Source organism: Nerophis ophidion, linkage group LG06, assembly GCF_033978795.1.
Source record: "Nerophis ophidion isolate RoL-2023_Sa linkage group LG06, RoL_Noph_v1.0, whole genome shotgun sequence".
NCBI classification, from domain to species: Eukaryota; Metazoa; Chordata; class Actinopteri; order Syngnathiformes; family Syngnathidae; genus Nerophis; species Nerophis ophidion.
This window is the reverse complement of record NC_084616.1, coordinates 79,803,295-79,864,482: the sequence shown is the minus strand read 5'-3', so window position 1 is coordinate 79,864,482 and position 61,188 is coordinate 79,803,295. Positions and strand designations below refer to the sequence as shown.

At 40.6% G+C, this 61,188-nt stretch overlaps 1 protein-coding gene across 1 annotated transcript; it reads right to left on the bottom strand.

Annotated features, from left to right (window-relative positions):
* Nucleotides 1-462: 462 nt before the first annotated feature.
* On the bottom strand, nucleotides 463-48,606 carry LOC133554631 (uncharacterized; the record flags this gene model as incomplete). The annotated part of the gene is made up of 4 exons (XM_061903600.1): nucleotides 47,822-48,606; nucleotides 45,869-45,960; nucleotides 16,967-17,142; nucleotides 463-572 (listed from the first exon to the last, which is right to left on the bottom strand). Coding segments are annotated over exons 1-4 (832 nt in total), but the record flags the coding sequence as incomplete, so codon positions are not given.
* Between the last annotated feature and the right edge of the window lie 12,582 nt (nucleotides 48,607-61,188).

Below are 61,188 nucleotides of genomic sequence, written 5' to 3'. Positions count from 1 at the left end.
CCAAGTGACATAAAACGTCCAATACCGCGCGATAATAGCTGATTAGCGGGACCGTTACCTAGCCATATGTCTTTAATGGCTACACAATATCCTCGCACAGACTACTTGACAAATAGCTGTGATTAAATGCTGTCTGTTCTGTCTGTAAGCTGCAAGAAAAGCTCTTAGCTTATAGCACACCATGGCTCCTCCGTGCACTGGATTAATGGCAAACAACGCTATTTATTTAGAGGTAATTTAAAACATGGGGTTTAACCCCCCCGGAGTGATGCACGGGATGGAGGAAGAACATTAAGTGACAGACCTTCAGGAAAGGAATAATATGCTTACAGTAAGTTCAAATCCCCCAAATGCACAAATTGGTGAAATAAAAGGATGGAGCTTACATGTGTTGTAGGGAATGACACACAAACATGCGCTGTACAGTTTATACACTATGTGCAGCATCAGTGGAGGTCCTACCTGTGTGTCCTGCACTGGCGTTGTGGTCGGAAGCAGACTGACCCTCAGACACGCCATGCTGTCTGCTGTGGTGCAGGTTGGAGATGATTGTAGAGAGGTCACTGTCACGACTAACACACACCAAAAAGAGAAGAGCAATAAACTGTTAAACATCTCCAAACAAAAATAAATCCCACAAAAAAAAAATAAAGATCCAAACCACTTTGGAATAAACTCTCGCCACACTTGAAAGGCTCCAAGCAGACAGTAGGACTAAATCCCCGAAACACAAACTCAGCAGCAACAAGTGTTGTGGTTGTTGTTGTTGTCGTCGGCGCAGGTGTGTAATGCACTCTGACAAACTACTGCATCCAGCACTTTTGGGTCTCATCCCCACCCATCTTCCATACTCTGATGCAGATTCACCACCCCTAAGTCGTTTAACAGCTTAAAACCTGATTATGGAGCTTCTTGGACCTTCATAGCGCTTGTTTGAAGGGAAGATTGAATATCGCAGCGATATTAAAATAAATTGGGTGAAGGGGAAATAGTAGGGTCCGTAAATTATGTTTTTCATGCACTGCATGGGAAATAATCCGTTTGCACAGTTGTGAATTATAAGTTGTCTTGTCTGAGGTACACCGTTAATTAAAAAGTCATCTCATAACCAGGTCGGAACAATAATATATTCACCACTTTACAATGCACAAATAATTATACCTGAATTACTTTCTTCTTTAACCGCAACGGCTTACAATGATTCCCATTTAGATGAAGAATGTCTCATAACCCTGAAAAAAGAAAAGGGTTGGGGGCATCAAGCATCTTTTCGGGTTCTAATTGGATGCCAAAGTGTACCAACTTGTGGGAATACCTACTCAGACTTCTTCTGTCCGGGTGAGATGCATAATTTATGCAGGAAAGCGAGGATGGAAGCAGCAGATGACTCGATAATGTTAACAAATCCACACACTGTAGCGATCACGGCACCGCTATAAATAGTTTGTTTGTGTTAGCGCTTACAGTAACAATATCCCTAATACTTGGTTAGTATTCAAGTCACGAAATGTAAATGGTGTATTAATGAATGGTTATGTTTAGGGATGTCCGATAATAGCGTACTGCCGATATTATCGGCCGATAAATGCTTTAAAATGTAATATCAGAAATTAGCGGTATCGGTTTCAAAATTATCGGTATCGGTTTCAAAAAGTTAAAAATATAACTTTTTAAAACGCAACTGTGTACACGGACATAGGGAGAAGTACAGAGCACCAATAAACCTTAAAGGCACTTTCTTTGCATGCCAGCCCAGACACATAACATCTACGGCTTTTCCCACACACAAGGGAATGCAAAGCATACTTGGTCAACAGCCATACAGGTCACATTGAGGGCGGCCGAACAAACAACTTTAACACTGTTACAAATATGTGCCACACTGTGAACCAACACCAAACAAGAATGACAAACACATTTTGGGAGAACATCCGCACCGTAACACAACATAAACACAACAGAACAAATACCCAGGGCCCCTTGCAGCACTAACTCTTCTGGGAAGCTACAATATATACCCCCCGCTACTTTAATAACCCTGCCCACCTCAACCTCCTCATGTTCTCTCAGGGAGAGCATGTCCCAAATTCCAAGCTGCTGTTTTGAGGCATGTTAAAAAAAATAATGCACTTTGTGACTTCAATAATAAATATGGCAGTGCCATGTTGGCATTTTTTTCCATAACTTGAGTTGATTTATTTTGGAAAATCTTGTTACATTGTTTAATGCATCCAGCGGGGCATCACAACAAAATGAGGCATAATAATGTGTTAATTCCACGACTGTATATATCAGTAACGGTTGATCTCAGGATCGGTAATTAAGAGTTGGACAATATCGGAATATCGGGAAAAAATCCATTATCGGACATTTCTAGTTATGTTTTGAATTTTGAGGGTGAAATAGAGGAGCTCCCATTGGCTCTGTTGTAAGAAGACTTAATTATGTTTATTTATTATTTCGAATGAACTGTCTTTCATAATGATTTTAAAAGACAGGCAAAGTTTTGAAAAAGGTGCAGTTCCCCTTTAAGGTGAGTAAACTAAGTAACTTATAACACAAGACTAAAAACTGATAATATTAATTTTAATTTAGCTCCTTTAGCTGTTAACTGCACGTTGGTACAGGGGTTAGTTTATGTGCCTCACAATAAAAAGGTCCTGAGTTCGATCCCGGGCTTGGGATCTTTCTGTGTGAAGTTTGCACATTCTTCCCGTGACTGCGTGGGTTCCCTCCAGGTACTCAGGCTTCCTCCCACTTCCAAAGACATGCACCTGGGGATAGGTTGATTGGCAACCCTAAATTGGCCCCAGTGTGTGAATGTTGTCTGTCAATACGTGGCGAATTGTCCAGAGTGTACTCAGCCTTCCGCCCGAATGCAGCTGAGATAGGCTCCAGCACACCCCGTAACCCCGAAAGGGACAAGCGGTAGAAAATGGATGGATGGGCTTACAATGAGGATCGTTATGGCATTGTAACTTGTATCACCTACATCAAAGCTATGATGGTTTTCGTCTTTTCTGACTAATAAATGTTGTTACAATGTTGGATAATCGTGTTAAACCATGCCAAAGCGTCAAATCATAGCGTTCATGCATTTTGCTTTGTGCTTGGATGTGGTTCTGGATTCCTTTCTTTGGCTAAGTGTGATGTCACAACGAGGTGGAAGCAGTTATTTGGACATTAAGTCAAGCTGTCAGTCAGAGGGGGAGGAGCTCATCTCCGCTCTGTCTGCTTTAGCTTATGAGAAAACACAAAAAGGGAGGATAAAGTATTATTTTCATATAATCTTTGCGTGCACATAACACCGACGTGGGACATGCAGTGACATAAATGCTGCTAAAAGCACCTCTGAATCGATCTGAGAGTGTGCATGTGTACTTACTGTTGTGGCCGAGTGAATCTATATGTTTATTCAGTTTATTTTTGATCATGTCTGGGTAAAAAAAAATAGCTGTGACTGCGTTGAGTTGAAATATTGTGCTGATATTGTTCAACTGTCAATAGCACTCATTTTAAATTTACAGTTGGTACGGCTGGTCCGTACTGGTAATGTTACCGGCCGATCTCACTCATGGATGATCTGTATCGGAATTGGCAGCATAAATCCCCGTTTGGAACATTCTTAGTTCACAGTTAGATCCACTATGGACTGGACTCTCACCACCCATATTTGCAGTCCTCTCCAAGGTTTCTCATAGTCATTTCCATCGACGTCCCACTTGGTTGTGAGTTTTTCCTTGCCCTTATGAGGGCGCTGAACCGCGGACGTCGTTGTGGCTTCTGCAGCCCTTTGAGACACTCGTGTGCGTGCTAAGTGACTTGTAAAAAAATATAAAGTAGCAAGAAGCACATCAATAATAAATAAAGCTAAACATTAAAATGGATGGATGGATGGATGTTCTAGACCAAAAATCACTTCATATTCTTTACTGCTCACTGGTGTTACCATATCTGAGTTACTGTGTAAAAATATAGGGGAAACAAATACAAATGTGCACTTCATTCACTAACTGTGTTACAAAAAATATCAATTAGAATAGAATACATAATGTTGGATATAGAGAACATACAAACCCTTTATTTATTAATGACCGAAATTCAACGATTTGGTGCATTTGCAAACAGCTAAAATGATGTATAAAGCAAACTATAACCTGCTACCAAAAATGTACAACAATTCTTCTCAACAAAAGAGATGAAATATAACCTTAGAGGAAAATCTCATTTAAAACATATGTATGCTCGTACAACACTTAAAACCTTTAGCATATATGTATGTGGAATTAAATTAAGGAATGGATTAACCAAAGAAATCAAACAAAGCACCAATATGATTCAGTTTAAGAGACTACAAGTGTTCACAAAGTACACAGAACAAGAATTATGATGAAAATCTTGAACCCTTTTTTTTTCATTGAGACAAAGATTAATTATGTATTTAATATTTGTTTACTTGCTATGGTATATTATTTATTTACTTATTTGTTCACTGTTCTGTTACTGAGAACAAGGAAATTGGATAAAATTGCTATGGTATGAAAAAGGGGTAGAATTAAATAAGCTCTGCTTCTTCCTAGTCCTTTTCAGACGTGCTGTAATGAAACAACTGCAAATGTGTGATGCATCACATTGTATCGTATGCATGTTCCAAATAAACTGAACTGAATTTGTGCTTGCTAAAACTTTGCAGAGACAGGGACTTCCCGACTGTAGGGGGAGCTCTGGTGCAGAAAACGTATCCTTATGCTTTCTTTAAATTCAAAACCCACACAGCAGAGAGCCCCTACACCCTGAAAAAACCCCCCAATAAAACAGGGTTACCTTTTAAAGTTGGCTGAAGCGGCCCAATTCTCCAGCAATTACCTCTTTTCCTCGCCAGTAGACCCACACAACTGTGTCATGGGGGTATTTCATTTGCAATCTGATTACCATCCTGATCGCATTAAATGCCATAATGATGGGAAATAGCCGCTTAGCATTCAGGGGGAGTGTAGTGGAAATGTAGTCACGCCTAATGGCAAACAGCTTGTGGAGGCTCAGGCTCGACTTTTTTCCAGCTAAGTTTTCCTTATTTTGTCACGTTATCACCCAAGTAGAGCTTTTTTTGTGTGATGTCATAAGCATCCTCACAATAATCCTGATTGGAACCAGAGGACTCTCTGAAGGGGGTCTCGCTTGTGACTCGGCGAGGCAGCCGTTTATGGGACAGAAGCGGTGAATGGTGCTCCGCTGCCACCGCTATGACGATGCCACACTGTTTGCGGCCGCCGGATTTGGGGTTTTTACAGCCTTATGATTACAGGCTGCCGCCGTAACGTCAGGCTGCGGGCCGCCAGGCTGCTCTCTACACGCTAACACAGGGGTCGGCAACCCAAAATGTTAAAAGAGCCATATTGGACCAAAAATACAAAAACAAATCTGTCTGTAGCCGCAAAAATCAAAACCCATATTACATAAAGATAGTGTGTGATGAGATATAAATTGAATTAAGAGGACTTAGAGGAAAATAAATGAGCTCAAATATAGCTACAAATGAGGCATAATGATGCAATATGTACATATAGCTAGTCTAAATAGCATGTTAGCATCGATTAGCTTGCAGTCATGCAGGGACCAAACATGTCTGATAAGCATTCCACACAAGTCAATAACATCAAAAACACACACCTTAGTGCATTCACGCACAATGTTAAAAGTTTGGTGGACAAAATGAGACAGAAAAAGAAGTGGAATAATACACGTCCGAAAAAGTCGAAGAAAGTTCTACATGTAAACAAACTACGGTGAGTTCAAGGACCACCAAAATTAGTAGGACAAAGCGGCGCTCGCCAAATACTCAAATCAGTGAAGCATGTTTAATACAAACAGTGTGCTTTATACAATTTAGGGAGGTTTGTGTCATGTTTGTCCTACAGAAACCATATTAAAACAAAAAATGTATCCCCCCCCCTTATTTTTTTCCATTTTTCATACATTTTTGAAAAAGCTCCAGAAAAGATGAAGGTGAGTATGGAGGGGCCTAATGCTGGCCCCGACGCTCGTTTCTCAGTGTCACAGAGGCGATGACTCAGAAACCAGTCAGACGGTCACCTAAGCAAGGAGACACTCCATTGGCCGGCGAACAGCAAACATTTTACGTTAATTATAGACTTCTTTTCGAGACGCTAACTCTAAAACCTGAAGCCGTCCTTGTCTGGGAGGGTGAGGGGTTTTTCTTCACAATGAAAATGAAATGCAGAAAAGAGTGCTTTAAAAGTCATATGTCAAGACGAAATGCTAACAAACCACGCCCGACACCCTGCTGGAAGCCAAGCCCATCAATCAAATAGCTGCGTTAAAACGCCACCCTCGGCCCGTCACTCAAAGTGATCATGATAATACTGTCCTGAACTTCTCCGGGAGGTTATGGGGTTATTATCCCATGGCCGCTTGCTCGCTCTAAGCCATGAACGGAAAGGACATTGTTAGTGAGGTAATTAGCGCACTTTTCCTGAGCTGTCCCGCCTAATGAGGGGCCGAGGACTATCACCACTCCCCCACCTCCTTTTTTTTCTTCTCAATGGGTGGCGGCAAGGTCACACTCAAGCCCCGCGAGATGGAGAGGCGGCTGGAGTTTAAAACCCAGTCACCTGAGTCAGCGCTCCCACGGGAGCCACTAAAGCCCGAGTTAGGAAGGACGAGAGCCTAAGGATGGCATGTGGGGCTATTATTATTAGTGGTCGCTAAGAAGGACACAAGCCGGCCTTTTATCCTGAGCTCATCCCCTCACTGGCCAACTCTGTCCTTTTATCCTGAACTACAGGAGAGACACACTGACCCAGACGCCGGGGTGATTGCAGGCTGTTAAAACTCCAACTCTCCATCATGTTGGTGACAAAACTCTGTAACTACGTCCAAAACTGAACTTAGACTTCGAAAAACTTTATTGATCAACAAGGGAAATTGTTTCACACAGTAGCTTGGTTACATAGGATGGAAAGGGTAAGGCTGGAAAGAATATTGCAGGTATAATGTAGACTAAAAGTGTACCATAGTAGCAATATAAAATGTAACATTTATGTAATATTTACATATTGTATACACATACTTGCCAACCCTCACGGATTTTCCGGGAGACTCCCGAAATTCAGCGCCTCTCCCGAAAACCTCCCGGAAGAAATTTTCTCCCGGAAATCTCCCGAAATTCACACCCCCTCCAGCTCCACGCGAACATGAGTGCGGACAGCCTGTTTTCACGTCCGCTTTCCTGTTATATAAACAGCTTGCCTGCCCAATCACGTTACAACATCTACGGATTTTTAATAAAAAAACTGCACACACAAGGAGACGAAGCAGAAGAACGAGGAAGTTACAGCCATGGCGATGCCGTCTGTAATAGTGATTCTATGTTGTCTGTTGACATCTCCTGGTGAATGTTGGCTATAGCGTTATGGGGTTGCTTTTTGATTGGCCAACGATTTACGTGGTGTTGTGCACCTGACGGCAAGTGACTCTCGCCAGTACGCAAATGGCAGAGTAAAAGTTACTCAAATAGTAAAAGGTAAGTGTTGTTTTTTGTTTTTTTTAATAACAAGCAAGCACAGTAGAGTTAGTAGAACAACTGTGTTTTTATTACTGTGTATTTGATAGGTGCCGTCTGAAATTCAACTATTTATTTTATTTATATATATAATAAAATAAATATATATAGCTAGAATTAATTGAAAGTCAAGTATTTCATACATATATATATATTTATATATATTTATATGAAATATATATGAAATAGTCGAGTTGGTAAATTATACTCATCCCCTCTTAACCACGCCCCCGCCCAAACCACGCCCCCAACCCCGCCTCCTCCCCACGCCCCCTCACCCCACACCTCCTGAAATCGGAGGTCTCAAGGTTGGCAAGTATGTATATACAGTATATTAAATAAACTGTATTAGGGCTGGGCGATATGGCCTTTTTTTTAATATCTCAGTATTTTTAGGTCATATCACGATACGTGATGTATATATCCATATTTTGCCTTTTCGCCTTGAATGAACACTTCACACATATAATCACAGCAGTATGATGATTGTATGTTTCTACATTAAAACATTCTTCTTAATAATGCATTAATATATACTCAAGTAAGTTAATTGACCAAAACTGTATTTATTAAACATTACTAAGCAGTGGCACAAACATTCATGTCCTTTCAAAACAGAAAGTGCAAGATTGTCAGAGACATTTTAAAACAACCTATGAGTGCACTTTTGTGCTTATTGTCACTAAAATGACATCAAAACAACACTAAATGAAAGTGCACTTTTTGTACAGAATGCCACTGCAATAGTTAAAAAAAAATAAAGTGCACTTTTGTGCATGATGTCACACAAGGTATTTCAATAACTGTCAAATAAAAATGAGCTGCATAATAGGAAATCAAATAGTGTATGTCCTTCGCTATGTTATGGGTTCCTGCGGACGTTATCTCCTTCTGTTGTTGATTTTTTTTTTTTTCATACGGTGTTGATGTGTAAATGGTTGCCTCGGCATTTTGTGGGTGTGGCACTGAACGGAGATGCTGACATGCAGAGTTTCAAGCACTCTTCATTCTCTAGCGGGTGACTTTTCAAATGATGCTACATATTAGCAGTAATGCTACTTCTTGTAGCAACGCTTTTGACCCACACTTGAAAAATTACGGTTGTCTGTTCGACATATTCCCGCTTGAAGCCAAACCCCCGCCAGACGATGGACCCCCTGCTGTTTTTCTTGGGAATTAATTCTTCCTTCATTTGTTACCAGATTGGCACCTTCTTTCTCTCGTATTACCACTCGCACCACACAGCTAATGTTACCCATGCCACTTCTCTGCTCCGCGAGGGCGTATACGTATGTGGTGTCTGTAAGAAGGTCCGCTTGTTTTACATATCTGTGAGAAGGAGACACAGGAAAGAGCGAGGAGAGCCTGTAGTGTAATGCCCGCAGCCTAAATCAACTGCGTGAGAACGTATATGCGAATATCACGATAGAGTCAGTTTCTATATCGCAAACCCGCAATATATTGGTTATGCATCATCATTCCGCGAAGTTTTCAACAGGAAACTCTGCGGGAAATTTAAAATTGTAATTTAGTAAACTAAACCGGCCGTTTTGGCATGTGTTGCAATGTTAATATTTCATCATAGATATACAAACTATCAGACTGCGTGGTCGGTAGTAGTGGTTTTCAGTAGGCCTTAACGGGTTATGTTTAAAATCTCATACCGGCATTCTTTACACATACAAACTGTAGCACACAAAAAAGCACATCTAATTAAAAAAACGTTATTATGGTCTTACCTATACTTATAAGTTAAGTCCATGCGCCGCTCCTTCTGAACAAAAGCATCGATAACTTGTTTATAGAAGTCTTCCTTATCTTTCTTCAGTTTTAAAAGTCTCTCTGTCTCGATGGAGATCACTGTCTGAAGCAAACCTTTTAGCTCCAGCGTTGGTATTCCTTTAATTATTACCTCCTGCTTCGATTGAAAGTCCAGTTTAGAAAATGGTTTTATTTTAGGTACCGGTATGTAATCCTCAATGTTAAAAGTCCAGAAGAGAGGAAAAAATAAACTATCGCTGTAGTTTGTTTTTACTTATTCTGCAGCCGAGTAATCGCAAGAATGTTGATTGGGATCACTAGCGCCCTCTACCACCATGAGGCGAGAGAACAGGTGCCTCACACAGTGCGTCTTTGCAGCCATTTTATGATTGCCCAGCACAAGAAATACGTTACACACATACAGCTGTTGACAAAATACACTGTACATTATACACCTCAGCTAACTAAACTATGGAAATGTATAATATAATTCCAATAGTAATACGGTCTCACTGCACAGCAGCCAGCAGTTAGCTGAGTCATTGCGCAATCCATGGTGAGGCTCAACTGGCTGCTGACTCACCGCAAGTCTCTTCTCAGTATTTGAACTGCAAATGTGAAAATTCAGCGATTTTGAATAAAAATAATCTAAAACTGGTGAAGTTAAATGGAAAATAACTTTATAAAGTATAATCACTGGATACATATAACAATATAAGATTTTTTTTTTCTTTTTATATTTTTTTTCTTTCCATGATGGCAGGTCACTTTAATATACACCCCCCGCTACCCTCAACCTCCGCATGCTGTCTCAGGGAGAGCATGTCCCAAATTCCAAGCTGCTGTTTTGAGGCATGTTAAAAAAAATAATGCACTTTGTGACTTCAATAATAAATGTTTTTCCATAACTTGAGTTGATTTAATTTGGAAAACCTTGTTACATTGTTTAATGCATCCAGCGCGACCTCACAACAAAATGAGGCATAATAATGTGTTAATTCCACGACTGTATATATCGGTATCGGTTGATATCGGAATCGGTAATTAAGAGTTGGACAATATTGAAATATCGGAAATCGGCAAAAAATCAATTATCGGACATCTCTAGTACTGATGCAGGCCATATTTAATGACATGTTAAAAAAATATATGTGTACAACTTGTGGGCCAATAAAAACCTATTTGCGGACCACAAATGGCTGGTGAACCAGACTTTGGACACCATTGCTCTGATGACTAAAAATAACACCTGCAGTGTTATTGTTGAGCCTGGTCTTTTTTTATGGAACAGGTGTCGCAAAGAAGCCGTTAAAAACAAAGCAAAGGCAAAATACACATATGTTACTTATTGTCTGTCATACATGAGGACAGTTAAGTTTGTCGGACCTTAGAGATGTATTTGATGGAAAATTGTGGTTGAAAACCAAATCAATCTTAATCTGAAGGTTTCTACTGCTTCAAAGTTGCTCCAAACATATGACTTCAAGAACACATCTGATGCCAAATTTCAGGAAAAGCAAAGTCTATTGCATAATGTCATGATTCTGAGAAACTATGTTTATGTGTTGTTTTTTTCCTGCTCTTTTCACTTTACAACAGGGATCTACAATTCAGAACAGTCCAGACTACAGGAAAGGACAAACACCCAACGGTGCCCCGCTGAGGCCTTGGCGTGCAGATTCTTAGGTGGCAACGCTGGAGGTCACAGTGTGAGCTGGCAGGAGCTGGCGGCTCAGGCACCCAGACGCCACGTCTCATACCGCCACTGGCAAAGTGCTGACAGAAGGACAGCGGGGATGTGAAGGTAGACGAGAGAGAGAGAGAGAGAGAGAGAGAGAGAGAGAGAGAGAGAGAGAGAGAGAGAGAGAAGCAAGTCGAGAGCGGGGTAACATGGTGTTTGGAGATTTACTAGAGGTGTATCCAGAATATATTAAAATAGTATAAAGCATTATCCAATGCTTAGCCTGTATGGTGACATCTGCTTTGTTTTGGGCTCATACTATGGCACACATAGCCAGAAGCCAAGCAAGCAGAAGTAGGAACAAAAATATAGAAATAAACGTCACTGGGATTCACATCTCCCTTTTGTTGTTCCTCCAACAGCACAAAAAGAAATAGTGTCATCATCAGAATCATATAGGTTATTCATCACTACATTTGTCTAGACTTTTTACCCCTTGCACTAATTTTCATATAGCACATTTCACAAGAATTAGTTGCAGATAAAGACCATGACGCCATGAAATGTACAAGACAACAAGTTATTTGTACTGTCACTAACACAGTTTGGCCATGGAAAATGAGTGTAATGGCTTCAAACAAAAATGTCTTCCGGAAAACCATGAACCCACCCCCGAAGCTCTCTAATTAACACTGAGAAGAGAGACGTTTCCAGTAAATTCACAGGGTCCGGGACCTCATGCCTGGAAGAAGGGACTGACACAGTTGTTCAATACTGCCAGAAGACAAAATGCATTAGAAATAAAGTCGGTTCCCCGGTTTACCAGAACCACAGCTCACAAGTTTTTTTTTGCCAGTTATGCTTGAAGTAATCAGCCTCCCCACCACTAGTTGGTATAAAGTGAATGCCAGAGTGACACCTGTATGATCCCACCAGAACATTGAGGTGTCTTGCTAGCATTAACTGATAGCTAGCCAGCAATTATATTGTTTTTCCAACCGTGGGAACAAAGAAAGTGAGTGTGAAGGACAGTAGCAAGAAGAAGACGTGAATGATCTTTGTTGAATTAAAGAAAGAAATAATCGAAATCCACGACCAAAGAAGCAGTACGAGCATTGCACTTTACAATCCCACCATATGGAAGCAGTCAATAAAGGCTATAATAACGCCAAACCTTAATATTAAAACCATTTTTAAAGGGCGGACATATATCCATGAAAATGTAAAGAAGCTGCTGATGGTGTGTTTGATGTTGAAGTAGCTAATGACTTGATTTTATAAAACTAATGTCATTATCTGCAGTACATTCTACTGTATTGTTTTTGATACAATGTGCGTGATTTGGGACACGGGTGTCAAAAATGTGGCAATTTTCAGCCCGCAGCTCGTTATTCATTGGCCATTGACATGTTCTGGACATTACATTAATTAATTATTAATGAGGTATATTTGATAGAACACTATTTGCTATGTCACCTATTCCCCCCAAAAAAATATATATATTTTTTTCAAATAGTTAAGCATATTTTGAATTGGTTTTAGCATCTTTATTGTACAACTTGTATCAAAGTGACACCCCCGCATTCTACCATTTTTCAGTATACGGCCCTCGTGGAAAAAATGTGGACAGCCCTGAAGTTTATTTATTTTCATTAAAAGGCATATTACGTGTTAATAATGTGGTGTTTTCTGGGATCCCAGAACGGAATAATTGTACATCAATTTATTACATTTCAACATTTATATTTATATTTAGAAACACAATTCACACTTAACTGTTCATTTAAATATGTTCCATACCCTCTTCATTAAATTTAGCTCATCACCAATTATGACTTTATTCAGTAATACTATGTCTTAAATAAATTAAGGTGATTAAGTGCTAAATGGTTTGTTCAGCTGCAAATGTATTTCCCAGTAGGCTACACAGAAGACATCAGTTGGCTATGCAGATGGTCGTTGGGTAATTACCCAAATTCTTAGTCAGCACTTTTTAATCAAAGTCTAAATGAACTGAAACAAACAATTTTGCCGCTAAGTATACAATCCAACTGGAAGTCATGGCTATACAAGTCCCAGGCGCGTTGTGTCTTATCCAGGGATTGCTATGATATGCTGAACCAACCAAATTCTGGGACGGACCCCGCACACAGGACCCCTATAGAGCCACCTGTCCCACCCTAAATCCAATGTCATAAAAACATTCTCTGTATGTATACATGCACTTAAAACTAATCATAGCATGAATTTGATTGAAAACAGCTTTGTTTTTTTTACAATGGTGAATTTTACTTGACAAAATTGGTGCAGTTCAGCTAAATTTGTTGGTTTTCTGACTTGGACTTGTTTTTTCAGCATTGGCCACACATTTAAATCAGGACTTTGGGAAGGCCATTCTGAAACCTTAATTCTAGCCTGATTTAGCCATTCCTTTACCACTTTTGACATGTGTTTGGGGTCACTGTCTTGTTGAAACTCCCAACTATGCCCAAGACCCAAGGCTGATGATTTTAGGTTGTCCTGAAGAATTTGGAGGTAATCCTCCTTTTGCATTGTCCCATTTACTCTCTGTAAAGCACCAGTTCCATTGGCAGCAAAACAGGCACAGAGCATAATACTACCACCACTATGCTTTGACGGTGGGCCTGGTGTTCTTTGGATTGAAGGCCTCACCTTTTCTCCTCCAAACATATTGCTGGGTATTTGGGCCAAACAGCTTAATTTCTGTTTGATATATATATATATTATATATATATATATATCTATATATATATATATATATATATATATCTATATATAGATATATATATATATATATATATATATATATATATCTATATATAGATATATATAGATATATATATATATATATATATATATATTTTTTTTTTTATATATATATAGATATATATATACATATATATATAGATATCTATATATATATATATAGATAGATATATATATATATATATATAAAAGGGAATAAGCAGTAGAAAATGGATGGATGGATGGATATATATATATATGGGTATATTTATATATATTCCACTGTCTTTAAAAGCTAGTGTTGCCTGTTTTTTATTTTGATCAAGGGTCTTTGAATGCACCACCGTTACAGGCAATAAGATTAAAAAGTGAAAACATACCTTCCTGACTATACCTTCCTCCTTTGCTACGGTGAGTTTTGATGATGTTATGACGCCTGTGTTAATTGTTCCAAGTTAGGTTTGCCACTGTCCAGGTGGAACAAACCATTTTGTATTTTTGATCAGGGCTGTAGTCTTAGAACTTACACGGCTATATTAATTTTGTATAACACTTATGAAGTCTTGTTGATAAATTATATATGGGCCAAAATAGACGCCTACATGCAGCACTGACACCAAATTCCAAAGGTAGTGCCAGTTTCTATCAATGTATTATACCGTGGCTCAAGGCGACAAAACCTCCAGAAAGAAAAGCTAACATCTGTCCTTTAAACAACCAATCACCAAGGTTGTCCAAGGTTACGTTAGGATGGCATATTTTGGATAAATACTTGGCATCATTGGCCTCAATCTAAATGAAGGTTGTCGCATACAAGTGTGTACAACACATAGCAGCCGGGAGCCTTGATGATACACACTTCCTCTCTCTCACACACACACACATATATATAGGGACGCCCTGTATTTTTCACATCCATTGGGCAAATCCAATTTGTTAGGACCCTTCTGCGACTCACTTACGAAGCAGCGGTCAATGGAAATCACATTTCTGTGATTGGACATCCCATTATCCCTTTCGTCCAGACCTGCATCGGCGGATAAAGCGGGGCTGAGACGGATGCCCGGGACAGACTGGAGCTGCGGCTCCAGCGAGTCCGTCGCCTTTCAAAGGGTAAAAGCCTGACATATTAGTCATAAGTGTTCTTTAAATTCATTATCATCTTAACACGCCAGCGGCGCAAGTGTCAGGGGGATGAGAAGCCCTCTTAAATGAGGTTAGTGGATCCATTTAAAGCGTCACAGTTGGTGTGCTGTCCGCTATGTCACACGCGAGTCTCAAGACATGAAAAACATCCCCTCCCCTAATGAGGTTGCACAAGCTGCTAATAATACAGCTGGGGACTTTCTGAGGTTAATCAATGAAGAGCCGCTGCATTACATTCGGCCACAGTCAAATTTCGAGATCACACAAATGTGTTTATTTACGCATCGACTGACCGCAAATTTATGCCACTCCTATTCTAAAAGTCTTCAAAAGACTTATTGTAAAGGGTGCAATTTATTTTCCATGTTATGGTTAAAGTCTCAACGATTGTCACACTGCTTTGACCCATCCCTATGGTCACCCCCTGGGAGGTGAGGGGAGCAGTGAGCAGTGGCGTGCACAGCCCTCGAGAATCATTTTGTGAGTTAACCCCCAATTCCAACCCTTGATGCTGAGCGTCAAGCAGGGAGGCAATGGGTCCCATTTTGACTCGGCCTGGGTTTGAACTCACGACCGACGAGTCTCAGGGTGGACACTCCAGCCACAAGGCCACTGAGCTGGTTTTCAGTTATGATGTAGTGTGGCGACAGTGTGGCGTACACGCCATCAGAGAGCAACAGCCTGATTGACTCAACCCAATGAGATGACCTCACTGTGACCTTTATGAAGGTGATTATTATCTGACAATTGTATCTACACCCATTTGCTGATTCATTATGTTGCGTTACCATGAATAAAACATGTCGTTCTAGTCAAGATAACGGATACCACTTGTAAGTAAGTGAGTACATTTTATTTATAAAGCGCTTTTCACAGATAAAATCACAAAGCGCTGTACAAAACATAGGTGAAGGTAAACAACAATTCAATTTAAACAACAGGGGCAACATAATAAAAAGGATACAAATTGAATTAAAAGTCATAGCTAAAAGGTGCATTAACAAAAAGCTTTACTAAAGAGAGAAGTTTTCAAATGTTTCCTAAAAGTTTCAACACAGTCAAGATCACGGAAGGACTGGTGCAAATGTTTCCAGAGTCTGGGAGTTATAGCCTGGAACGCCAGGTCTCCACAGGTTTTAAAACAAGTTTTCGGGATCTTTAGAAGACCCTGGACTGAAGACCGGAGGCTGCGCCCTGAGGAGTAGGGGTGTAACAAGTCCGTGATGTAGTGAGGGGCCCCACCATGCAACGCATGGAATGTCAGGACTAAAATGTTAAACTCAATGCGGAATTTAACTGGAAGCCAATGAAGACTGGATAAAACAAGGGGGATATGGGCTATTCTGGGTGCACCGGTCAAAAGTCTGGCAGCCGCATTTTGTTCAGTCTGAAGTCCTTTTAGCATTGATTGGTTGAAAAGGGTGAAGAGAGAATTGCAATAGTCAATGCGAGACAAAATTAACGTGTTAATGATCATTTCTAGATCCAATTTTGACAACAAATTTCTCAATTTTGAATTCACTTGTAGGCTAATGTGTGTCTGTCCAAGCCAAACAGCTCCGTTTTTTAAACGTTTTTTTATTTCTATTCCTGCAGGCATGCTTTAACGCAGCACACACACACACACACACACACTCCTCCATCAGTTAATCCTAGTCTAATTTACTCTGTAGGAATTAATCACTTGATGTGCGAAGATCCTCAATCTTGTTAACTGGGCTACAAGAATAGAAGTCTATCAGGATGAACGCAGGCTCCAATGCGAGTCCTTTCACACTGGAGCTGTGCAAAAGTGCAACAACGTAAAATGAAGCCATACTTGCTAATGTATAATCGCATAAGCACACACCAAGCGCAGCACTTTGACGGCGTGAAAAATGCCTCAATGAGACGACATAACGTCAAGATGCATAAGCTGGGACAATAACGACGACACCAAGCCATGACGATATTATTGAAGTGGTCCTCTTGTCCTCCAAGGAGCCTTTCAAAGCTAATTAGCCAGATATGTAAACATGACACGGCCTTACCTCTTTCTGACTATACTGTAATGCAGCTCGTCCTCCTGCTTGATGTGGCTATGCTCCCCGCTGGCACGCTCGCTACCTTCACTGTCGTCACTGCTGAAGATGGAGGCCAGCTCCTTCTTGGGCACTCGGTTGGGGGGCAGCGGGATGGTGCGCTTCTCAGCCAGGCGACCACGGTTCTGCACGAGCGAAAAGAAATGGCTTTATGAAATCAGCTTTCCAACCATTTCGATGCATTCCGTGATTACAAGTGGTTGAGTTTTAATTTGGGTACGTACAAGACATAGAGAACATCCCTTGTGACTGCATCTCTTTCTGTTATTGTAGGAATTTGATATACAGTAGCACAACATTAGGTTCACCAAAACCATCTTTTAAAGTCGGATACAAAAATTGCATCCAAAATTCAGCCTTTACAAAATATAATGTTGAATCGCAATTGAAATATTGGTGGTTGATAAGCCCTTTGTGTGCTTGTGGGTTGCTATATTTCTCTAAGGCAATTCAGGAATGTATCTGTCTGTGGTTTTATGTTGACATCTGTCTGTGGTTTTGTACTTTTGTTTATTTTTTTATTTATTATTAATATTTTATAATATATTACCTGCTCAGTGGCCTTGTGGTTAGAGTATCCGCCCTGAGATCGGTAGGTTATGAGTTCAAACCCTGGCCGAAACATACCAAAGATTACAAAAATGGCACCCATTACCTCCCTGCTTGGCACTCAGCATTAAAGGTTGGAATTGGGGGTTAAATCACCAAAAATTGTTCCCGGGCATGGCCATCGCTACCGCCCACTGCTCCCCTCACCTCCCAAAGGGTGATCAGGGGTGATGGGTCAAATGCAGAGAATAATTTTGCCACAAATGTGTGTGAGACAATCATTGGTAATTTAACTATATTTAAATAACTGAGTCATTATCAATATCAGATACACCAACATTAGTTATTATTAATTTTATTAGTTTCTGCTTTATACAGAACCAGTCAAAAGTTCAAAGACACATGCTGCATATATGCTGTAGGGCATGGAGAACAACCTATTCCCACATGGGCCGGGCGGGTAAAATCATGGCATAATAACTTCAAAATACCTTTTACCTTGGCCCAAAACAGAACAAGCACATTCTAAAAATACTGACAAAACATCTCAAGTTAATTGAAAATTCTGAGGAAATAATGGTGCAACATCATGAAGAACACAATGAACTAAGACTTAATCTCAGTGTATCTACAGAGCAATTCAACTATAAGTCACATCCCATCTAGGATTATACAAAAAGGAAATAAAGCAAAAAAATAAAAAAATATTTTATTTATCAAACAACCAAATTAGTCATTTCCACTGTTCACTTTCTTTAAATTTGCGCAGAAGACTCTATTCTTCTCACAACTTTATCAATGTGTCATGCAGCATCTTAAGTGGGGTTACCTATTGTTTAATTTACTCCTGTTTGTTTTACATTGGGTGGAGTGGGAGGCTTTACCGTGTACCTCTTGCTTGGTATACTTGCTCGCAACAATATAAACTATTTGCTTGCCTGACAGAATTTCTAATGCGACATCCAGTGGACACATTTACGAAAACAGTTTAAGTTAAAAATGCAGCGCAATTTTACATTGACTCATCTCGCGGGAAGCATTTTTCACATCCCTGCTGTAGGGTCTGAGGCCCCGTTTACACTAAGGTAATCCAGGGTAAATCCCACCAAACCATATCTCTGTCCACACACACACAATGGTCATTTAAGACCCCCTCCCACCCGCCGTCCACCAGCGCAACGCAACGTAATACGCGTGGGCGGAAAATGCGCACGTCATAGTCACCTCCAGTGTTGCTTTGTGTGCAAGTTCTTAAATTTTACTTATCGGAACACTATCCAGTGTTGTGGTATTTCAATTAACTGGAATCCAGTGTGCTGTGGGGCCCTATTGTAGTGAATCACCCCTGAGCCATCATAAAAAAATCTAATCTTTACTGGACACGAAGATAGACAATGTGACAAAAAACATTTTAGATTACACAATCTAGGGATCTAGATATCTGGTCAGGACTCTCCTCACTCTTTTTCCTTCACCTTTATCGTCCATCATTTTGGGTGACTATACACTGGACCTAAAGTTGTTTATAAGCTGCCCTCTTGAAGAGAGAAGCGTGGCAAGAATAAGGAACAGTCTGCAGCTTGGGGCCTCAGGAAGTGATGCTGGGTGACCAATGCAGACCATCATGGTACTATCAGACAACAAACAGGAGGAAATTGGAGTGGAGAAAGAAGACATTTGGAGAAGGGATAAAGTGTGTATTTTTTTGGGGGTGTTTTTTTTGGTTTATACAAGTCAAGGTCAGAGAGAAAAAACATCTAAAAGAGAGCTAAAGTTGCACAAGAGGAAGGTGTGGTGTGGGAGAGTGGACATTTCCTCCCTCGTCCCCCGCTCTCTCTCTCCGCCGACATCTCCGCTCCATACTCGGAGACGCCTTGCAGCCCTCCAGCTATCCCTTCCACCACACGCAAGCCCACTCTTCAGCCGCCCCCTCCCCACCCCCGCTACCCCTTCTCCCGCCTCGCCTCGCTCCTCGCATCCCAGGAGGCGGTGCAGCGTGAGTGGCAGCCAAGCTGGCGGAGGGAGGAGGGCGATGGTGGGGGGTGGGGGTGGGGGGTGGGGGGGGGGGGGGGCTCTAGCCAAGAGGCAAACAGGTGCAGCCCCTCCGGAGTCTCTCAAATGGCAGACATTAAAGAGAGTTGGAAGGAGGAGGGGGGGGACGTTGAAAACATCCCCCAGGATGAGCAAGCCACAAACTTCTGCCATATTTCTCGCTTTCCTATGCCTTTATTGGCCTGAGATAAAGAAGCACTTTGACCTCTTTCTTCTTTGCTTTCCACGAGTAGTGGTCTCGTATTTGAAGACTTTGTGATTGGACTTACGACGGCAGGGGTGTGAGTCCACATCACATCAAGGACAGCAAACCAAAACACTCTCACATTGGTTACACACACATCTGGTCAATGCAAATTGTCCAAGTCCAAGTCCCTTTATTGCTCTTGTTAAAAAGGAAACACACATGCACTCTTCTCCTGCACACACACACACACACACACACACACACACACGCTGTGAGACCTCATGAAAAATGCCTACCTCTAGTATTATACTAAAAGTCGTAATTATACTCAACGCAAGTCGGAATTTTACAAGAAAAACTGAACATTTGTGCAATAATATGATAAAATTTTGAATTTTACTCAATAGCAGTCGCAAATTTACAACAAAAGCTTAAAATGTGCAATTTTATGAAAAATGTCGTAATTTTACTTGGCAAAACAATGACAAAAGTCATAATTTGACTCAAAAATATGTCACTATTTTAAAAGAAAAACAAAAAATTGGCAATATTGCAATAGGAGTCCGAATTTTGTATGACAAATGTCACCATTTTGCATTAAAAAGTAGTAATTTCACATAAAAGAGTAATAATTTTATGAGAAAATATTGCAATATTACAGAAACAGAAAGAATATGAGAAATTGTTCCAAATGTTATAAGAAAAAAGTCGACACACTGAAAAAAAGACTGCTTTTAGTTCATTTATTTTGGAATTTTTTGTTTGTGATTGGTTTTTAAGCTTCATTATTTACTTCAAGTTATTACAGTATGTCTCTATATACATATTTATTGTACTTGTTTTAATACATTTTGGCCAAAGGGGGCACATTTAAATTTATTACACACACTTGTTATTTCATACATTGACCAGAGTGGGAGCACTTTTAAAACCGACACACAGTCAATTTGAAAAATTCCTCCTATTTGGAACCACCCTAATTTTGATAGATTTCACCACAAGGGGTGCTAATGAGATCTCTATTTTTTTTTTTTTGTAATGTGTTTAAGGCCGATGACAAACGAGCCACGGACCTGTTAACCAAACTCTTAATGGCCACTATAGTCTTAGTAGCGTAGTGTATTGTCACATAAGGGATGCGGGTTGTCTTACATCAGCACTGGAAGTTGTAAAATCAGCAGTTCACCTAGCGGGTTTTTTGGGTATGAATAGGGAAGTCCTTCTTTAGCTGCCGTCTTATTTTATCATATATTGCTGCCTTTGCACCTTTCAATGTTTACTTTTCAATGCACATAAAATCAACAAAAAATCCTGACGTTGGAGCATTGTTCACAGACTGTAGTGTTTGGCTCTTTAATAGATGCAATAGTTTGCCATATTGGAACCATGATTTCGGTCCTAAGTTGTTCACCGGTCCTCATATGGAAGGTACTGTTCCTTGTTGACGTCTCAAGAAGGGTAGAAATACAAGAACACACACACACCTGTTCCTGGCCCTCATATGCTGTTTCCCCTCCAAAGCCGGGGATTTTACACGGAGCATGCCAGCAATATAGCATATACTGTACAAGAATAGCTTGTCTGAGCCCACTGTGTATGCGAGTGGGGAGACACGCACCCACATTGGCCGTGACATACCCGGGGTCCGACCTCCCCCCTCGTCCCCCCCCCCACACACACACACACACCCTCGCCTCCCTTCCCGGAAAGCCCCCATCCTTTCTTTCGTTGCACTGACGCAGAACTGGGGGTAAGCTCCCACTGCTTCCGGCAACACTTCCGCAGAACGGGGGAGGTGCTCTTCCACACACACATACACACACATGAACAAAAAAAAAACCCAGCAAAACAGACGCCTGGCGGCCCACGTAGGAGCGCTAAAAGGAAGGACGCCTGAACGCTCGTGCGGTGCGTGTGTGCGTGTGAGCTGAGGCAACCTTACTGTGTGTGGTCATCCTCCTTTCAGACCTGGAAAAAAGTCTCTCATAAAAGTCCCACTAAAAGCACCGCTATGAATATCGCCTCCCACGCTTTCTCTCTGACAAGTCAGGGATCCAACACAAATATCTGGGCTTTGCGTTTGGACATTAAAAGAAAGAAAACTTTCACCTCCGTTTGCTCGGACGGCTAACTAGCCAGCAGAGGAGCAGAAGAACGACTTGACTTCAGAGGTTCACACCAAGGTGGATCCAAGAACCAAGGCAGCAGGTGTGCATATGTGACAATAAACACAAGTACAATTTCTCGGTATCACCAGTGCACAGAACCTCTGAACACACGACGCGTTTACAGCCGCCCTATTTCTACTTTTTTATTCAACTTGTGCTAAAAACAAGGGCTGACAATGTTACTGTGTGAATAATTAAAAAAAAAAAATCTTGGATTAATCAGGGTTTGTTGTGACCGCCAGAAGGCGGTGATCGCGTCTCACGTCAGTGTGATGAGTTAGACCCTGTCTACATTGAGCCGGATAACCCATTAAACGAATAAGTATTTAACTAAACCAGCATTTAAGGTGCCCCCTTGGATAATTTTTTACATGGGTAAGTGCGCCGTGTATTTGGTGAATCTCCTGGCTCTTAATTTTGTATGGACTCATTGATCGTTTACAAACTGAGTTCAGAGAGGAAGTGACGCCAGAAAGACCTTGCCCCACACAGGAAGTGACGTCAGAAAGAACGCGCCACAGCCATCTTCATAACAACCTGTTTCCACTCGGAGGTAAACACTAGAAATATGAAGATGAGTCATCCAGACATGGCTGTGTTTCTTCTTCCGTCTGTACAGATGCTTGTGGAAATCACACATGAATACCATAAGAGAAAGCGATTGCAGCTATTTGGGATACAACACTTCTCAGACGGCAAGAGAACTTTCCAATGTCCAGGTCAGCTGTGATTCTACTTACCGAAAAACTTTGTCCATTTGACGAAGGAGAGACAACGAGAATGCGGGCTCTCTGGGATGTGATAAAAAAGGTAGCCTGTGCTTTCTATTACCTGGCTGTCGAGGGAAGACTACGGAAAACAGTGAATGCATTTGGACGGGCAAAGCAGACTGTTTCAGTTATTGTCTGCCATGTATGTCGCGGACTCAACGTCTAGGGCCAGAGTATATAAAGTCACCAAAATGGGTTGGACAATGAAGGTGAAGGCAAAAGAGTGTCCTGACCAGATAGCTAGATCCCTAGATTGATTGATGTCAAATGTTCTTTGTCACATTGTTTTCTTTCACGTTTCCATTAAAGATTTGATTAATTTATGATGTCTCAGGTGTGATTCACTACAATAGGGCCCCACAGCACACTGGACTCCAGTTAATTAAAATACCACAACACTGTGCCGGAGGACGGAGGGGTTAGGGGGTCTTAAACAACCATTGTGTGCGTGTGGACAAGTATAAAGTTAGGTGGGATTTACCCTGGGTAGCCTTAGAAGGGGCCTTAGAGCGATGTGAAAACCTTTGATGGAATTTCAAATAAAACTGAGGTAATTAGTTAGTATTGCAGCAACAAAGCGTCTTATGATCGGTATACATCGAGTTGAAAATCTTCAAGCGAAACATGAACGTGAGGATGGCGTCGGTAGCATGAATGCCACATCCTTAATCTCGTTATATGCAAATATAATGGCGATAAAGTCCATTCTATTCTACATGGACAGCAAACAGAGGACAACAAACTATGCTGGCTGAGCTAAATCAAGACCAAGTGCTACAAGATGTCATTCATGTCGCCAACTAACGTTGTTCCAACTAGAGGTGGTTTGTGCAAAAAAAAAAGAGATCGGCGCCGTCATCCGAAAGGTAAATAAGCTTATTTGTGTAACCGAGGTTTTGTAATTAGATAAAGTCCAATAGAATCGACAGACCATAATGAGGGAATCGAGAGGTATGTTCGTTATTGACAACCATCACATTTCTCGTCAACACATTGGCTTCTTGTCAAGGCACCTTCTCTCACACATACGCACACACTTCCGGCTTCACAATAAGAGCGCGACACATCACACTGTGCCACCAAAACGAAAAATACTTACATTTTTTTAAAGAACTGGTTAAACTAAAGAAGACTAAATACATGATGTAAATGGTGCCCTATTAGTTATTGTGCTTCAGCTCATCACATATTGTTGCTTTGTTTGGAGCAGTCTTACATAGTTGAGGGGATAGATTTCAGAAGGTAGTATTAGGGATGGATCTGAACTGATACTGTACCAATTTCCAATACATGGGAATCGATACCGGTACTCAGTGCTACCAATATTGTTTGTCTTTACACTTCCTAGTCTAATTTGTAAATATTATATAGCAGATTTTGCATGTAGCTGCAATTACAAGATGTTAGATGGCAGTAGTGCATAAGCTACAGTGTATTGGCTCGCTGGAAAGTAGTCTTTGCGGTTAAGCTGAATCTGCCAGTCTTTTGCCGCGCCCTAAAAAGTAAATGGTGAATGGGTTATACTTGTATAGCGCTTTTCTACCTTCAAGGTACTCAAAGCGCTTTGAAACTATTTCCACATTCACCCATTCACACACACATTCACACACTGATGGCGGGAGCTGCCATGCAAGGCTCTAACCAGGACCCATCAGGAGCAAGGGTGAAGTGTCTTGCTCAAGGACACAGCGGGTGGGACTAGGTTGGTAGAAGCTGGGGATCGAACCAGGAACCCTCAAGTTGCTGGCAGGGCCACTCTCCATACCGCGCCACGCCATCCCCAAAGTGCTTATACTGTAAGTATTGTACTTACAACACACCAGCTGTTTGATTCTAACGTGCATCTTAGTTGTAGTTTTCATTACCAAATGTGGAGGTGTTGAAATCGGCATGCAAAATTGGTAATGCTAATCATTAGGATACCTATTAGCCTGAAGCTTGCGCATTTTAAAAAAGTAGAGCTATTACGCCTGTGTGGCATCGTGTACCGGGTTCGATTCCCTCGAGGATGCATCAAAATTGAACACAGCAAAGGTAAGTTTTAACAGATTTATTCTACTAAAAGGATCTAAGAAACAAAACACTGGAGCTAACAAAAGGAAACCAAAGACGCTAGCATAAAAGCTAGGATATACAACAATGAGAACTAAACTGGCACGTAGGCACATAAAAGAGTAAAACAAAACATACAGCATGAGAGCTGGAATGAACAAATGGCTTAGCGTGAAAAGCTAGCGAGAATATACATACGTGACAGAGTGCAGGCGTAACTCTTTGCGTGAAAGCAAATTATGAACCCAGAAAGAATAATGTAAAAGGGACGGGCTTAAATAGGGAAGTAATCTAAAGCGACAGATGTGCAGGGACCGTGATTAGCAGGTGGGATCAATGAGCAACCATGGTGACTTACTAAACAGGAAGTAAGTGGGTAGAACGACGGAGTGATACAACAACTGGAAGTATAAACAATAATATGTGGTGATCCAAGTAGCGGATCGCAACAAGAGCCTTAATTTAAGTTTAATGGTTTTCTAACGGGCATACTTGCTTTGTTGGCATTGACAATTGTAACATTACCTAAAGGCAGTTTGTTTGAACCCGCTCTGAGCGCTTGTTTCCTCGCCAAGTGTTTTAGTCTGCCACTGGACATGACAGTTGCATCGAAATATGGCACCATTTGATTTTACATGGTAGTACCGACAGAATTCAGCCAGTGCCTATAAAAATACCAAATTGTGTACCTATCCCTGGCTGGTACAGTATTATTAAATATATGGACCACAATATTTAGCATGGTAAAATAAACATTTTAGACATATTTATTAGACGTGTATTTATACTTGTGTCACAATGGAGAAAGGGAAATTGGCTCAAAAGCAACATCTTTTTTTGTTAACAATATAGAGTACCACACAATTCACCACTCAGGCAAGCAAAGGCGTTTGAATTCAAGCGGCAATTATAAGGCAATCAATCTCTCTAAATCTATTTCTGACTTTTAAAAGTGCTGGAAAATACGAATAATAAGATTGTTGTTTGTTTGTTTGTTTTGTCACATTTCTTTCCATCACTCCTTGCGTTATTTCCTGAAAGGTGGACTGCCGCTGGCTTTGAGCAGCATTAGCAAGCTCACACCCTCCCACACACACACACACACACACACACACACACAAAAACACACAGTCTCTCTCACACACACACACACACACACACACACGCATTCTTGTATTTGTTACATTCTTGAGACCTCCGAAAAATGCCTACCTCTTGAAGACCAGCCTTTTTAGATATATAAATATTTGTATTTACAACATTAATAATATATAAATACTATGCAAATATAAAAAAAGATTGATGTGAAAAATGAGTTGGGATTTCACAAGAAAAAGGTCAGAATTTCACAAGAAAAACTAAGAATGTTGGCAGTATTACAATATAAGGCGTAATTTTAATCAACCCAAGTCAAAATTTTCCAAGAAAAAACAAACATTTGTGCAATGTTATGATAAAAGCCGGGATTTAACTCAATAACAGTCTGAATTTTACTAGAAAAGCTTCAAATGTTGGCAAGTTTATGAAAAGAGTCGTAGTTCTACTGGAAAAAAGTCACAATTTTATGAGAAAACTTTAACATTTTGGCAATATTACAATAATAATCAGAATTTTACTTGGCAAAAATTATGACAAAAGTTATAATTTTACTCAATAAATGTCACTATTTTACAAGAACAACAAAAACATTGGCAATATTGTGATAAGAGTCAGAATTTTATACGACAAATGTCACTATTTTGCGTTAAAAAGTAATCATTTTAAATAAGGTAATAATTTTACGAGGAAATATTGCAATATTACCGAAACAGAAAGAATATGAGAAATTGTTCCCAATTTTATAAGAAAAAAGTGGACACTGAGAAAAAGACTGCTTCTAGTTTTTTTTTTGTTTTATTTATTATTTTTTGTTTGTAATAGGTTTTTAATGTGAAGTAAAGTGAATTATTTTTATATAGCGCGTTTCTCTAGTGACTCAAAGCGCTTTATATTGTGAAACCCAATATCAAAGTTACATTTTTAAACCATTGTGTGTGGCACTGGGAGCAGGTGGGTAAAGTGTCTTGCCCAAGGACACAACGGCAGTGACGAGGTTGGCAGAGGTGGGGATCGAACCTGGAACCCTCAAGTTGCTGGCACGGCAACTCTACCAACCGAGCTATACCGCCCCTCTTCATTATTTCCTTCAAGTTTTTACAGTATGTCTATTTATAAAAAAAAATGTATTTAAATTAATTTAGGCCAAAGGGGGTGCATTTTAATTTCCGACACACACTTGTTATTTCATATTATGACCAGAGAGGGGGTATTTTTAAAACCGACACACAGTCAATTTGAAAAATCCCTCCTTTTGTGGGACCACCCTAATTTTGATAGATTTCACCACCAGGGGTGCAAAGGGGGCGTTCTCTATTAGATGCTATGGTTTTCCGTATTGCATGGGTGTCAAACTCTGGCCCGCGGGCCGAATTTCGCCCGCCTTTTAATTTCATTTGGCCCTTGTGGCAATATCAAATTAACATTAGAGCTGGCCCGCCGGTATTATACACCGCATTCACCGCTAATACTTCTACTGGCCAACCCCCCCAAAATCTCCCGGGGCAACCATTCTCCCGATTTCCAACCGGACAACAATATTGGGGACGTGCTACTTTTGACCTCCCCTACAACCTGTCGTCCCGTCCGCTTTTCCTCCTTACAAACAGCGTGCCGGCACAGGCAGGTAAAATTTACAGCTTCTACACACACTTAAGTGAATGCAGCGCATACTTGGTCAACAGCCATACAGGTCAAACTGAGGGTGGCCGTATAAACAACTTTAACACGGTTACAAATATGCGCCACACTGTGAACCCACACTAAACAAGAATGACAAACACATCCGCACCGTAACACAACAGAATAAATACTCAGAATCCCTTGCAGCACTAACTCCTCCGAGATTCTACAATATCCGACTTGGGCACATCACATTAGATCAGTGTGTCGCGAACTGAGCAGTAAAAAGGCCTGAATGTTTGATTCATTCATTCATTATTGTTATTTTATTTTCAAATGTATTATTAGCCTGTGGAAAAAAGTTTATTTTGATATTTACCTCAGAAAGCTGCAAATTGTTATTAAAATTGTATTTTTGATATGCCATTGATATTTTTGAATTATTATCATTATTATGATTTGAAACTCAAGTTTGCTTGTCACTATAAAGTTATACAAGTCTTGCTTGTTCAATATTTAATGCAAAATGTGTTTGGGTCCTTATTAAAAGGTTAATTTGTTCAACCTTGGCCCGCGGCTTTGTTCAGTTTTAAATTTTGGCTCTGTATTTGAGTTTGACACCCCTGCCGTATTGGGACCATGATTTGTGTCCCAACTTGTTCACCGGTCCTCACATGGACGGTAATTTTCCTTGATGATGTCTCAAGAAGGGTAGCAATACAAGAACACACACACACACACACACACACACAGTGGTAGCCGCCCGTGACATTCCTGCAGCTGCGGCGCTCTCTCCCCTCGCACGCGCCCCCCCAGCAAACTCCCTAGGGGACGAATGCCTAATGAGTCACGCGCCTGTCTGCCGTTACCTCGCCGTGTGTGCGTGTGTGTGTGTGAGTGTGTGTGTGTGTGTGTGTGTGTGTGTGTGTGCGTGCGTGCGTGTGTGCGTGCGTGCGTGTGTGTGCGCGACTGTGTGGAGGCGGGATGGCGGTCCGACTTGGCGCGAGCTCTTCGGGGAAGGCGAAGGGAAGGAAAAGGAGGGGGTGAGGAGATGACAGGGAAGGAGAGAGGAAGGAAAAAAAGTGTGCAGGAGGCATGAGGGTGGGGTGAAGCGGTCATTACCACGCTATGAAAAAGGGCCAAAACAAACGGCGTGTCCTCTGTGTGCGAGCCCGATCGTCACGACGTACGAATTCTTATTTTGTTTAGTCTCACGGAAACCGCCGAGGCCAGTTTCACAGGTGCGCGCCTGGTTTGGCAATTAGCCGCTAGTTTGTTAGCTTGAGTTCCCGCAGTATGCAAACACGACAATGGCGTAACTCGACTAACGGTCAGATTGAAGTACGGTAGCGGTTTGATTAGTGTTCACAGCAACCACAGTGTAATAACCTCCATATGATTCCAGATAACATCGTCTTGATTAGTTCCCCAAGAACGTGACGACAGTACAGAAGGATGGCGAGATGTTTTTTTCCCCCCCAGAGGACAAAAACACTATTGATAACAATGTTGTTTGTTGCTGTCATCACAAAGTGGCTCTTTTCCCCCAGCCCGCCGTGACGCGGTTTGTTTGCAAAAACACGCTTTAGCAACCGCCGCGCACCTTGTGACCTTCGTGATGCATGAGAGGAATCTCAACACCACAAATACATTGTGTCAAAAATGATAGTTGGTGTGGCTGTCCGATAGTACAACCCCGTTTCCATATGAGTTGGGAAATTGTGTTAGATGTAAATATAAACGGAATACAATGATTTGCAAATCATTTTTAACCCATGTTCAGTTGAATATGCTACAAAGACAACATATTTGATGTTCAAACTGATAAACATTTTTTTTTGCAAATAATCATTAACTTTAGAATTTGATGCCAGCAACACGTGACAAAGAAGTTCAGAAAGGTGGCAATAAATACTGATAAAGTTGAGGAATGCTCATCAAATATTTATTTGGAACATCCCACAGGTGTGCAGGCTAATTGGGAACAGGTGGGTGCCATTATTGGGTATAAAAACAGCTTCCTAAAAAATGCCCAGTCTTTCACAGGAAAGGATGGGGCGAAGTGCACCTCTTTGTCCACAACTGCGTGAGCAAATAGTCAAACAGTTTAAGAACAACGTTTCTCAAAGTGCAATTGCAAGAAATTTGGGGATTTCAACATCTACGGTCCATAATATCATCAAAAGGCTCAGAGAATCTGGAGAAATCACTCCACGTAAGCGGCATGGCCGGAAACCAACATTGAATGACCGTGACCTTCGATCCCTCAGACGGCACTGTATCAAAAACTGACATCAATCTCTATAGGATATCACCACATGGGCTCAGGAACACTTCAGAAAACCACTGTCACTAAATACAGTTTGTCGCTACATCTGTAAGTGCAAGTTAAAGCTCTACTATGCGAAGCAAAAGCCATTTATCAACAACATTCAGAAACGCAGGTGGCTTCTCTGGGCCCGAGATCATCTAAGATGGACTGATGCAAAGTGGAAAAGTGTTCTGTGGTCTGACGAGTCCTCATTTCAAATTGTTTTTGGAAATATTCAACATCGTGTTATCCGGACCAAATGGGAAGCGAACCATCCAGACTGTTATTGACGCAAAGCCAGCATCTGTGATGGTATGGGGGTGCATTAGTGCCCAAGGCATGGGTAACTTATACATCTGTGAAGGCACCATTAATGCTGAAAGGTACATGCAGGTTTTGGAACAACATATGCTGCCATCCAAGCGCCGTCTTTTTCATGGACGCCCCTGCTTATTTCAGCAAGACAATGCCAAGCCACATTCAGCACGTGTTACAACAGCATGGCTCGGTAAAAAAAGAGTGCGGGTACTTTCCTGGCCTGCCTTCAGTACAGACCTGTCTCCCATCGAAAATGTGTGGTGCAATATGAAGCGTAAAATACGACAGGGGAGACCCCGGACTGTTGAAGGACTGATGCTCTACATGTGGTTTGTACAGCCCTTTGAGACACTAGTGATTTAGGGCTATATAAATAATCATTGATTGATTGATTGATTGATTGATTGATTGATTGATAAAACAAAAATGGGAAAGAATTCCAGTTTCAAAGCTTCAACAATGAGTTTCCTGTTTATTGAGTGTTGTTAAAAGAAAAGGTGATGTAACACAGTGGTGAACATACCCTTTCCCAACTACTTTGGCACATGTTGCAGCCAGGAAATTCTAAATTAATTATTTGCAAAAAAAAATTAAGTTTATGAGTTTAAACATCAAACACAGTATGTTGTTTTTGTAGTCCATTCAATTGAATGTGGGTTAAAAAGGATTTGCAAATCATTGTATTCCGTTTATATTTACATCCAACACAATTTCCCAACTCATATGGAAACGGAGTTTGTATGTGTGAGCCTCATTCTCCAACGCCTTGAGAGCTGCGCTGGTATACGAGTCGACAGCCCAGGGATTTTAACGTTAACGTACCAATGATTGTCACGCACACACATTAGGTGTGGTGAAATTTGTCCTCTGCATTTGACCCATCACCAGTAAACATAATCCTCAAATAATGTGTTATTGAGTGTCGGTGCTGTCTAGAGCTCGGCAGAGTAACCATGTTATTCTCCTCCATATTAGTAGATGGAAACCGCTAGCTACCGTATTTTTCGGATTATAAATCGCAGTTTTTTTTCATTCGCGGAAGAGACGAAGAAAATGTCAGCAATAAGAATTCCGCGGGGGAGGGTTATGGCAGAAGTGCATTGTGGGTCATGGGATGCTAACTTCTATATGCTTTATGCTACTGCCGTAGCTATTAAAATGGATCATTTCAACGTTGGCGATAACTTATACAAACTGAGAAGGGCTGAACAAAAATGGCACCGAAAAGGAAATCATGTACTGCAGTTTACAAGCTGGACGTAGTGAAATATGCTGCAGAAAACGACAAGAGGAAGCGGCGCATACCTTTGGAGTTGGCAGAGTTGTTTAGAAGCGACATCGAGGAAGAAGATTTCATCAAATGTATCGATTAGGAGTGACAGATTGTTTGGTAAACGTATAGCATGTTCTATATGCTATAGTTATTTGAATGACTCTTACCATAATATGTTACTTTAACATACCAGGCACCTTCTCAGTTGGTTATTTATGCGTCATATAACGTACACTTATTCAGCCTGTTGTTCACTATTCTTTATTTATTTTAAATTGACTTTCAAATGTCTATTCTTGGTGTTGGATTTTATCAAAACAAATTTCCCCCAAAAATGCGACTTATGTATGTATTTTTCCTTCTTTGTTATGCATTTTCGGCCGGTGCGACGTACACTCCGGAGCGACTGATAATCCGAAAAATACGGTAATTGCTTTGTAGATGTCGGGAACACGTCGTGTGAGACGACGATGGTTCGTCGTGATCACAATATGCAGACGACAGGGGAGGCAGCGTGGAGGTAAAAAGGTATCTAATGCTTAAACCAAAAATAAAATATTTATTTGAAGCTTAGGGATGGCTATCTAGAACGAAACTCAAATGGCTCCAAAGTAAACAAAAACTGAATGCTGGACGGCAGCAAAAACTTAAAGCGTGTGGAGCACAGTACATCCGTACATGCCATGACAACAATGTACACACAAAAAAAGATAGCAGCAACTTAAATAGTCTCGATTGCAAAAACAAAGCAGTTGCAGGGAATAGCGATCAGAGGAAGACATGAAACTGCAACAGGAAAACACCAAAAAATAAGTCATGGCGTGATGTGACAGGTCGTGACAGTACACCTACTTAAGAAAAGAGCTATAGTGATGCATGGTTGGTTATGGTTTGAATTCATTTCCAACAATTGCGACAACGACTTTTTATTGTCTACTGAGTTTAATTTTTTAATGATTTCTGCTGGTGGTGTTTTTCAATGAAAAAATGTGCCTTGGCTCCAAAAAGATAGAAAAACACTGCTCTACACAAAGTGGGATCGCCATATACTAACCAGGCGTGCATATTACAGCATATACAGTCATCATTTTGCAGGTCCACTTAAGGGATCATTTTGAAATTTTGGAAACTAAAAAACAAATCAACATGGCCATTTTACAATGTTTGTGTCACTTAAACTTGCGAACCAGAGGTTCTCGAACTCTTTTCATCAAGAACCACCTCAGAAAAAACGTGGCCCTCTAACTACCGCCATAATGAACAACAATAAAAAGCGAGTATATTTTACATTTTTGGTCACTCTAACATTATACACAGTTTGAACAGTAATACTGTGTGTGAACATAGGAAAATAAAACACTGTACTTTCATCAAGTGATTTTTTTTTTGCAGATGTACCCCTTGTGGTACACGTACCACAGTTTGAAAATTACTGGCCTAAACATTGCAACCTAACCAATTCCCAAGAAGAATAGAAGTACAGTGGTACGTCAACTTAAAAGAGTTTTGAAAAAAAGAATTGTCTCAAAGCTAAATGTTATGTTTTAAGTTTCAAGCAAATATGTGAGTTACTAGCATCCCCGCCTGTAGTTGGTGTAGACCAAAACATCTGATCTTACTTGCCAGCATTAGCTTACTGCTAGAAATGGACATGACTTGGTTTTCTAACCATGGGAAGAACAAGTGAGTGTGAAGGACAGTGCTGAGAAAAAGAAGCGGATGTTTTTATTGAATTAAAGAAATAAACCATCAAAAACATGACAGAGCGTATCCTGTAGCCAGCTAACTTGGCCAAGTACTGCTAGCCTGCACCACACTAAAGCATAATGAGTTTAATGCCAGCAAAGAATGTTAAAATAATATCTAATTTATCAATGAAAATATTGACAAGCTGCTGATGGTGTGTTTGACGGAAAAGCAGCCGGAATTAGATACTGTAGAAGTCCTTTCTCCAAGGTAAATGTTGTACGTTATTACATTACTTCATAAAAAACAAACAAAAAGTTGTTTGTCTTAAATTACATTTTACTATTGTTAATACAATATTTCTTACTTGGAAATTTGTTTTTCTTTTTAAAAGACATTTTACATGTTAAAATGGTGCTTTTTTAAGAGCTTGGGAGTCAAGCACCGCTTAAATTGATTTCAGTTGATTGCAATTAGTTTAGTTCAGTTTCAGTTTATTTGGAACATCCATTTGAATCAATGTAATGCATCACACATGTCCATTTGTTTCATTACAGCACGTCCGAAAAGGGGTAGGAAGAAGCAGAGCTTATTTAATACTACTCCTTTTCATACCATAGTAATTTTATCCAATTTTCTTGTTCTCTGAAACAGAACAGTGAACACATGAATAATACATAAATAATATACCAGAGTAAGCAAAAAACTATTTTTATACATAAGATCTCAATTAAAAAAAATGCATAATTCTTGTTCTGTGTACTTTGTGAACACTTGTAGTTTGAACAGTCTCTTAAACTGAATCATATTGGTGCTTTGTTTGATTTATTTGGTTAATCCATTCCATAATTTAATTCCACATACCTATATGCTAAAGGTTTTAAGTGTTGTACGTGCATACAAATGTTTTAAATGAGATTTTCGTCTAAAGTTATATTCCTCCTCTTTTGTTGAGAATTGTTGTACATTCTTGCGTAGCAGGTTATAGTTTGCTTAATACATCATTTTAGCTGTTTGCAAACGCACCAAAACATTGACTAGCAAACGTTGATTTGAGACACAAGTGTTTTGACTCAAGAGCTCGGTCCCAGAACCGATGAAGCTCCTAAAGTAGAAGAGCAAAAGTTGCAGCGTCCTAGGCGGCCAGTAGTTGTCATTGGGTGGGCGTCTTCGCTGCATATGAGATAAAAGTTGCTTCTGGTTTGGGAGGCTTGTTGGGAAAGGAGGGAGAAAAAGTGAGAAAACAGCGTTGGGTGGGCAGGCATGCGACCAAGTCCCCCACCTCCTGAAACACACACACACACATGCATACACACACACACACACACATTCATCTGCACTCTTGGCCCCCACGCGCTGAGCCGAGCGGCAGTTTCAGCCCAATGGAGCGGCACAGGGCAAAAGAGGGGGGGTGGGGGGGGATAAGCGTGGTAGAGTTGCTGCAGGGGGGTTTGCAGTGACGGGAGTGGGGGGGGGGGGGGGGGGGGGGCACAGAGGGCGAGAGGGCGGCGAGGCAGAGGGAAGAGAAGGGGGGGCGGAGTGGCGGAGCGGCGCTGGGAGGTCAGTGGTGGTGCAGTCAAGCGTGCCAACACGCCTCTCACGCTCCCTTGTCCCTCTTGTCTCACCCCCACACCCCCTCCTCCACCCTCATTCTCCTGCTGCCTGCATGTTTGGATTGGACCGCCGAGACCACCGCAGGGGAGCTTTGCAGACAGGTTCCTACTGGATCTCGGCGACGGCGGAAGTGGAGGCGAGGCCAAGGTTTTGTACCACAAACACACCTGAGCCAAGGTACTATTAAATTGCAACAAACAACACCTCCTCGAGGCCTGAACAAGCACTTTGATGAGGTTTAGTCACGCACACACACACGCCACCGTCTACGGAATGCAATCATTTTGACTCGTCAGTGACGTCGCGCGAAGAAAGCAGAGATAAACTCACGCCGCCCTCGTTTATCTTCCAGCAATTTAATTCATCCAGTCTTTATCTGACTTGCCGCCACCTTTTATCGTCAATAATGATCCAAAAAGTTGTTCCTGCAATATGCAGTTTCTGGCACTATCATGATCAACACAATAGGCTCATGTGGGAATTCTATTAGCGGTGGATTCCACATCCTTGTGTTCCTTTACATCCAACCAGCCTGTGCATGTCGGAGCACGTTGATGGATGGATGACGTTGGATGGGACAGGAGTGTCCATCACAGCAACAGTCAAGGGTGAGGTCATTTGTTGAACAGTTGGGAAGGACCCGTTCACACTGCACACTAGGGTTGTACGGTATACTGGTATTAGTATATAAACCCCGTTTCCATATGAGTTGGGAAATTGTGTTAGATGTAAATATAAACGGAATACAATGATTTGCAAATCCTTTTCAACCCATATTCAGTTGAATGCACTACAAAGACAACATATTTGATGTTCAAACTCATAAACTTTATTTATTTTTTTGCTAATAATAATTAACTTAGAATTTCATGGCTGCAACATGTGCCAAAGTAGTTGGGAAAGGGCATGTCCACCACTGTGTTACATCACCTTTTCTTTTAACAACATCCAATAAACGTTTGGGAACTGAGGAAAGTAATTCTTGAAGCTTTGAAAGTGGAATTCTTTCCCATTCTTGTTTTATGTAGAGCTTTAGTTGTTCAACGGTCCGGAGTCTCCGCTGTTGTATTTTACGCTTCATAATGCGCCACACATTTTCGATGGGAGACAGGTCTGGACTGCAAGTGGGCCAGGAAAGTACCCGCACTCTTTTAGTATGAAACCACGCTTATGTAACACGTGGCTTGGCATTGTCTTGCTGAAATAAGCAGGGGCGTCCATGATAACGTTGTTTGAATTGCAACATATGTTGCTCCAGAACCTGTATGGACCATTCAGCATTAATGGTGCCTTCACAGATGTGTAAGTTACCCATGCCTTGGGCACTAATACACCCCCATACCATCACAGATGCTGGCTTTTGAACTTTGCGCCAATAACGATCCGGATAGTTATTTTCCTCTTTGTTCCGGAGGACACCACGTCCACAGTTTCCAAATACAATTTGAAATGTGGACTCGTTGGACCACAGAACACTTTTCCACTTTGCATCAGTCCTTCTTTGATGAGCTCGGGCTCAGCGAAGCCAGCGGCGTTCCTTGGTGTTGTTGATAAATGGGTTTTGCTTTGCATAGTAGAGTTTTAACTTGCACTTACAGATGTAGCGACTAGCTGTAGTTACTGACGGTGGTTTTATGAAGTGTTCCTGAGCCCATGTGGTGATACCCTTTGCACACTGATGTCGGTTTTTGATGCAGTGTTTTCTCCAGATTCTCTGAACTTTTTGATGATTTTACAGACCGTAGATGGTAAAATCCCTAAATTCCTTGCAATAGCTCGTTGAGAAATGTTGTTCTAAAACTGTTCGAGAATTTGCTTACAAATTGGTGACCCTCGCCCCATCCTTGTTTGTGAATTACTTAGCATTTCATGGAAGCTGCTTTTATACCCAATCATGGCACCCACCTGTTCCCAATTAGCCTGCACACCTGTGGGATGTTCCATATAAGTGTTTGATGAGCATTCCTCAACTTTATCAGTATTTATTTCCACCTTTCCCAACTTCTTTGTCACGTGTTGCTGGCATCAAATTCTAAAGTTAATGATTATTTGCAAAAAGAAAATGTTTATCAGTTTGAACATCAAATATGTCGTCCTTGTAGCATATTCAACTGAATATGGGTTGAAAATTATTTGCAAATCATTGTATTCCATTTATATTTACATCTAACACAATTTTCCAACTCATATAATAACAATAAAGCATTTTTTTGTGTTCCCCTTAATTTAGAAAAGTACCAAAAAGTACCAAAATAATTTTAGTACCGCTACCGGTAACAAAATATTGGTATCGTTACAACACTACCGCAAACCAAATCTGATTTTTTTGCCCTTAAGTGACACAGATCGGCTATTTTCAGCGAGTCTAAAGTTCCTTGGGTGAATAATGTAAACTCACTACACCATTATGTTTTAGCGCTTTCATGGCGAGTTTACTGACAAATATAAGTAAGAACTTTACACTACTTTATATTAGAAATGGCAACAGCGGAGGATGAATGTCCCATAACAAGAAGAAAAGAAAAGAAGAAGCTTATCGACTATGGCAGTGGTTCTCAAAAGGGTGTACACGTACCCCTAAGGGTACTTGAAGGTATGCCAAGGGGTACTTTAGATTTTTCAAAAATATTCTAAAAATGGCAACAATTCAAAAATCCTTAATATATATATTTATTGAATAATACTTCAACAAAATATGAACGTAAGTTCATAAACTGTGGAAAGAAATACAACAATGCAATATTCAGTGTTGACAGCCAGATTTTTTGTTGACATGTTCCATAAATATTGATGTTAAAGATGTATTTTTTTGTGAAGAAATGTTTAGAATGAAGTTCATGAATCCAGATGGATCTCTATTACAATCCCCAAAGAGGGCACTTTAAGTTGATGACTACTTCTATGTGTAGAAATCTTTATTTATAATTGAATCACTTGTTTATTTTTCAACAAGTTTTTAGTTATTTTAATATCTTTTTTTCCAAATAGTTCAAGAAAGACCACTACAAATGAGCAATATTTTTGCACTGTTTTACAATTTAATAAATCAGAAACTGATGACATAGTGCTGTATTTTACTTCTTTATCTCTTTTTTTCAACCAAAAATGCTTTGCTCTGATTAGGGGGTACTTGAATTAAAAAATGTTCACAGGGGGTACATCACTGAGAAATGGTTGAGAACCACTGGACAATGGCGTCGCCACGGACAAAGCGCAATTTTTCAGGATTTTTATGCAGATCCCAAATACAGATCAGCAGGTCCCAGAAGGTAAGAAAAGTTGCGGAAACAAAACGCCAGATAATATATTTTATCTAATACAAACAGCATAATAATACTTGTATGTTGAAGCACATCAAGCGGTGCAGCTCCGTAGCTTCAAAGTTGTACTAAAACATTTTGTTAGATTTTTAAGCGCTGGTTTTAATGTTTTATACGGTAGGCTAAATGTAATAAATGAAGATACACTGTATATGTAGAAATAATTATATTTGATTCCGAAGAAATAGCGATTGTTGAGGGAACGTAATTGACGTGCATGCTGTGCCAAATTTACTTATGTGTTACGTACATTACGTCAGTCGAAAAATAAAGCTCAGGTAGATCCACGCTGCTGTCCATGTCTCCTATACTAATAGGCATAAAAATATTACAACCCTCCCAAATATCCATTCATACATTATATTACTTTCATTTATTTACGTAAAAACACTATTTTTTAAGGGTTGGCAACTTTTATTCTGCAAAATAGGACCGACTTCCTTGTTCATTTATAGAATCAATTTATTTTCACTTTATCGAAACGCGCAAGTAAGTTACATTGAGGCCCCATTGGGGCCCCTGCCCGTTTTTACTGGTACTTACTTGATAAACAACACATTTTCTTATTGTGCAAACAGTCAGCTGGAAAAAAAATCGGATTACGAAAACTTAGTCCCAGACACAGTTTATTCATGCATGCAACATGCGCCCAGTACAGCCTCTTTGAGAAATGAGACGCCAATTAAAGACAATCATTACTGAACTGAATGAAAACAAGATGTAGGTGTGTGCACAACATGTCCGAGACAGCGCAACTGCTATTGATCTCCATTAGCGTGCGTAAAACGGCGAGCACATCCCTTGAAGCGTCACTCAGTCTCGAAGCACACAAACACTCTCCACCTGACCACACTTCTGAGCCAATGGCCCAGTCCGGTGTTGCCATGGCAGCATAGCTTCAGCAACACGTATGCAAAACACAACATACAGCGACTTCTATACTGAGCCTCCTGGAGACTCCACGAGAGGCTTTTATTTTGAAGCGGGAGTATGTTTGGACCTTTCGAAATATTTGTGAGCGTGTGGGTTTAATTCCGCTTTGCAACAGGGGCCCATGATTGGAGTGGAGGTGGGGGGGGGGCCTTTATGAGCCAGAGGAGGCGACTGTAATTTCCTCCCATCCTCCGCCAGTTCCGCTGAAATAACAGAGCAGAGGAAGCTGAGCTCTCCCGGGAGGAGCAAACACACACGCACACACACACACACACACACACACACACACACACACACACACAGCTAGCTAATCAGGCAGCCACCCTGGGCTCAGACACACACACACACACACACACAGAGAGGCGTGCTTACATACAAAATGAACAAAAAGGACATTTAGAGCGGCGGGATTCAACTTCTGCAACAAACTTTTATAAATATATCAGTGAATGAAAGGTCTCTAATACACGAGCATCAGTCATTCAAGTGGGAACACGTTACGTCACTAATGTTTTTTAATGACTAACTGTCGAGTGTTTGTGTGCTAACGTGACAAAGAGCTCACGCTGACGCTGCAGATTATCTGAGCGGGCAGGTTGAGCGTCTTCCCAAACCGCTGCACATTTTTTATTTATTTATTTTTTTCCATTTTTTTTTTTTTTACGACGGCTCGCCTCATGCCTTTAGCGAAGCGGGATCACTTAAAGTTCAGCTGTCAAACTTTCCAAGATAAATGTCTGCATGATGTAATTTGTGTCAGTAGGCAGGCATATATTGTGTGTGCGAGGGAGCATGAGCGAGGGAGGGAGGGAGCGACGGAGGGGGGCGGGGCGGGGTGGAGGGGGGTGCGGGGCTGCCATGCCCTGAGGGGAGTCAGAGGGGCGGAGGGCGAGGGCGGGGTGGTGTAGGGGGGTTGGGGAGGGTAGACGCCAGCATAGGCTACAGAAGCCTCGCTGACGTCCCTCCTCCGACTCACCCTCGCCGCCCTCGCGTGAAACTGCTGACATTCTTAGCCTGTGTGTGCGTGCAAGTGTGTGTGTGTGTCCGAAGGCGTCATGGTGGTATTCACTCGCCGGGTTTATACTTCAGGCTTCACCGCCAGATGAGGAAACGAGTGCCATAACAACAACAACAACTTCCAGGCCCTAGCCTCCCTGCTGACGTCAACAACAAAGTTTGACTCCATCACGTCTGCAGATTGAGATTGAAAAAGACTACGAGCCTCGACAGGCCAAATAGTCAATCGACGATAACCCCGCGCTGGGGATGTGAACACGTGCTCCGCAAGACTTGCACATCTGTTTTTTCTCCAGCCATTACCTCCTCCAGGTGTAATTGTATAATTGTCCTTGGTGGAGCAGTGTCAGCAGTTTACCTGCATCGCTCAAACACCTGCGACTTATCTAACCTGCCCTCGCCCGGCGTGTCTCACACACAATAATCAGTGGTCGCCGCACTCAGTCGCTCGCTAAGCCTCTTACACCCTTCCCTCAAGATTAAGGTTCGGGAGCGACAGCAGATGCACGCCGTGGTAATGAAAATACGCACACACACACACGCACACTCAGCGCACCTGTGTGAACAGATCTGAGGGCGATAGCGCTCGTACAAAGCTGACAGAGGAAGCCAATGCTGTAGTCATGTCACACCTGCGAGGCCTGCAGGTTTGGCTTCATGCCCCCCAGTCAGCCAGCCAGGTGAGGAGGCTTACTGACCAACAGTGAATGTCTCTCACACACACTCACGCACACACACACACATCAGGCAGCTTGTTGTCTCTGGATAAATGTTCGCTTGATGCTTAAAAAAAAAAAACAACTGTCAAACATGTCACTCCGTGCCTATTGGGTCTGGACTAGCAAGGTTATAAACAAAGGCAACGTTCCCTCAACGCACTTTCCCATCATGCAACTGGGCCAAAACACAAACACTGCAATTGAATGTCTACAGCTGCTATTTTTAAAAACAGTCCCGGTCAAAAGTTTACATACACTTGTAAATAACATAATGTCATGGCTGTTTTGATTTTCCAATCATTTCTACAACTCTTATTTTTTGTGATAGAGTGATTGGAGCACATACTTGTTGGTCACAGAAACATTTATGAAGTTTGGTTCTTTTATGAATTTATTATTGTACTGAAAATGTGAGCAAATCTGCTGGGTCAAAAGTATACATACAGCAATGTTAATATTTGGTTACATGTCCCTTGTCAAGTTTCACTGCAATAAGGCACTTTTGGTCGCCATCCACAAGCTTCTGGCAAGCTTCTGGTTGAATTTTTGACCACTCCTCTTGACAAAATTGGTGCAGTTCAGCTAAATGTGTTGGTTTTCTGACATGGACTTGTTTCTTCAGCATTGTCCACACATTTAAGTCAGGACTTTGGGAAGGCCGTTCTAAAACCTTAATTTTAGCCTGATTTATCCATTCCTTTACCACTTTTGATGTTTATTTGGGGTCATTGTCCTGTTGGAACACTCAACTGCGCCCAATACCCAGCAATATGTTTGGAAGAGAAAAAGTGAGGCCTTTAATCCCTGGAACACCAGACCTACCGTCAAGCATGGTGGTTGCAGTGTTATGCTCTGGGTGGGCCTGTTCTGCTGCTATTGGAACTGGCGCTTTACAGAGAGTAAATGGGACAATGAAAAAGGAGGATTACTTCCAAATTCTTCAGTGCAACCTAAAATCATCAGCCCGGAGATTGGGTCTTTGGCGCAGTTGGGTGTTCAGACAGGACAATGACCCCAAACACACATCAAAAGTGGTCAAGGAATGGCTACATCAGGCCGGAATTAAGGTTTCTGAATGGGCTTCCCAAAGTCCTGACTTAAACGTATGGACAATGCTGAAGAAACAAATCCATGTCAGAAAACCAACAAATTTAGCTGAACTGCACCAATTTTGTCAAGAGGAGTGGTCAAAAATTCAAGCAGAAGCTTGTCAGAAGCTTGTGGATGGCTACCAAAAGCGCCTTATTGCAGTGAAACTTGACAAGGGACATGTAACAAAATATAAACATTGCTGTATGTATACTTTTGACCCAGCAGATTTGGTCACAAAAATAAGGGTTGTAGAAATGATTGGAAACTCAAGACAGCCATGACATTACGCACTTTACAAGTGTATGAAAACTTTTGACCACGACTGTATTCCACTAGGTTAGGTGCTCCACTATAGGGGTTTTCGAAGTGAGAAGCACTGAAATTGAAGAAAAACATCCTTTTCAATCCTGCTATAATCCAAGATAACATAATGTACTGTATGTCAAAGGCAACATTAACAACTGTTTCTATTGTGCAAGGAAAGGAAAACTTTACAAAGTCCTTTTTTCCGGTGGTGGGGCAGTGGGGATGGGTACCAAATTCTGTACTTTTATCGGTAGAAATCAAAGTCCGGCGGAACTAATAGGTTCTGATTCACATAAAATCAAAGGATACTATATTTTTATACCCTTGTTGCACGTGGCCAGTCCGGTTGCAGCCTGGGCTCCGGCTCAAGCACTTGGCCAGGAAACAAGACGTCAAGCGGACTATTCAACTACTCAACACTTCCAGAAAGTCAAACTCCATTTTCTAAGTGTTATTTTGTATAATCCCGAGAACCAGTGTCCCCTGCAGTAGACATGTCATTTAGGTCCATTAATTTTGTCAGAGATACAGGAGCCCTCTGTTATTTTTTAAGGACCTTATGCCCAAAAGCTAATCAAAGATCATCTCTATGGCAACATTTTAGTATTCTTGAGAATCTTCCTGCAAATATGTGTGTTGCTTGCAGGTTTTTGGAACATAAGCAGTTAAAATACCCCAAAGGATGAAAAAGAGAGGACCTAAAATGGAACCTTGAGGAACACCACAAGTATAAATAAAGAAATTGACTACTGACACAAGACAAGAAAAAGTGTAACTGCCAAAAAGAAGAAGACTTAAAGGGATGCCTTGAGGAATGCCTTTAGTTGTATAAAAGTTTGGGCCATAGTGTGTTTGCTTGCAAGGTTAAAATGACAATGCAAGGCTCTGCCAAGAAGAAGGCACTCAAAAGTACAGTAGGGCTCCACTTTACAAAATGTGCTAGCTGGATTTGTCACAGACATGCTACCGATTAGCATGAGCCATTTTACATGGCCATCAGACTGTATAATGCATATGTTCCTTCTTGACTGCACTTAAATGTAGAATATATGTAGAATATATTTATATTATTCACATGTGAATAATGCTGTATAGTATTTGTTTATTGTCAACGAACTGTGGTGCTGAATTTCCCCCAGGGATCAATAAAGTACTTTCTATTCTATTCTATTCTATTCTATTCTATTGTACACACCCTGTTTCCATATGAGTTGGGAAATTGTGTTAGATGTAAATATAAACGGAATACAATGATTTGCAAATCATTTTCAACCCATATTCGGTTGAATATGCTACAAAGACAACATATTTGATGTTCAAACTGATAAAAAAAAAAATTGTGCAAATAATCATTAACTTCAGAATTTGATGCCAGCAACACATGACAAAGAAGTTGGAAAACTTTGTTATTTTATGCGAATATATTAGCTAATTTGAAATTTGATGCCTGCAACATGTTTCAATAAAGCTGGCACAAGTGGCACAAAAGACTGAGAAAGTTGAGGAATGCTTATCAAACACTTATTTGGAACATCCCACAGGTGTGCAGGCTAATTGGGAACAGGTGGGTGCCATGATTGGTTATAAAAGCCGGTTCCATGAAATGCTCAGTCATTCACAAACAAGGATGGGGCGAGGTACACCCCTTTGTCCACAACTGCGTGAGCAAATAGTCAAACAGTTTAAGAAAAACATTACTCAACGAGCTATACCAATGAATTTAGGGATTTCAACATCAAAGGTCTGTAATATCATCAAAAGGTTCAGAGAAACTGGATAAATCACTTCACGTAAGCAATGATATTACGGACCTTTGTTCCCTCAGGCGGTACCGCATCAAAACGGGGACATCAGTGTGTAAGAGATATCACCACATGGGCTCAGGAACACTTCAGAAAACAACTGTCAGTAACTACAGTTTGTCCCTACATCTGTAAGTGCAAGTTAAAAACCTACTATGCAAAGCCAAAGCCATGTTTCAACAACACCCAGAAACGGCGCCGGCTTGGCTGGGCCCGAGCTCATCTAAGACGGACTGATGTAAAGTAAAAAAGTGTTCTGTAGTCTGACATGTCCACATTTCAAATTGTTTTTGGAAACTGTGGACGTCGTGTCCTCTGGGCCAAAGAGGAAAAAAAAACATCCAGACTGTTATTGCCGCAAAGTTCAAAAGCCAGCATCTGTGATGGTACGGGGGTGCATTATTGCCCAAGGCATGGTTAACTTACACATCTGTGAAGGCACCATTAATGCTGAAAGGTCCATACAGGTTTTGGAGCAACATATGTTGTCATCCAAGCAACGTTATCATGGACGCCCCTGCTTATTTCCGCGAGACAAGTGTTATAACAGCGTGGCTTCGTAAAAAAAAGAGTGCGGGTACTTTCCTGGCCCGCCTGCAGTCCAGGCCTGTCTCCCATCGAAAATGTGTGGCACATTATGAAGCGTAAAATACGACAGTGGAGACTGTTGAACGACTGAAGCTCTACATACAACAAGAATGGGAAAAAGTTCCACTTTCAAAGCTTCAAAAATTAGTTTCCTCAGTTCCCAAAGGTTTATTGAGTGTTGTTAAAAGAAAAGGGGATGTAACACAGTGGTGAACATGTCCTTTCACGTGTTGCAGCCATGAAATTCTAAGTTAATTATTACTTGCAAAAAAAAATAAAGTTTATGAGTTTGAATATCAAATATCTTGTCTTTGTAGCATATTCAACTGAATATTGGTTGAAAATGATTTGCAAGTCATTGTATTCCGTTTGTATTTACATCTAACACATTTTCCCAACTCATATGGAAACAGGGTTTGTATTTCAACCCCTCCAAATTTGATAATGAAAACAACAACTAAGATGCACGTTACAATCAAACAGCTGGTGTGTGTTAATTACAATACTTGCAGTATAAACACTTTGTAGGGCAAGACATTCAACTAAATGGCAAAGACTACTTCCTGGATAAGGCAACACAATACAGTCTATACACCACTGCCGTCTAACGCCTTGGGATTGCAACTGCATGCAAAGTTTACGATATACTGTAATACAATACAGTACAGTACTTCCAAATGATACAAACAAGTGTAAGAAAACTAAATAACAACTGACAGCACAGCTCTGTTTTGTTACATTATAGAAATGTGTTTAAACAAATGAAATATTTTAACACAATTAAACACTCACAAAAGTACAGAAAACTGACACCAGTGAATACCAGTACCAATTCCCAGTTACTGGTAGTTGGTGCCGCATTGATTCAAACGTGAAAAGTACCCATCCCTTCGAGGGCAGGCACCAACTGTACTCTGAGGCACTGCGAGTGTGCCACACTTTGAAAACCACCGGTCTGTACTGCAGTCTTGTTTATATTTCCATTGCCAAAAGTTGTGAAAGGTACCACAATAACAGATCTTCCCAACTGCTTTGGGTGGAGCTAAACACACTGCAGTCCAGTAAGGCGTAATTTGTACGGAACATAATGGCAAAACTACAGAAAGCAAGACCTTTGACACGTACATTAAAAATGATGCGAGTCTTCTTTATGGATAACCTTGACACTTTGCACTGTACTGAGTTATATCCTTCATACGGTTTAAGTGCCATAGCAGTGCCAAGAAAAGCCAGATCAGAAAATGTTGGGTTTTTTTGGGTAAAAACCCTTCGAAGACAACACATGCAAGTTGAAACTTGTCTACATTCGACGAAAACAACAAAAATAATCTAATCTAAGTCTGCACCACAAGTGACACACGATCAAATGTTCTTACCACTGGTGATGAAATCCGACAACCGGGACAGTCGCAGATGGGAGGATGCACCTGTAAGATTCCCTTGGACATGAGCGTCTTGAGACTTTTCCCTGCGACACAAACACAAGACAAGCTGTGAGCGAGCGCAGGAGAACATGAACCCCAAGCAGGCGTCGCCTCCTTTTAGAGTAGCGTCACGATTTTGTCTTACAGGTCACCGTCAAGTAATCACTGCCTGTTTTCAGTGATGTCCAGTGAGGTACCCAGCATGTGTCTGGAAGCATCTCTGACTTTAGACATTTTGGCTGGGCTCGGGGGTGGGTGGGCATCACCCTCTACCCCCGCGTGAGCATGTTTCGCCTCACTTTGTGTTGGTTGAAAGAAATAGTGCCGCTGCTCACTGCTCCCCTCACCTCCCAATGGGTGAGGGTGATGGGTTAAATGCAGAGAATAATCTCACCACACCTGGTGTGTGTGTGACTATCATTGGTACTTTTACTTTAGTTTACTTGGAAATATCACTAGTTAATGAAAGTGGATGCAATGACAGTTTTCAGAACTTTAGTGAATTAAATTACTGTTTTCAGAACTTTAATGAATAAAAAATAATTTTTTCAGAACCTTAATGAGTAAAATCACTGTTTTCAGAACTTTAATGAATACATTTTCTCTTTATATAACCTTAATGAATAAAATTTCTGTTTTCAGAACTTTAGTGAATAGAATTACTGTTTTCAGAACTTTAATGAATAAAATTACTGTTTTCAGAACGTTAATAAATACAAGTAAATTTTTTCAGAACCTTAATGAGTAAAATCACTGTTTTCAGAACTTTAATGAATACATTTTCTCTTTATATAACCTTAATGAATAAAATTTCTTTTTTCAGAACTTTAGTGAATAGAATTACTGTTTTCAGAACTTTAATTAATAAAATTACTGTTTTCAGAACGTTAATGAATACATTTTCTCTTTATTTAACCTTAATGAATAACATTTCTGTTTTCAGAACTTTAGTGAATAGAATTACTGTTTTCAGAACTTTAATGAATAAAATTACTGTTTTCAAAGAATTACATGACAGTTTTCAGAACTTTAGTGAATAGAATTACTGTTTTCAGAACTTTAATGAATAAAAGGACGGTTTTCAGAACTTTAATGAACAAAATAACTGCTTTCAGAACTTTAATGAATAAAATGACTGTTTTCAGAACTTTAATGAATAAAATGACTGTTTTCAGAACTTTAATGAATAAAATTACTGTTTTCAGAACTTTAATGAATTACATTTCTGTTTTCAGAACTTTTATGAATAAAATAACTGTTTTCAGCACTTTTATGAATAAAATGACTGTTTTCAGAACTTTAATGAATAAATATACTGTTTTCAGAACTTTAATCAATACAATTTCTGTTTTCAGAATTTTAATGAATAAAATAACTGTTTTCAGAACTTTAATGAATAAAATGACTGTTTTCAGAACTTTAATGAATAAAATGACTGTTTTCAGAACTTTAATGAATGAAATTACTGCTTTCAGAACTTTAATGAATAAAATGACTGTTTTCAGAACTTTGATTAATTAAATTTCTTTTTTCAGAACTTTAATGAATAAATATACTGTTTTCGGAACTTTGATGAATACAATTTCTGTTTTCAGAACTTTAATGAATAAAATGACTGTTTTCAATTAATGAAATTAATGTTTTCAGAACTGTACAGTATTAAATTACTGTTTTCGGAACTTAAATGAACATTTCTCTTTTCAGAACTTTAAAAGAAATAAAATGAGTGTTTTAGAACTAAATACAATTACTGTTTTCAGAACTCTAATAAATAAAATGACTGTTTAAATTTAATGAATAAAAGTTTTGGTAGAACATGGATGGATGGATAGATGTACCACTTCCTTCCTCGTTGAAAGTGGATGAAAAATGCTTTCCCTTCATCTAATGCGCAATAAAGCTTACCTTTGTGTCTAATACTCCGTTTCCAGTCTTTGGCGGTCTCCCTGCCACTAACAAACTGGAACTCGTTGGGAGTGAGCCACTCGCCCCGGTATTTAATCGAGGGTCCTTTGCTGCCTTGACACAGTTTGTTAATATAAAGCAACGCTTTGTTTTCCCCGCATTCCACCTCGATACACGGCTCCCCGTTGTCAAAGAAAGGCTGGAAGTCCGGTATGGAGGAGAACCTCTCCAGCATCAAGTCGTCCGTGGGGTGCTGGAGGTGCTGGTGATGCAGCGCTGAGTCGTGGAGCCCCAAGTAGGCGCGGTGGTGGGCCAGGATGTGCTCGTAAGGCGGCGGGTGCGGGGTCACCACGGGGATGGCGGCGGCGTTTAAAGGGGCCAAGTATTCGGACGGCTTGAAGGCGGCCAGAGCCATGTCGTCCCCGTCCGGGCGCTCCTTCTTGATGGCGGGCATGTTGTTGCGGTGGAGTCGGTAACGAGCGCGGAGGGCGAACGGTGCGTCCGATCCGAGCGTGGGTCGGCCCGAGCCGGACTTGGAGACGCGCCGCTTGGGTTTACGCGGGGCGCGCGTGTGAGACGGCGGTCGGCTGAAGTTGCCGGGAAGATTCCCATTCAGCAGTGTGACGCTCGCAGTGGCGGCAGCGCTCTCCGCCAGCCCCACAGCTTCCTACCTCCCACACGCACCCACACACACTCTCTGCTAAGACCTGACATGCTGCGCGCACTGGGCGCGGACGTGATGATGCATGCGGGGATCATTAACGCTCGCCCTGCCTACTTTTTCATCATTTCTCGCTCTCGGCCTGATTTTGCAGCCATTTCGACTGAGTTATGTTACACAATAAAACTTCCATACGGCGTTTGCACTTTGTGTTGCGTTTGCGTAACCACGCAGCGGCATTTTGCTGCTTTTTTTTTAAGGGTGGGGGGTGTTTTGCATTTTCACGCCGGTGTTGTTTGAGTGGAGTCGGGCTGAAGTTCACAGACGCAGACCAAACAAGATTTGCACTCGCCGCCGCGTCTCGACTTGGCCCATTTAAACAGTAGAGGCTCGGCGGGAGAGGTTCCAAAAAAGAAGGGGGGACGCGAGGGACGACGCCCGAGAGAAGAAAACAAAGGCACCATGTTTAACAGAGCCTGTGTGGGAAAGTTGCATGTCCACTTGCAGGTGGATCTTTAGGCCAGTGGTTCTCAAATGGGGGTACGCGTAGCCTTGGGGGTACTTGAAGGTATGCCAAGGGGTACGTGAGATTTTATTTTAAATATTCTAAAAATAGCAACAATTCAGAAATCCTTTATAACTATATTTATTGAATAATACTTCAACAAAATATGAATGTAAGTTCATAAACTGTGGGGAAAAACAGCAACAATGCAATATTCAGTGTTGACAGCTAGATTTTTTGTAGACATGTTCCATAAATATTGATGTTAAACATTTCTTTTTTTTTTGTGGACAAATGTTTGGAATTAAGTTCATGAATCCAGATGGATCTCTATTACAATCCCCAAAGAGGGCACTTTAAGTTGATGATTACTTCTATGTGTAGAAATCTTTATTTATAATTTGATTATTAGTTTATTTTTTAACAAGTTTTTAGTTATTTGTATATATTTTTTTCCAAATAGTTCAAGAAGGACCACTACAAATGAGCATTATTTTGCACTGCTATACATTTTATTAAATCAAAAACTGATGACATAGTGCTGTATTTTACTTCTTTATCTCTTTTTTTTCAACCAAAAATGCTTTGCTCTGATTAGGGGGTACTTGAATTTAAAAAATTGTCACAGGGGGTACATCACTGAAAAAAGGTTGAGAACCACTGCTTTAGGCCATGTCTACACCAAGTCGTTTAACCACTTAAACGCACAATTATTTAGCCTAAGCCCCGTTTCAGCCACACTAAGACAGTGTTTAAGGCAGCGGTCCCCAAACTACGGCCCGCGGGCCGAATGCGGCTTCCAAAACCCAGCCCGAAGGAAGTCCCGAGATTAAAAAAAATCAAATGAAAATTTTCTTTTCCTTTTTTTAATTATCCATCCGTCCATTCTCTACCGCTTGTCCCCTCAACTCCCCCCAAAATGGATTAACTCGCTGGAATTAAAAAAAAGACAATATAACATACATTCATAAACTTTGATGCATATGCAAAAGTGCAATGTATTTATCTGTGCAGTAATCTATTTATTTATATCTGCACCTTATCGCTTTTTTTTTTTATCCTGCACTACCAAGAGCTAATGAAACAAAATTGTGTTCTTATTTGTACTGTAAAGTTCAAATTTGAATGACAATAAAAAGGAAGGCTAAGTCTATCGTGGTCACGGGTAGTGCTGTAGCCTATCTCAGCTGCATTATAATATTTTTTAAAAATCTGTCCTTTTTAATCCATTTTCCACTGTTTGTTACTCTCTGTGTCTCCTAGACGCTCAGGCAAATCATCCATCCATCCATCCATTTTCTACCGCTTATTCCCTTTCGGGGTCGCGGGGGGTGCTGGCGCCTATCTCAGCTACAATCGGGCGGAAAGGCAGGGTACACCCTGGACAAGTCGCCACCTCATCGCAGGGCCAACACAGATAGACAGACAACATTCACACTCACATTCACACACTAGGGCCAATTTAGTGTTGCCAATCAACCTATCCCCAGGTGCATGTCTTTGGAAGTGGGAGGAAGCCGGAGTACCCGGAGGGAACCCACGCATTCACGGGGAGAACATGCAAACTCCACACAGAAAGATCCCGAGCCTGGATTTGAACCCAGGACTGCAGGACCTTCGTATTGTGAGGCAGACGCACTAACCCCTCTGCCACCCAAATCATATGGTCTTAATATGCATTTTCGCATCAATAAGTTGACATCATTGCGCTCGCACCGCGGTGTCAGGGCAAACACGCCGCAAGTGTGCGCTCTTTCAATCAATTAGTGCGCGAGGAGTGTGTGTGTGTATATATATATATATATATATATATATATATATATATATATATATATATATATATATATATATATATATATATATATATATATATATATATACATATATATATATACATATATATATGCCATGCGATGAGGAGGCGACTTGTCCAGGGTGTACTCCACCTTCCGCCCGATTGTAGCTGAGATAGGCGCCAGCGCCCCCCGCGACCCCAAAAGGGAATAAGCGGTAGAAGATGGATGGATATATATATATATATATATATATATATATATATATATATATATATATATATATATATATGAAGTGTTCCTGAGCCCACGTGGTGATATATTTTACACAGTGATGTCCCCATTTTAAACTGTTTGACTATTTGCTCACGCAGTTGTGGACAAAGGGGTGTACCTCGCCCCATCCTTGTTTGTGAATGACTGAGTATTTCATGGAAGCTGCTTTCATAACCAATCATAGCACCCACCTGTTCCCAATTAGCCTGCACACCTGTGGGATGTTCCAAATAAGTGTTTGATGAGCATTCCTCAACTTTCTCAGTCTTTTGTGCCACTTGTGCCAGCTTTATTGAAAAATGTTGCAGGCATCAAATTCCAAATTAGCTAATATTTGCATAAAATAACACATTTTTCCAGTTCTAATAGCTTTTATTCACCTGACGTCACATTAACTATGCGGGGCTCAAACAGGTGGTCCAGCGAGTGTTTGTTGTCAAAGCGTTCTGGCCGTCATTTTGCCTTTCTCGAAGAAAATTGCCCCATGCTTGTGTTGTTTTAGGTTGTTGGAAATGTCGGGGCGGTATAGCTCGGTTGGTAGAGCAGCCGTGCCAGCAACTTGTGGGTTGCAGGTTCGATTCCCGCTTCCGCCATCCTAGTCACTGCCGTTGTGTCCTTGGGCAAGACACTTTACCCACCTGCTCCTAGTGCCACCCACACTGGTTTAAATGTAACTTAGATATTGGGTTTCACTATGTAAAGCGCTTTGAGTCACTAGAGAAAAGCGTTATATAAATATAATTCACAATTCACTTCACTTCTGGCCGTCATTTTGCCTTTCTCGAAGAAAATTGCCCCATGCTTGTGTTGTTTTAGGTTGTTGGAAATGTTAAAATGGCAAAAAGGACAAAGGTTTCTTTAGAATTCCTCGAGAGGAAATCAAGAAGGAGGAAAGATGTCAGATGGCTCTTGCACTCCAGTCTGAGGGAGCTGAGTCAAAGAATGCACACAATTGCAGTGATGACTTCAAGTTTTGTTTGATATACTGTAAAATCTTTAGTGTTTCCCATTTGAGTATTTTCCAAAGATTATTTGTATTTTGTTTCTTGTTTCGGAGTTCTTACAAGGCATTCGTGCTAAGAGTGTTTCGCAAACTACCAACCCAACGAGTCTAAATAAAATAAAGCAAACTTGAGCAAAACCAAAAAGAGTTGAGCTTTTACCAAAAGCAGCAACCATAAATGAAGCTTTCAGTATACACAAGGTTGATATTTTTAGTTAAAGTTTGATAAGGGCTGGGCAAACCATGCGTGCAACAACAACAACTTACCCATGCAGTTAAACCGAGCTGTGATCACTTCTCTGTCTTCTTACACAACCATCCAGGTCTTCAGTTGTGTCTCTGGTTATCTTTACCAGAGGTTAGCATATTGAGTTGACATAATGAGATAATGAAATACAGTGAATCATGAGTGTTACGCGCAGTTTGTTTACAAGGACGAGTAATATTTTTTGATAACAAATAGGAATCAATTTTATTGCATTTTTTGGAATAAGCGGTAGAAAATGGATGGATGGATGTTTGGTTTTGGGGCTTCACAGTGGTAGAGGGGTTAGTGCGTCTGCCTCAAAATACGAAGGTCCTGCAGTCCTGGGTTCAAATCCAGGCTTGGGATCTTTCAGTGTGGAGTTTGCATGTCCTCCCCGTGAATGCGTGGGTTCCCTCCGGGTACTCCGGCTTTCTCTCACTTCCAAAGACATGCACCTGGGGATAGGTTGATTGGCAACACTAAATTGGCCCTAGTGTGTGAATGTGAGTGTGAATGTTGTCTGTCTATCTGTGTTGGCCCTGCGATGAGGTGGCGACTTGTCCAGGGTGTATACTACCTTCCGCCCGATTGTAGCTGAGATAGGCGCCAGCGCCCCCCGCGACCACAAAGGGAATACGCGGTAGAAAATGGATGGATGGATGTTTGGTTTTGTGCTCGTATCTGCTGTTAGCGATAAGATTTGAGGTCCCTTGCATACTCTGATAGTTGGCACGCTGTAGCCATGTTGGTTTGGCTCTTTGTTCACTTCTGTGAAAAAGTACCCTGAGAGAATAAAAGCTATGGCGAAAAAAATACGGAATGAGGGATAAATGAATACTGAAATACAAGATGCAGATGAACAAAAGTTTGTTGTTGTTTTTTAATACAGCATGGGTGTTGTGGATATAGCGATACAACCTCCTCATGGTTCCATCCGTACCACTGCATTATTTTGGTTTCCAAGGTAAATGCAAAAAAAATGACATTATTTCATAAAATTAATGTCCCTTAACTGGCACACGTGTCCCAACTGTGCTGAACTGGGCTTTTATTTGGTTTGATTTGGTTTGCTCTCATTGTGTTTACATTCTATTTGCACTACATGATCACAAAGTACTGTATTAAATGTTTCTATTTATGCTATTCTATTCTTATTAAACTATCCTATTTATATCCTATTCCATTCAAATGATCATGTACTGTAAATACTATCGTTCTTGTGCTATTGGGCTATATTTTGTTCCATTTGTCCAAGGTGTGCTGGTATGACCATAAACTTCCTTGAAACCTTGAATTTTCAAACAATATTTATTATCTAAAACAGTGGTTCTCAACCTTTTTTCAGTGATGTACCCCGTGTGAACATTTTTTAATTCAAGTACCCCCTAATCAGAGCAAAGCATTTTTGGTTGAAAAAAAGAGATAAAGAAGTAAAATACAGCACTATGTCATCAGTTTCGGATTTATTAAATTGTATAAGAGGGCAAATGATTGCTCATTTGTAGTGGTCTTTCTTGAACTATTTGGAAAAAAAGATATAAAAATAACTAAAAATGTGTTGAAAAATAAACATGTGATTCAATTACAAATAAAGATTTCTACACATAGAAGTAATCATCAACTTAAAGTGCCCTCTTTGGGGATTGTAATAGAGATCCATCTGGATTCATGAACTTAATTCTAAACATTTCTTCACAAAAAAATACATCTTTAACATCAATATTTATGGAACATGTCCACAAAAAATCTAGCTGTCAACACTGAATATTGCATTGTTGTATTTCTTTTCACAGTTTATGAACTTAAATTCATATTTTGTTGAAGTATTATTCAATGAATATATTTATAAAGGATTTTTGAATTGTTGCTACAATGAGAGTATTTTAAAAAAATCTCACGTACCCCTTGGCATACCTTCAAGTACCCCCAGGGGTACGTGTACCCCCATTTGTGAACCATTGATCTAAAAGTATGTTTTCTTTTTTAAAAGGTGTGTTACATGTTAAAATGGTGGTGTTTTCAATTTATTCTGATTTGAAACACAAGTGTTTTGAGCTACTATAGCTCAGTCATCAAAGTAATTTGAGATCGTACGTTAGGTACGTTAAGCACGAGTCATATCAAAGACTATAAAAATGGGACCCATTGCCTCCCTGCTTGGCACCCAGCATCAATGGTTGGAATTGGGGGTTACAACAACAAAAATGATTAACAGGCGTGACCACCGCTGCAGCCCGCTGCTCCCCTCACCTCCCAGGGGGTGATCAAGGGTGATGGGTCAAATGCAGAGAATGATTTTGCCACATCTAGTGTGTGTGTGACAATCATTGGTACTTTACTTTAACTTTAAGGTACAACTGTAGTATGGTACATTCAACTTATTTAAATAGGTACAATTACTGTACCTATTTAAATTAGTTTAATTAGCGTGTTTCTATCCTTCATAAGTGCAGCAGTGTTATTAAGCTGAGGCAGTGTAAGGCAACGGATAGAATTGGATTAGCACACTGAAATCCATCCATCTATTCGAGTTCTACAACCTGTGTCTTTTATGTAAGATCCCTGCTGAGCTGGAGCCTATCCTGACTTTGTGTAGAACAGGGGTCACCAACGCGGTGTCCGCGGGCACCAGGTAGCCCGTAAGGACCAGATGAGTAGCCCGCTGGCCTGTTCTAAAAATAGCTCAAATAGCAGCACTTACCAGTGAGCTGCCTCTATTTTTTAAATTGTATTTATTTACTAGCAAGCTGGTTTCACTTTGCTCGACATTTTTAATTCTAAGAGAGACAAAACTCAAATAGAATTTGAAAATCCAAGAAAATATTTTAAAGACTTGGTCTTCCCTTGTTTGAATAAATTCTTTTTTTTTTTTTTACTTTGCTTCTTATAACTTTCAGAAAGACAATTTTAGAGAAAAAATACAACCTTAAAAATGATTTTAGGATTTTTAAACACATGTACCTTTTTACCTTTTAAATTCCTTCCTCTTCTTTCCTGACAATTTAAATCAATGTTCAAGTATATTTGTTTTTTTTATTGTAAAGAATAATAAATAAATTTTAATTTATTTCTTCATTTTAGCTTCTGTTTTTTTCGACGAAGAATATTTGTGAAATATTTTTTCAAACTTATTATGATTAAAATTACAAAAAAATATTCTGGAAAATCTAGAAAATCTGTAGAATCAAAATTAAATCTTATTTCAAAGTTTTTTAAATTTATTTTAAAATGTTTTTTCTGGAAAATCTAGAAGAAATAATGATTTGTCTTTGTTAGAAATATAGCTTGTTCCAATTTGTTATATATTTTAACAAAGTGCAGATTGGATTTTAACCTATTGAAAACATGTCATCAAAAATGTATTTTTATTGTGAGAAATCATTAAGATGATCAGTGTATCCACACAGATAAGTATCATTAATTATTAATAATAACATAGAGTTAAAGGTAAATTGAGCAATTTGGCTATATCTGGCAATCTATTTAAGTGTGTATCAAACTGGTAGCCCTTCGCATTAATCAGTACCCAAGAAGTAGCTCTTGTTTTCAAAAAGGTTGGTGACCCCTGGTGTAGAAGGTGCTACACTGACAGGGAACATACAGCATAAACAAACACTCACTCTCACAACTATGGACAATTTACCGTCTCCAATTAACCAAACATGCATGTTTTTTGAAATGTGTTTTTTACACACCCAGACAAAAGGTCTAAGCCTGCGTTGCCATAACAAAACCATGAAGACGGTGACTGAACAGCATTATATTCAACCGGCCAATCTAAAAACGACATGTTTCTTAGTTTGTCAGGAGCCAGAAGCAGGTGTAGCTGTAGAAAAGTTCAGAAGCAACAGATGCTTTTGATGTGGTCTTGCGCTGCTGGATGCATGTTGCTTTAACCTGGGAAGCACATTTAGCTGAAACACCTTCTCCCCTGCACTCTGTGAGCAAGGCACACTGCCCTGAGCTCTTGGAACATGTAAGCAGGTCCACATCTGACCCCCATCAGTGGAGAACCACCCAGGTGGATTCTCCTCCGACACATGGAATAGCTATTCCAACAGAAGAGCCCAAGTCCAAAGTACTGTGTGTCCAAAGGGCCTATAAATCAAACCGAGCGGCCTCTGACACACACACAAACACAAACACACACGCACACACAGGAAGAAGGCACGCCGCACCGCAGGCGGACGCGCTGCACAGGAGAGCCAGAGACCACAGCCTGGCCAGATCTGGTAGAAGGCTTGAAGCCAGAACCAGGCAGGCAAAGCCACTGCAGACATGAACAAAAACACATGACTACCACCACAGCAGAGATGAAGGCCGACAAGTCTCCTTTAGGACCTGTGACGTGTGGCGCGCACAACCAGCCAAAAGGTGGGCTGACATCAGAAAGAGACACAAATCAGAGCGCATGTAGCTTGAAGAATGAAAGCAGATATATTTGGAAATAAACAATAATGTCACTTCCCCGTTTATGAGCGCACTGAACAGTAGCGTTGACATAAATTGTGAGTGGCTGACATTTATGGTGTGTGTGTGTGCGTGTGTGTGTGTGTGTGTGCGTGTGTGTATGTGTGTGTTTCGAAGCAGCGGTTTCTAGGAAGTATTGCACATGAGACGCATTGAGGTTCTCTCGCTATCAAACCAACCTTTACCTAAAATGTCAAAGTGTCTCGATGGAAACTTAAGGGGGTGGCACCATCAGGAGAGCCCTGTGCTGAGAGCTGTCATAAAAGGGAGCCCCCACACCCACTCGCACGCCCACTCCCCGCCCCAAGTCATGACTCATCCTGGAGGGGTTCCCCAAACCTTTAAGACATCAACGCTTCAACTTTCACATCTTCAGCCATCACTTTTAACTCACAGCAGACTTTTCCATCACTCTTTCTCGGGTTTGACGTGAAGGAAAACTTTGCTTAACCTCTATACCTCCAGAAGAAGAAAAAATAATAGCGCTTTGCTCTTGCAACAGCATGGAAGAGTATAAGACTGCAAGAACATGCAAAACAGTGGGCAAAGAATGCTTCATTTGTCCAACAAAATTCAAGACCCGCAAGGCAATACTGTTCCACTCCAGTCCTTTAGGAAGCAGTTATGAGTTCTACACACTGCGGGCCTACTGCGACAAGTGACAAACTCGATCTGCTGAATCTGGTAGTCCACTACAAAGGATCAGAGGAGGGACATGAAAAATTTCAAACAATTAACTAGATGAGGCGATTCCTGAAGGAATTGCGTGTGAATGCTCCAATGCTGACGTTGAACTGAAATCCTACAATTTGTTTTGAATAGTTGAAGTAGAGAACACAATTCCCAAACAAGCTGAATATCTTGAAGTTGGAACCAATTGAATCAGATTGAAAATGTGGAAGTTGTGGAACTTTGAAGAATATCCCATCGATTTCAATGGGAATTTCCAAAATTGTTTGTGATTTTCGGGAAAAGCGGGAATTTTAAAAAAATGGTCTGAATGAGTTGAAATGGTTGGTGTTGGAATTTTTCAAATCGGTTGAGAAATGTTGAAGTCGCAACATTTTTAATTGAGACATTTTAGGAAGGAATTCCTGGAATTTCGGGAAAACCGGGAATTTTTCCAGTTTGATTAAAGGAAATGTTTGGGCGGTAGAACGGTTAAAGTGGGTTGAAAAATGTGGAAGGAGTAGTCACCAGAAAAAAAGCTCAAAAAAGGGTTGGAAAAAACGTGAATTCCAGGAATTCCTGGAATTTTTTTGAACTTGGAAAAATAATAGTTTAAATGTCATGGAATAGTGGAATATGTTGAAGGTAAAATGGTTTTAATCGGTTGAAAAATGTGGAAATGGTGGAAGTTTGAAAAATGGCCAATGTGGAAAATTTCCAGGAAAACCTGGAAATCTGGGAGTTTTTGGAATTTGTCAAAATAAAGCCTGTGATTCCTGAATAGGCTGAACAGTTTGAAGTTGGAACGGTTTGAATTGGGTGAAAATGTGTAAGGTAGAGCGTGCCAAACTCTGGAGAAGAAGAAGTTTAATAAATAGATTAATTTTGTGGTAAAAAAAAAACAATAATAACAACATCAAATAAATATTAGTATTTGTCCATTCAACTGCAGTATAAATACATTTTCTGTACGATTACAATCCTCATATGAAGCTGCAGCTATACTTTCCCAGCTGTTAGTGCACAAGCAAACTTACCAGCCTGTGTGCACTGTGCCTATCCGTAAGTGCACTGATTGAACACTGGGTAAAAGCCAGACGAGGCAGTGGCAAATATTTCCTCTAGGCTTTAGTGGGCAAGCAAGCTGAGGAATATATTGTAAGTGTCACCAGCAGTCAGCACTCAACATGGGTGTTGCTTTTCTATTTCTCAGCATGTTTTTAATGTAAAGTTGGCAGAAATATTTTTTCCACTGAATCTATGCTAATATCTAAACAAAACATCTAGATCTTAGCTTTGAGTTATAAGTAACAAAGCAAATTATATTAATTCATAATTATTATCATGATGATTTTAGCTCTATTTATGATTGTATGCACCTTGCGTAAGAATTGTGCTATAAAGTAGACTTGTCTTGCCTAATATACAGGGCATCCAGAAAGTATTTGCAGTAGAGATGCGCGGATAGGCAATTATATGATCCGCAACCGCATCACTAAAGTCGTCATCCACCCCAACCAACATTTAATCAAAACCACACCCACCCGCCCGTTGTTATATATCTAATATAGACGATGCAAGGCATTAGTGAGGTTAGAAAGTGTAACTCCCTCCAAATAGCACAGACACAATGGCTTTCTTGAACTGATTTATTTGAAGGCTTACTTTCCCTTCAAATTCACCTTGAAAACTGTAATAAATAAAGCAGGTTACAAACGTGAAAATAAAAATATGCACAGCATGTGGATCAAACATTTTACCAAGTAAAATACCAACAAATGACAAATACCTCGTTGGCTATCCCCGGAAGTAGCTTCCTTACATCCGTCAACAAACCAAACGAGACACTTCAAAATAAAAGTATGCCCACATACTGTTTCAAAGAGTGCTGCTCGTTTTTCGTATGTGGGTAACAAGATTGAACTATTTACCAATGGTTGTTTTCTATAGGCTAGTAAGGTAAAGTGTTGTACCTGACAAGTTTGGGCTATCTTGCTTCTGCAGCCTTCATCAGAGGTGTCACGTGATGTTAGCGTGACGTTGTCTGTGACGTGATATATGGATTGTACCATCAAGTGTTGTCAGGTACAACACTTTACCTACTAGCCTATATAAATCAACCATTTATAAATACACGTCAGTAGGCTAAATGAACCTCTTCAACATAACATTTAACTATGTATAATGTAGCGGCCGGCTACGGGGTGTTAGCCAATGACTTTGGCTGGGGGGCGGGACTTCCGGGAGAGATAGGGAAGTGACGTTATCGACAGGAAGTGAAAGTTCGAGTTGTTCCGGGAAAAGCTTTAGAGACATGAGAGCTGTTGTGTGGTTGTATTACATCTTGTGCAATAAAGACAAGAGAAACGAAGAAGTTTTATGAGCCTACATTCCTGGGATTATTACAATATATATTTCCGAATTGGTTCAACCGCCACCCGCCCGAATCTATTTAAAATCTATTTCTTCGTCATGTCACTCGCCCGACCCGCGGTTTATCCGCGGACTCCGCGGTTGTGACCGCAAAGCACGCATCTCTAATTTGCACCTCTTCACTTTTTCCACATTTTATGTTGTAGCCTTATTCAAAAATGGATTAAATTAATGTTTGTCCTCAAAATTATATACATATTACCTTAAATGACAATCTGAAAAAGTTTTTTCTAAAAAAAATTTCGCAAATGTAATAAAAATGAAAAAATTAAGAACCCCCATGTGCATAAATATTTATAGCCTTTGCCATGAAGCTCAAAAGAGAGCTGAAGGGCATCTTATTTCAACTGATCATCCTTGGGATGTTCTTACAAGCTAAATTAATGTCCATCTGTGGTAAGTTCAGTTGGTTGGACATTACTTGGAATGGTACACACCTCTCTATATATAAGGTCTTACACTTGACAGTGCATGACAGAGCACAAACCAAGAATGAAGCTGAAGGATTTGTCTGCAGACCTCCGAGACAGGATTGTCTCGAGGCACAAATCTAGGGAAGGATACAGAAAAATAAATGCTGCCTTAAAAGTTCCAAAGAGCACAGTGGCCTGCATCATCCATAAATAGAAGACGTTTGGAACCATCAGGACTCTTCCTAGAGCGGTCGGTCGTCTAAACTGAGCGATCGGGGAAGAAGGGCCCTATCATGGAGGTGACCAAGAACTCCATGGTCACTGTTTCCTCTGCGGAGAGAAGAGAGCCTTCCAGAAGAACAATCATATATGCAGCAATCCACAAATCAGCCCTGTACGGTATAGTGGCCAGACCCTCGTAATAGTTTGCCGAAATGCACCTGAAAGACCATGAGAAAAAATGTATCTGGTCTGATGAGACAAATATTGAACTCATTGGTGTGAATGCCAGGTGCTATATTTGGAGAAAGTCTCATCACCAGGCCAATACCATTCTTACAGTTAAACATTGTAGTTGCGGCATCATGGGGGGGTCTTCAGCAGCAGGAACTAGGAGAATAGTCAGGATGGAGGGAAAGATGAATGCAGAGCCTTACCTGGCCCGGACACATCCCCTCGATGAAAACCTGCTACAGAGCGCTCCTCAACTCAGACTGTGGCGACGGTTCATCTTTCAGCAGGACAAGGACACTAAGCACACAGCCAAGATATCAAAGGAATGGCTTCAGGACAAGTCTGTAAATGTCCTTGAGCAGCCAGAGTCCAGACCTGAATTCGATTAAACATTTCTGGAGGGATCTGAAAATGGCCGACGCTTTCCATCCAGCCTGATGGAGT